The 63561-nt window shown below is 49.7% G+C and overlaps 4 protein-coding genes across 7 annotated transcripts; all 4 read left to right on the plus strand.

Annotated features, from left to right (window-relative positions):
- The first annotated feature begins 2835 nt into the window (after positions 1-2835).
- SDE2 (SDE2 telomere maintenance homolog) lies at positions 2836-16898 on the plus strand. 2 transcript variants are annotated; one of them, XM_036277476.1, is made up of 9 exons: positions 2836-2934; positions 3520-3644; positions 8207-8324; positions 9457-9568; positions 10880-11049; positions 12348-12462; positions 13363-13867; positions 16405-16636; positions 16747-16898. In XM_036277476.1, the coding sequence occupies exons 1-8, from the start codon at positions 2928-2930 to the stop codon at positions 16627-16629; spliced, it is 1377 nt and encodes a 458-aa protein (XP_036133369.1). In that variant the 5' UTR covers positions 2836-2927; the 3' UTR covers positions 16630-16636; positions 16747-16898. The 2 variants fall into 2 exon arrangements, with proteins under 2 accessions (XP_036133369.1, XP_036133368.1); XM_036277475.1 differs by having other exon boundaries at positions 16405-16898.
- A 20501-nt stretch (positions 16899-37399) lies between these two features.
- Positions 37400-40356, plus strand: LOC118640673 (left-right determination factor 2-like). Of its 2 annotated transcripts, XM_036277662.1 has the most exons (5): positions 37400-37649; positions 38643-38671; positions 38774-38889; positions 39049-39291; positions 39993-40356. In XM_036277662.1, the coding sequence occupies exons 1-5, from the start codon at positions 37400-37402 to the stop codon at positions 40354-40356; spliced, it is 1002 nt and encodes a 333-aa protein (XP_036133555.1). The 2 variants fall into 2 exon arrangements, with proteins under 2 accessions (XP_036133555.1, XP_036133554.1); XM_036277661.1 differs by having other exon boundaries at positions 38643-38889.
- Positions 40357-41421: 1065 nt separating this feature from the next.
- On the plus strand, positions 41422-45176 carry PYCR2 (pyrroline-5-carboxylate reductase 2). The gene is made up of 7 exons (XM_036277462.1): positions 41422-41623; positions 41805-41875; positions 42898-43077; positions 43175-43396; positions 43614-43706; positions 43872-44035; positions 44561-45176. The coding sequence occupies exons 1-7, from the start codon at positions 41557-41559 to the stop codon at positions 44724-44726; spliced, it is 963 nt and encodes a 320-aa protein (XP_036133355.1). The 5' UTR covers positions 41422-41556; the 3' UTR covers positions 44727-45176.
- Positions 45177-57904: 12728 nt separating this feature from the next.
- On the plus strand, positions 57905-61022 carry LOC118640664 (left-right determination factor 2-like). 2 transcript variants are annotated; one of them, XM_036277652.1, is made up of 5 exons: positions 57905-58154; positions 59648-59676; positions 59779-59894; positions 60068-60310; positions 60659-61022. In XM_036277652.1, exons 1-5 carry the CDS (start codon positions 57905-57907, stop codon positions 61020-61022), a joined length of 1002 nt encoding a protein of 333 aa, XP_036133545.1. The 2 variants fall into 2 exon arrangements, with proteins under 2 accessions (XP_036133545.1, XP_036133544.1); XM_036277651.1 differs by having other exon boundaries at positions 59648-59894.
- Positions 61023-63561: the final 2539 nt, after the last annotated feature.

A 63561-nucleotide genomic window follows, 5' to 3' on the forward strand; every position in this document is an offset into this window, starting at 1 on the left:
GGACACATCAAATGGCTGCCACCTGCACGACCAACCAGGGCCGGGGACAAACTGCAACCGAGGTACATGCCCTTAGCGGGAAGTGAACCCGGGTCTCTCTGTACCACAGGCTGACACTCTAACCACTGAGCCAAACCAGCCAGGGCTCATGAATGTTTTTATCTCTCTCCCTCTCCCTTTTTCTCTCTCTAAAAATCAATAAAGAAAAAAATAATTAAAAAAAAAGAATAAACTGTGTTTTGTGTACCCACAGCTGTAAACCTATTTTTGCCCCACCCTGTATATATCCTATTGGCTGTTTCTCTGGAAAACCCTGACTAATACAGTGGACAGATTCTAATGTCAACTAATAAAAGAGAAAAATAACCTCAAAGACCTATCACTTCTCCAGCAGGAAAATCCCCTTTTGGAAGGCTTGGCTATGCAGAATTCATAAAGGATTATGTGTTTCTATTGACCAGAGAGAAATCAAATTTCAATGTTGAAAAAGTTCCAGGGCTGAGATCCTAAATTTCTGGAAGATAGATGCCATGCCAGTTTTGCATTACAGTTCTAATATAGTGAATAGCAAGACAGATATGAAAATGTTCAATGTAACATTATCTGATGGTGATGTAAGAATGATGATAACCAATACACACACCTTTGAAAACTAGTGTTGCTATGATATGCAAATAAGGTAGTATCTTGGACAATCAGAAGTGATAGAATTTTTTGATGTAAGTCCATGCTGAATGAAGATCCTTTCTTCTTGCTGATATAACAAAGAGGTGGGCTTCTATATTCAGCATTGACTGTGAGTACAGTTGTTTATTTCTGCTCTGGACCTCTACCCCAGTCTTCCCACCTCCCCTTTCAGGCTTCTTCCCAGCATCAGTGCTAAACACAAACCTCTTCTCTATCTCAGCTTCACATTATCCTGGGGGTGCCTTATTTTCTTTTGTCCAATAAAGGATGGAGGGTGGAGTTATGCCTTCTCTGGCAGCCAAACATCTCCAGTCCTTGCTTTCATCTTCATCTCCCACACCATCCACCACCCAGTGTGGACTACACAGCTCTTACCCAGAAGCTGTTTTTCAATTCTAGGTGCTGATCTCATTGTTCCTGGGTGCTGGAACCATCTATAAGGTGCCACTTGCCAACTTGGGAGTTTATAGCAGTTTTGTGTCAATGGCATGGGAGGAGTCAACCTGTATTATTTTTTGTCATAAAGGCGACGTTAACAACCTCCTTTCATCTCTGAGCACGAACATGGCTGAAAACAGAGAAATGCAACTTGATTGCCACACATGGATATGGTCTGAATTCACGAGTTTAGAAGCTTTGCTGTCATTTATGGAAATTGCCAGCGTGCAGAGCTTGCTTCCTGTTCTTACAGACCAGCGTGACATTTGGACTCAATGGAGCCCTGTCATGGGTTGCCACACAAACATTGGTGCTGTCATTTCCTGGCAGTGAACAATTACTCCACATTGCCTCAGGATGCTCTCTCATAGAATCCTTCTTGTGGCAGCCAAACCAGTCCTCAAAAAACAAACGTCCAGCTAGAGTCAATCTTTTGGAGAAGATGGGCAAGAACAAGGCCAGTGTGGTTTATTGAAAATAAACCTAGGAGCATAGCTACACTATTTTAATAGTACAGGAACTGATCTCCACCCACTCCCCACTTAGTTGTCACAACCCTACACGTATGTGTCTTCCTGTCCCTTCCCTACCTAACACTCTGAAGTGGGGAAGGTGACAGCAGTTGTTTCGATTTTTCCATAACCACTGACCAGCCTGGCCACATAACACCGTCTACTGGACACCACCACAAACTCTCAGCCACCCAGCTAATCAGCTGTCTTTCTAGATTTTTTTCCACTGATGTGAATGGTGTTCTTGGCCATAGCTCTTATTTTCAGTACCTCAATTTCCTCTTTATTTAAATGAATGTAATGACCAACCTAGGTTGAATTCTGCAACCTTAGGAGAAAAAGTGTTATATTAGTGCAGAATAAATTTCTTCAAATGTATATTGAAAATAATTAGACCTTAGTAATCCATCAAATATCTAATATTTATTTAACATCTACTTTGTGTACATCATGGTGCTACATGTTCATTGTGAAGGTTTAGCAACAAATTATATATATTGCTCAGGAAATTTGTGTCTTTAAAAAGTTAATAATAGGTATTTCATATTTTAAAAGATAAATGCCTCTTTGATATCTGGGATTTTTAAAAATGTTATTTTATTTTGTAAATAATAGGAATTTAAATGCACCAAAAATAAAAAGTGAACCAGATTTCAGGTTTTGGAAGGACTGGATACAATGTTAGTAATAAACAATGAGGCCCTTTCTCTCCCATTGTCCCTCCTGTGTAAATGAAATAAAAATAACAGAATCTCTAACTTCACAGGCCTCTGAATTCTATTTCTGTGCATACCGTCACAATTAAATTATTTCTGAATTTTTTTGTTGTTTTCCCTTTGGCGATGAGTTTCATTTTGCCAAGTATCTTAACAGCAGAGAATTCGTTTCTGTGGGCCAATACATTTGTGTTTAGTAGGAACAGATATCTCCTAATAGCCCTCCTATCTTCACACACCAGTGGTTTTTAAATTGCTCAGGATTTTAGAAATACCATAACCTCAGCATATTAAATATTAAGGGACTCCAGATTCCCAGAGCCTTAAAGTTATGCTCTGCAAATCTGTACGAGTGTGTTTCCATGGTGCCGAATAAAAGTTATGGCAGGGTTTTGCGAGCAGCATTACTGTAAGCGTCACTGCCACTGTCTTTCACAGGGGCCCACTTGCTGTGAAATATTTTGAAAACAGAGCTGAAGTGGAGATAACGCAGAGCGCGAACAGGCGGAAATAAGAATAAACTGAGCGTGTCTGGCAGAAAGAGAGAGGTTGGCAGTTTCTGCAAAGGAAGAGGATGCGTGGTAAACCCGGAGGAAAAACCACGTGGGGGCCGTTGTTTAGAGACCTCCTGAGGTCGTTTCCCTGGACCCCTGGGTTGCGGGAGCTCCCCAGGGCCGAGGAAGCAGCCCCCCCAAACCGTTTCCGGGACTGCAGCCTCTCCCCTCACGCCCCCAGGGAACTGTGCCTTCTCAGGCCACGATTCCCCGCGACCCAAAAATAACTGCACAGATGTAAGGAAAAGGGCCAAAGCCTGCAGCACGGGGCGGTGCTTAGTTACTGCCTTATCGCTTACAACCAGAAAGCTGGAAACATAACCCAGCGCCAGCCTTTTATAGAGGGTCCCTGGAGCCCCGCCCTAGCAACTTCCCCTAGCAACGCCTTGCCCGGGTGCTCCGCGGTCTTATCGGCCTTCGCCAGGCTCTTCCTGTTCCCCTCCCGCTGCCAGCTCGGCTCCGCGGCCCGGGTCACGTGACCTGCCCCAGGGGAGGGGAGGGGCGAGCGGAAGACCTGAGGGGCGGGGCGCTGGACGGCTGGGTGAACGTCATCAGGAGGCGCCGGGCTGGCTGTGGCGCTCGGGCTCTGGGAATCTCACTTTCCCGGACTAGGTGAAATGGCGGAGGCGGCGGCGCTGGTGTGGATTCGCGGCCCCGGCTTCGGGTGCAGGGCGGTGCGGTCTGTCTCGGCCCGGTGCTCCGTTCACGACCTTGTCCACCGTCACTGCCAAGATCAGGTGAGGTTCGCGGTTCCCGGAAGGAAGGGGAAAGAGGGAACCGGGACAGGATTAGGTGGGGAGAGGGTCTGTCTGTTCTTTGGGGTTTTCGGTTTTTAAGGCTTAGGGTTCTTCAGTTTTAAGGTGCTTCAAACTGCTGCTGAGGCCTGCCTTTGCTTTTGTTTTGTGGTGGTGGTGGTTTTGTCACCCCACAGAAGGGAAAAACTCCGCTCACCCACGCCTAGTCTAGCTCTCAGTCTGGACTAACAGAAAACACGCTGGTATTTTCTTTCTTCATCAGTAAATGAGGCAGTTGGACCGGATGACTTTTACAGCTCGTTTCCTTGCATTTCGTTACATTCATTCTGTAATTACATGACGTGCATTTTGTCCACTGATCAAACATTCCAGTTAGCGCCTACGTAGAGGAGAAGAATGTCATATCCAAACCCAGGTCAAAGGATGGTTCGGGAGGGAAATAGATTTATCTGGTCACTCACTGGTTGGGACCGCCAAACACTCACACACGTGTCCTGCTGAGGACATGGGGTCTTAGGACCTGTCATTGTGATGTTTTCACGAATCATTTGGTGGCCTTATTTGTCCATGCATATATTTGAAAACCTATCATGGACTTCTAAAATTACATGTGTGGTTTTCTTAATTATCAGGCAAGCATGCTTTTACCAGCTAAAATATTAAACCTGTTCATGTATTTAAAATATTGAGTGGTCTCTCTGAATCTAATTTTAATGTTGGCACTTGATCTAGTATTGTTTTTCTTTATAACCACACCTCATCCTTGCTTCCTTAGGCTGTTTCCTCTGCTCGTTATTTATAAGCTTAACACATGTTAACCACACAGTCCAAACCAAATTTTTGCTTGGACGAGTTCCATGAAAAAGCAGTGTGTGTTTGCAAATAACGTGGTTTTTCAGCTTTCCTATTTTTCTTCATATACTGCAATCCAGTCTAAGCGCTATCAGAACTGTTTTTGACCCTCTGAATGGGGAAATAGTTTCCAAAATAATTGGATTTTAATATCTCTGAAAATAACTCTTATTTCGTGAGTACAGTTTTCAAACTTATTGACAGCTGATACAAGGTGGACCAGAAAAAAATAAGATCTCAGTTATGATGAGTATGGGAAAAAATAAATTATATATATATTTAATATCTATCTAAAGAAGTAAGAAATATAAATAAATGGATTCAGCCAGGTACTTAAGAAACATGACCATAACAAAAATGAACACAAAACTTATAAAAGTGCATTTTATTAGATACTAGAACAAATGAAAATAGCTCAGATTCACACCTCTGCTTTTTAAAACAAAACTTCTGGCACATGATAAAGTTAGTGTTAGCTCCCATGCAGAAAGTAAAAATTTGTTCTGTTGTTCACCTTTCTGGGGTTATAGACTAAGAAAGCCAGCTGCAAAAGTTAGTGGGAAACAGTATCTCTCCCAAGGACATGGGGGCAGTGATGAAATGTCATAATAACTCTCTTGAAAGTCTTCTGTCTTCCGCTTTCTTATTCACTGAGAGACCTTGATCTTGAAAATCATGGACTATAAGAAACTTTGTTGTTTGAAATTGTGTCGGTAGGAATGAAGCAAGTCACTTTGATACATGGCAGCACTCTTGATTTACAACCAGGTGCAGCACTTCAGACTAGGGGTTTCTGAACACAACATTCCACACTTATCTTAACTTTGTAGTTTGCAAGGAAACAGGAGCTTGAATGCTTTACAACTTAGGCCTGATGTTGCCCCTTTTACAATAGCCCCTCCCCTCTCACCTACTAAAGGATTTATTTTAGCATTTGTTCTCTCAGCATTTTCCGGTGTTGTCCCTTTTGACTGGATTATTTCAACCAGCATGCAGATGTGAGCCCGTATTCCTTCCAGATGTCACCTGATTTTCTCTAGTTTTCTTTATAGAAAATATCCTTGAACACAAAACTCTTTTCATTTGGGCGTTTGTTCCCATCCAACAGAACAATTGTACAAATGTTATGTTCATCAGTGTCTTTCTTCTATTTGCCATATCCCGTGATTGGTTTTTAGTTTTCATCTGGCTTTGCTGGTCAGCTTGTTTGCACAATCGACCATTCCCTCCTTGATACACTTTCCAGACATCATCCTCTCCCCTTCCACCTCCTTGGTCTCTCCTGTCTAGTCTCTTTTGCTGCTTCCTCCTCATCTCCCTGAGCTCCAAATCTTGGAGTGGCCCAGGCTTAGTCTTCTGACCCCCCCTTCCCCAATATATTCCCTGACACCCCCCCCACACACACACACCAAATCCTCATCCAGGTGATTTCATCCGTTCTTATGGCTTTAAGTACTATTAGTATGCTGACAACGTTCAAAAGTAAATCTCCCGCCCAGACCTCGTCCTTAAACTCCAGACTTGTATATCCACCAATTTAATTGATATCTCTACTTGGCTGTCTATCTCAAACAAACATATCCAAAATGAGACTAATTTCTCTCCCAAAACTTCCTTCTCTTAATAAATGGCAACTCTGTTTTTCCATTAGTCAAACCAAGATTTTGGCATCATCTGTGATTCTTCTATTGATCTCACTTCCCCCTTCCTGAGCATTAACAAATCCTAATGCCTCTACCTTCAGAGCATCCTCAGGAGCTCATATTTCTCATCACCTGTCACTGTGGCCCTGGTACGAATAGCCTTCATTTCTCACCTGGATTATTACAATAGCTTCCCATTGATTTCTCTGTTTCTATAGTCTTATTTTTTTTATCCTCACCCGAGGACACTTTTTTTTTTTGAATTTTCTTCAGATAGAGTGGGAGGGAGAGAGGGAAGGAAGAGAGAGAGAGAAAATCATCGAAGCAAGAGAGACATCGACTGGTTACCACCCACACAACCCCATCCGGGGCCGGGGACAAACTGCAACCCAGGTACGTGCCCCCCAGTGGGAACCGAACCAGGGACTCTCCGGTGTGCAGGCTGATGCTCTAACCGCTGAGCCAAACCGGCCAGGGCACTGTAGTCTTATTTTTAATTGCATAGCTAGAGTGCTCCTTTAAGAGCTAACTCAGCTCTGCTGGTTTGTTCAGTGGTTAGAGTGTCAGCCCTCAGACCCAAGAGTGTCGGGTTTGATTCCCAGTCATCGGCCATATTGCCCTTCCTTGACTACTCCAAGCTTATTCCTGCTGCAGGTCTTTTTTTTTTTTTTTTTTTTAATCCTCACCCGAGGATATTTTTCCTTTTTTTTTTTTTTTTTTGTACAGATAGAGTGGGAGGGAGAGAGAGAGAGAAACATCGACGTGAAGGGACACATCGAGTGGCTGCCACCCGCACGACCAACCAGGGCCGGGGACAAACTGCAACCGAAGTACGTGCCCTTAGCGGGAACCGAACCCGGGTCTCTCCAGACCGCAGGCCGACGCTCTAACCGCTGAGCCAAACTGGCCAGGGCCCTGCTGCAGGTCTTTGCTTCTGTTCTTGCCCCTGTCTAGAATGAGGGTTCTCACTTTCTTCAGTTTTCTGCTCCAGTGTCATTTGGTCTGAGAGGCTTTCCTTGACCAACTGTACGTATAAAATAGATTGCCACCACACCTATCCACATACTTTAATGCCCTTTACCCTGCTTATCACCACTGGACCTATAATTTGTTCGTTATCAGTTTTGCCCCGTTAGAATGTAAGCTCCATGAGGCAGAATCTGTGTTCACTCTATTATTCATGTAGTCTCCCAACACCTGAAAAATATCTGGCAAATAGTAGGTACTTAATTGTTGAGTGAATGAATGGTTCCCATTGAAATAGCTGTGTAATGTGGTTCAGAATGAATGTTCATAGTTTCCACTTCAAGAAGAGACCAGTAATGCACTTGTCCTTTCTAATGCACTTGTCCTTTCTGTTGGTGTTGAGATCTCTTCATTCTTTTTAAAAATTTTTTTAGAGAGCGAGGAAGGGAGAGGGAGAGAGAAATAGAAACATCGATTAGAGAAAACATCAATTGGTCACCCCCTGCATGCTCTCCACTGAGGATTTGGCCCACAACCTGGGCATGTGCCCTGACCGGGAATCAAACCGGCTCCCTCTCAGTGCATGGGTCAGTTATCAACCACTGAGCCACACCGGCTGGGCTCCCTTCCTCTCTTTCTAAAAAATCAATTAAAAAATTTTAGAAATAAATAAATAAACATGGGGACCACTCTTGATTTTGTCTGTTTGAAGAAGTGAGAGGAAATAGGACCTCCAGAATTACTGGATCTGTGCCCTGTATAGTCTTCTGCCTTGACTCCGACTTCCTATTAGAAAAGGAGAAAGAAAGTTTTCAGTTTCACCCAAAAGACACAGAGTTCTATATGTTGTGATTAGGTATCAGGAAAAAGTTATACCCAGAATACAACATATGAAATGACTTTTTTTCTTTTACTAGTTTTATTTATTTATTTTATTGATTTCTCATTTTTAGTTAAATAATAATTGAACACACATTACCTGCTTGTCATTGGAGTAATAAAAAGATAATAAGCTAGGACCCTTTGTGCAAGGACCTTGCATTCTCTCATAAACAGCATTTAAAAAACCCCATTTGTCTCTAGGACGTTCCAGTGGAATGCTTCTTTGTGAAATGCGATGGGTCACTCGTTAATTCCAACGACACAGTGCAACATGGAGCTGTTTATAGTTTGGAACCCAGACTTCGTGGTGGAAAAGGAGGTAGGACATAAATGTTGACTGCTTGCTTAGTTGTGACATGTCTGCAATCTTTAGCCAGATGTATGAAATTAAAAAACCCCTTGGACCTGGCTGGTGTGGCACAGTGGTTGAGCATCGACCTATGCACCAAAAAACCCCTTGGTCTCTGTACTATGCCAGCCTTATGTTTTGCCTTATGAAATCCTTTATTAACCTGTTTTTAAATATCTTCTCCTTTGTTCTTTTTGAGGAAGATACTGTATGATATAGTTCCCACCTTCTCCCTCTGGATACCTCATAGGCAACTGAGGCTATAAAGCTTTGGGGAAGATTAGATGAGAGACAGTCATTACTCTGTTCAATTTGCCAAAGAAAGTGTGTAAAACAATCAAGTCTCCTCTTTTATTAAAATTTGGTCTCATTGTATTTCCAAGGGAGATCTAAAGTCACTTTATGAACAACTATTTATATGTTCGAGTAGATTAAGGTCCTAGTTATATTGACACATCCAAGAAAAGAGAAGAAGCTAGACGAACAAAAACTAAATATGCACAGTTCTCAGTCTTTCTCTTGATACACTACTATGCAATCCTCAAGTTTTCTCAAAATCTACAGTGATTTTGGTTTAGTTTTCAGAGACCGGACATCTCAGTTTATAGTCATCCTGCTATTTAAAATTGTGTCAATAAGAATGAAGTTTGTCATATCAGCCTAAAATTACCTTTCCTTTAAAACTTACTGTAAAATCTCACCATATACTTTTTAAAGTTCTTTTTTTTTTAAGGTCACCAAAAATTTGGTTGCCTCACACACGAAAAAAATGGGGGAGAGAGAGAGAGAACATACTTTTTAAAGTTCTTAATCCAGGAATCTTGTGAACTTGGCACAGGCCTCTAAAATATCTCAGTGGTGCAGGTACAGTATTTCAGAAATACAAGACGAAGCATGAAAGGCATAAGGTTGAATCTAGTTTATCAGAACTTTTACCTTTGATCCCTGGGTTCGAATCTTGATGTCCATTTCCTTCATTGAAAAGAAAGCAAGCTAGCAGAGATCAACTTAAATCTTGTGATGCATTACTGTTGACATGAGTTCAGCATTTGTCCATCCTTGAACAGTTTTTAACCTGCTTTCTCCAAATGTATTTGCTCAGGTTTTGGGTCTATGCTCCGAGCACTTGGTGCTCAGATTGAGAAGACAACCAATCGAGAAGCTTGCCGAGATCTCAGTGGAAGGAGACTACGAGATGTCAACCATGAAAAAGCGTAAGATGCCATTTTTAAATATTTATTTATTTATTTTTTAATATCTATTTTTATTTTTAGAGAGAGAGCAAGAAGAGAGATAGAGACGTCTATGTGAGAGACGATTGGCTGCCTCCTGCACGCCCCCTCCTGGGGACCAAGCCTGCAACCCGTGCATGTGCCCTGACTGGGGAATCAAACCGGGACCTCTCAGTCCATGGGATGACACTCAGTCCACTGAGCCACACCAGTCTGGCATTTTTTAATTTTTTTAAATTTTATTCTCACCCGAGGACATTTTTGCATTTAATAGAGCAGTAGGGAGAGGGGCTGGGGAGAGACAGAGAGAAGCATCAACATGACAGAGATGCATCGAGTGGTTGCCACCCACACGACCCCAACCAGGGTGGGGACAAATTGCAACTGAGGTATATGCCCTTAGCGGGAACTGAACCCAGGACACTATGGTCCACAGGCTGACGCTCTAACTGCTGAGCCAAAGTGGCCAGGGCTTTTTTTATTTTTTAAAGAGAGAAACATACTTTCCTATTAGTGGTGATTGTACACATGCCACGAATATCAGAAATGTAAACTTGAAATATTTGTGCTCTAATTGTCATCAGATTTAATTTTTTTATTATTATTATTATATATATATTTTTATCCTCCTCTGATGATATTTTTTTCCATTTATCTTCAGATAAAGTGGGAGGGAAGGAGAGAGGGAAAGAGACATTAATGTGAGAGAGACACATTAACCGGTTACCTCCCATATGACCCCTACCAGGTCCAGGGACAAATTGCAACCGAGGTACGTGCCTTTGACTGGAATCGAACCCGCTACTCATTGGTCCATGGGCCAGTGCTCTAACCGCTGAGCAATACCAGCCAGGGCCATCAGATTTTACCTTTTCCATAATTTTTTTTTTATCCTCACTCAAGATTTTTGCATTTATCTTCAGATAGAGCGGGAGAGAGAGAGAGAAACATCGATGTGAGAGAGACTCATTGACTGGTTGCCACCCACATGACCAACCAGGGCCGGGGACAAACTGCAACCGAGGTACGTGCCCATAGCGGGAACTGAACCCGGGACTTTTTGGTCCGTGGGCCGATACTCTAACCACTGAGCCAAACTGGCCAGGGCGTACCTTTCCATAATTTAATCTTTATCTTTGGGTCTTATTTAAGTCTATTACAGTATGCCAGTAGTGGCACGTCTTTCTGAGGGAATATCACAGTATGAGCAAGAGGGCGTTAATTTGTTGGGGAGAGGATATATGTATGTATAATATAGCCATTCAGTTATATTTCTTTCTCTCCCACCCCCAGAATGGCTGAATGGGTAAAACAACAAGCTGAGCGAGAAGCTGAAAAGGAGCAGAAGCGCCTAGAACGACTGCAGCGGAAACTGGCAGAGCCCAGGCACTGCTTCACCAACCCCGACTACCAGCAGCAGTGCCACGAGATGGCTGAGCGCCTGGAGGACTCGGTCCTCAAAGGTGAGCTGAGGATTCCTTGGTGGGTCCGCGGCACCCTGGAGCCAGCTGCTCCCGACGGTTCCACGCTGCACACAAAGAGCGGCTCTTCAGCTCTTCGGCTCACAGACCTCTGAGAATCTGATGGAACCTGCGGAACCTCTCCCCTCAGTATTGAGCACAGCATACCTTACAACCCAGAAAAAAGGCCACATACCCACACAAAATTTTATATACTTGACATCTGAATTTCGTGGGCCCGTGGGCTCCAGTGAGCACTTTTTGTGCTTTATGGGGATAAGGTAACACATTTTTGACCGCTCAAGAATTAACTCGTGTTTTCCTGCCCAAACGTTGTGGACCGCGCGCGAGTTAACTCGGGTTTGCACTTGCATTAGCTATTTTAGTTTTTGAAACTCAGGGTAACCTAGGATTATTGTATTTGTGACTCTTTGCCCTGAGGGTCTAAGTTAAAAAACCAGCACACCGTTCTATATTCTTGAAGTAGCTGGGGAATGGACATCTGCTGGTTCAAATGAGTGCAGCTCAGAACCTAACGTGCAGCTTGCCCAAAAACGTGCAGTCCCTGGCAAATGTCTCAGAGATTTCTTCGCGGTACGCAGCGTGTTGTCTTTAGGACAGCGGTTCTCAACCTGTGGGTCGCGACCCCTTTGGGGGTCCAATGACCCTTTTACAGGGGTCACCCAAGACATAACAGTAGCAAAATTACAGTTAGGAAGTAGCAATGAAAATAATTTTATGGTCGGGGGTCACCACAACATGAACTGTATTAAAGGGTCACGGCATTAAGAAGGTTGAGAACCACTGCTTTAGGAGGTGCCTAGACCTCAACATTATTTGCTTCCAATTTTAGGTCAGTTTTTTTTAATGTGTTTTAATGATTGTCATTGACTTTTATTAGAATCTAGAGCATTATGCTAGGGCTATTGTGGGTACAACTGAACAAGAAAGACTCTTTTTCATAAGAAAGATTATGATACAATAAGAAAAAGAAATACGTCCAAATAACTAACACAACAGGATGGATCATTAGGTTTGGGAAGGGCTAGGTTTGAACCTGTCAGTTTCAAAGTTTACAAATTGATGCTTTAAAATTCTGGTTCCAGTTCCAGAATGCTTATTATTTTAAATATGTGTAATTTGAGATTAATTTTATTTTAACTATATTAAATTTTGATATCTTTAGAAATTTAAATCTAGAGCTTCAGATTGTAGTTCTTTTTGCAATCTGGATTACTTATGACTTCTTTAATTAGACTTAGTCCTGATAGTAGGCACTGAGTTGTTAAATTTCTGGTTAGGTATGCAGGCTTCCTCCAGCAAGATGGTATCAGCAGAAATCGGTGAGACTCGGAAGCGGCCTATCAAATCAGAAACAGACAGAGGATCCAGTGCTGGGAAAAGGAAATGCTTTTGGTAAGTATGTTTCCTTTTCATTTCAAATTGATTTTAGGACTGCTGTGGTAGCATAGACACCTCTTTAAGTAACGTTTGGTGGGAGCTCAGAAATTTTCCTGAGTGCTTCAGTCGTGAGAGTTCAATGATTGTCACATTGCACACACCAGTGATGGTTTCTGCTATGAGTGCCATTCATAGAACCTAAAGAACAATATTTTTCCTTATAGTGAAAGATCAGAAAAATTGCTATATACTTGAATTACTATTTGGTGTGGAAAGAGTTAAATTTTTAAAAATCCCAGGTGGAGCTGCCAGGGCTGTACTTCCCAGGTGGTTTTGTTTCTCCTGGGGGTTTTCACCATCATAATTGAGGTCTTTGGTCACTTTGCTAGACCTCTCTTCACCACTTTTGCACTTGTGGATCAAAAGCACAACCACACTTTTCTTATCCATCATTCGGATAGCTCTCCCGCCCTTCCCAGCTGGTCCTCTGGTTACCAGCTCAGTTCCCTTGCCTAGATAAGTCCAAATGGATCTTGCTTCCTTGTAGCCTCCCCTTGAGGATAGAAAGATATTTTTTTGTTTGTTTTTTTAATTCTCACCCAGGACATGTTTGCATTTATCTTCAGATAGAGCAGGAGGGAGAGAGGGAGAAAGAGAGAGGAACATCGAAGTGAGAGAGACACATCAACTGGTTGCCACCCACACATCCCCAACTGGGGCTAAACTGCAACCGAGGTACATGCCCTTAGCAGGAACCGAACCCGGGACTCTGACAGGCTGATGCTCCAACCGCTGAGCCAAACCGGCCAGGGCGGGATATTTTTATACAGACAGAGTCTGATTCCTGAACGAACTGTAGCCCTTTTTGAAGTAGAAGCTATAGATGGTGTTAAACCTTTCTGTTCTTTCTGACAGGTTGGGCATGGAAGGACTAGAGACCGTGGAGGGGTCTGGCTCTGAAAGCTCAGATGACGACAGTGAAGAAGCACCTAGCACTTCAGGAATGAGCTTTCCGGTTCCAAAAAATGGCAGTGATGGTGTTGAGGTGGCAGTCGAATTTCCCAGTAGTTCTCAGAGGGCACGAGTACTGAGTACAGACTGTAGCTCACCAGGAAAACTACAGAGCCCTGTGGCTGACTCGGGGAATGGTATTTCTGAAGACCTGTGTGCCCAGCTGGCAGAGACAGCTGCTGAGGAGTGTGTGGAAAGGAAGGTGGCAGCAGAAACAGAGAAAACCCAGCATAAAGAGGAGGCAGAGAGCAGAGGACCCATAGAAAAGGAAGCAGCTGGGGCTGGACTGAATAAGGAGGAAGAGACAAAAGAAATGACTGATGGGGAACGAGTTGCCAAGGCAGCACCTGGAGAAGATAGGGAAAACGTTCCCGGCGCCAAACTGGAGGAAAGCCAGTCAGGAAGCACAGTAAGTAATTTGGGGGGTCGTTGTCTAAAGCCAAATCAATTTACTCTCCACAATGAGTCGTTAAGATGAAAATGTGCTCTCCCCATCAGCTGCTGAGTGGAAAGGATTGTTGGATAAATCAGAAGTGAAGTACATTTTGATGGTTAAGCTTGCCTTGTCCCCCTAAAAATCCTTATATCTCTTTTTAAGCTCTGGAATTTATGTATTTTTTGCCACTAGGTGGTGGCCTTTCATCAATTCTGAGACAGATGTTTATCACATTTAATCTCTAAATTTGGATGTATATCACATATTACAGCATGATTGTATTGTTCTTTCTTTCTTAGTAATACATACAATAGTAAGGCATATTAAGGTGGATGGTATTTTAGATCTGATGAAATGTACTTATTTTCTAATCACTAAGTCTAGTTACTCAGTTTTTTTTTTTCTCATGTGATACTATTTGAACCATACTTGTAAGCTAGATGTGAGCAGCTCATTTTTAATTTATCACTAAATCTTAAGTCCTACATTTAGCCTTTTAAAATTTATTTTCAGCCCTGGCCAGTGTGACTCAGTTGGATGGGTGTCACCTAAAGGTTGCTGGGTTGATTTCTGATTAGGGCACATGCCTGGGTTTCCCCTGTAGGAGGTGTGCAGGAGTGAGCTGATCCATGTTCTGCTCTCACATCAATGTTTTTCTCTCTCCCTCTCCCTTCTCTCTCTAAAAATCAATTAAAAGTTTTATTGTACATACTTTCCCTCTAATAGTTAATTATTTGCTATCTTCAGTGAACTAACTTCTAGCAGAAATCTTTAATGTTTACTCTTTGATTTAGTGATTTGTTTTTTAGAATAGATAAAACTTGAACTACCTTGTTTCCTTTGATAAGCACAAAGCCTATTATTATTTGTTTAACCAGCACCTTCCTTACCCCCAATAAATAAGCAAAAATGCATAGATTGTCCTTTCTGGGAAGGATAATGGGATTTTTTATGTTGAGGTCTTTCAGTTGACCCTCACATTCTCTCTGGAGTTATAAGCATGTAACTTTTATGTGACTCGTATATATTAGGAGCTTTATCCTGATCAAAGTCTTGGAAAAATGGGTAAAGGAAAATAGAATAAAACCTGATTTAGCTTTCAACCTTGAGCCTTTAACTATGGACATTTTGCTCTTGATGTTGTAGTAGTAGCTGTCGTGTTCATAACAACCAGGTACAGTTCTCCAAAGACACTTACGTGGTGTTTTAAGATTTGCCCACAAATAGTGAAGCCAAGCAAGGTTCTCTCCAGAATACTAACAAAGTGGCTTTAAAAAAAAAATTAACTGGGAAGATGAAGAATCTGTCCCTAGCTTTCTTTAATGTTTAAAAAAATAACATTGTGAGAGAGAATTATTTCTCTTTGAAAACCTCTAGATGTGAACATTTTCATTAGTATTAGTTTTGTTTCACAGTCTGTAAAGGCACTCGGTAGGTAGAACAGCTGCATGTTTATTAAATAGCATTTGAATTTGTTGAGTTATATAGATGGGGACTTTGACAATCAGTGTTAATTATTCAGTTAGAGTAGAAGGCATTAAGAGTATGGCACTGATAGATTCACAGGCCTGGGAACCTCATTAAAATTAAGCTTTATTGGGAGCTGCTCTTTTCTGTGATCATAGTGTGGGGTAGTTAGGGCATATTTTGCTGTTTTAATTTTTAATTTTTATTTTTTTTTTATCCTCACCTGAGGACATTTTTCTGTTTTTTTGTTCAGGTAGAGTGGGAGGGGGAGAGAGGAAGAGAGAGAGAAACATCGATGTGAAAGGGACACATCGAGTGGCTGCCACCCGCACGACCAACCAGGGCCGGGAACAAACTGCAACCGAGGTACATGCCCTTAGCGGGAACCGAACCCGGGTCTCTCGGGACCGCAGGCCGACGCTCTAACCGCTGAGCCAAACAGGCCAGGGCTGTTTTAATTTTTTAAAATTGATTTTAGAGAGAGGCAAAGAGAGAGAGAGAAACAGCCCTGGCCAGTTTGGCTCAGCGGTAGAGCATCGGCCTGCGGACCAGAGAGTCCCGGGTTCGGTACCACAAAAAAAAAAGAGAGAGAGAGAAACATTGGCTGCCTCCCATTTGCACCCCCAGCTAGGATTGAACTCGCAGCAGGGGTATGTGCCCTGACCAGGAATCAAACGCGCCACCTTTTGGTGCATGGGACAATGCTCCAACCAGCTGAGCTGCTGTTTTAATTTTTAATGGAAAAATCAGAAAAGAATGTCATGTAACCATTCTTGTAATATTAAGAATCTGTTCAGGAATCCTGTAACTTTTGTTATTATTCTGAATGCTTATTTCTAAATATATAGATGAAAGGCTAATGGTTATTATGTGTATTGAGAATGCATGTGGAAAGACATTTAGATGATTATTAACGTGCAATCGCAAAATAAGGCAAAATAGCTGAAAATTCCTTGAGAAATAGAATGTAGTTGACAGTTAAAGTCTTATTCAGAGAAAGGAGCCTGTTTTAAATATTTTCTTTGTTTCCCCCCCCCCTTCAGGCTATTGGTCAGGAATCTATTATAGATTTACTGGCATTCAGCTCTGTTGCCGAAATGGAGTTACTGGGTCTGGAGAAGCTCAAGTGTGAACTGCTGGCCCGGGGGCTGAAGTGTGGGGGCACTCTCCAGGAGCGGGCAGCAAGGCTCTTCTCCGTCCGGGGGCTGGCAAAGGACCAGATAGACCCGGCTCTGTTTGCCAGGCCTGTGAAAGGGAAGAAGAAATGAATTCCATGTGAGCTGACTTCCAATTTCTTTCTAGTCTAGCACTTAACAACCTGTGTAATGTTGACTCTTGGCCATTATTCCTGTTGATACTAAAGCTGACTTTTTTTTTCTTTTCAGAATTTTTATGAGTTTATTTGAGTCAAACTGAAGACATATGTCAGGGAGCAAGATCTCAAATGCTCCAAAAGCTGACTTTTTAATAACCCAATTCTAACTATCCTCTTTTTCCATGATTACATTTATAGAATTAATGTGTGAAACCATCTGGGCCTGGCATTTTTTAATAATAAATTTAACTAATAATAAATTTTTAATAATAAATTTAATTTAATAAACATAAAGCTGTTCAGATTTTTTATTTTATCTTGTGTCGTTTAGGCAAGGAATTTCTCCACTGACCCAAATCGTCAGGTTTGTAGACATCTATAGAGGCTGCAGTGGTGACTTCACTTCCATCTGAGATTTCAGTGGTGTCCCTGAAAGAGGGAGAAAGGCACACCATGACTCCCTTCACATGTCAGCAGGGCCTCTCTGTCTGTGGATGAGTGGTTATCGCACAGAACACAGCTAGTCAGTGAGAGGTCTCGGGCGAAGCTGGATAGTAAATAGTTATTTAGGAAATTGCATGGCTATTCAAAGAGATCACAGGGCTTAAAGTCTTAGAGAAAGAAAAACGTTTTCTGTGATCCCCAATTATGCTGCAATTTGCCAGCTGTAGGTTCCATCTGGGGCAGGTGGGCATTGCAGGAGTGACATACAGGTGCTCAGCATTTGGCTTCATCTTTTCGAGAGTGGTATAAACTTTGATCTTAGATGTGTGGAAAAGACTAAAGTTTCAAAAGGAGAAATTTTTTCTTTATTATCTTCTTTCAGTAATATTTTGGATGCTTGCCTTGTTTCATGATGGTAGAAACAACCCTATGGAGACATTGTCCTTTGTTTTTTTTTTGGTTTCCATTCATTTTTACTATTTCTGAACTCCCCTCCCCTCGCTGTTTTGTAATGTCTCAAGTTTTTATTTGAGCCCAAGAATTATTCTGTGACGTGGTCTAGCCAATCCTTTATTTTTAATTTTTGTCTTTTGCTGGTATTCTTAATTTCCTTCTTCCTTCCTTCCTTCCTTTCTTTTTTATTTTTTTATAAGAAGCCCTCTCATTCTTTTTTTTTTTTTTTTTTAATCCTCACCTGAGGGCACTTCTCCATTTTTTGTTCAGATAGAGTGGGAGGGAGAGAGAGAGAGAGAAACATCGATGCGAAAGGGACACATCGAGTGGCTGCCACCCGCACGACCAACCAGGGCCGGGGACAAACTGCAACCGAAGTACATGCCCTTAGCGGGAACCGAACCCGGGTCTCTCTAGACCGCAGGCCGACGCTCTAACCGCTGAGCCAAACCAGCCAGGGCCTTCCTTTCTTTTTTTATTGGTTTGTTTTTGTTTGTTTTTTAGAGAGAGAGGAAGGGAGAGAGAAACATCGATGTGAGAAACATCGATCAGCTGTCTCCTGCACCTCCCTACCTGGGATCAAACCTGCAACCCAGTCATGAGCCCTGACTGGGAATTGAACCAGCAACCTTTCGGTGCGTGGGATGACACCCAGTCAATTGAGCCACACCAGCCAGGGCTCGCTCTTTCTTTTTATCCTTACCCGAGGACACTCTTGCATTTATCTTCAGATAGAGTGGGAAGGGGAGGGGGAGGAAGAAACAGAGAAATACCGATGTGAGAGAGACACATCGAGTGGTTGCCACCCACACGACCCCAACCAGGGCTGGGGGACAAACTGCAACCGAGGTACATGCCCTTAGTGGGAACCGAACCCCGGGCCTCTCTGGTTCTCAGGCTGATGCTCTAACCACTGTGCAAAACCAGCCAGGGCTCTTTCTTTTTTAAAAAAAAAAAGAGCACATGGGTGGTACACATTCTGACCCCTCCCCTATCTGGCAGTGTTTTCCTGTTGCCTTTGCACATGCAATACCTTGTCTTTTCCTCAAACAATAGATATTTGCTATTGTCCTCTGGCATACAGTATTGTCCTCTGGCATATAGTATTGTGGAAGAAAAGTTTTATGCCTGTTTTGAGGGTTTTTTTTATTGTATATAATGGGAGTTTTTCTCCTTAGACACTTTGATCTTTTTTCTTTATCCTTCAAATGAAAAAATGTCACCAGGTTATTTCTAGGTGTGGTCTCTTAATATGTCTTAGTATTGGGTGACCCTTTTGAGGTCTGAAGACTAGCCTTTTATTTTAGACCATTATTTCCCTATTACTTAATTGATTATCGCCTTTGTTCTCTGCCCTGTCCCCATGGAACCTCATTTTCTGTTGTATCCTGTCTGCTGTTTGCCACTCTTCTTGTGTTCGTCAATTTAGCAATTAGGTTCCTCCCTTGACAAACCTCAGTCACTCTCAGGTGAGTTCCTCTTCCTGCTTGCTTCTGTTTTATAGATGTGCTCTCTTGAAACTCTGTATATGCTTTAAGGACTTCGTGTGTCTTCTGACCCCTCAAATTGATTTCTTTATTATTATTCCTTTTGTAAGTATGTTCCCACGTGTGTGCATTTAGGTCTAGGATGGGATTAGCTGGACAAGGGATTTATTGGGGCCAGTGCAGGGGCAGGGAGAGTCTACAGAAGCAGGTTTGACCCCGTAGAAGGAGTGAAGAAAGGATTAAGTAGGAAGGGTCGGGTTACAGCGAAGTTCCAAGGAAGGTTCAACCAGGTCGATGGAGAGGCCTCAAACAGTCATCTGTTGGAATCCAGCATCTCATGGGAATGAGCCTGCCTCAATACCCCTACTATGCTCATTGGCTAGCAGTTATGGTCTGGGCATGAACCTAGTGGATCCAGAGGGGCAGCTGGTGGTACCATAGTCAGTTAAGGTCCCCACAGTAGGGATCTGAAGGGTATATATGGCTGCCGCAGCATGTTTTTCTGTTGCTTAGGATTATTTTTCTAGTTTGAGTATTTGAGAACAGTTTTCTTCAAAGCATGTGGCTATCTATACAAATCTTAAAAAGCACACTCAAAGGGGAAGGAACGTTTAGGTAGAGCGGAGGTTTACTTTGTCAGATTAGAGGTTCTTTTCATTTGTGGGAGATTTGGGGCAGCCGTGCCCAAGCCTTTCTCTGTTGCAACGTGCTGTTGGCTGGGTCAGTGCCCCTTTCCTAATTGGCACAGTTAGCCCCTGCAGGGTGCCAGCCCCAGCGGTGCCCTGCTTCATTTAGCAGGGAAGTGCGGGCAGCCCTTGCTCCACTCCCCGTGGGCAAATGGATCTTGACGCAAAGTAAAAAGGCTGTGATTCTGAAATTGCTCCTTTCTTATGACATTAAAAGCTGGAAGTTAGGAGGTTCACGCTGAACAGAGACTGGCCATGTTGCCATCCTCACATGTGGCTGTAGTTGGTCCAGCTCTCGCTGATGCACGCATCGGGGTGTTAATGGGCTTCTGCTGTGGATCCATTGTACTTGCTGACACTTTTTAAAAAACATTTTCTTTATTGGTTTAAAATTTTTTTCTTTTCTTTATTGATATTAGAGAGAGAGAGAGAGAAACATCGATAGAGAGAACATCGATTGGCTACCTTCTGCATGCCCCCCACTGGGTATCGGGCCCACAGCCTGGGCATGTGCCCTGACCGGGAATCAAACCAGTGACCTCTTGGTGCATGGGTCGATGCTCAACCACTGAGCCACACTGGCTGGGCGCCGACACTTTGATTTGCTGGTGGTAGCCATTCTCCTTCCCGAGTTTCTGGTGCTGACACAGAGCTTCTTCATTACATTTCTTTGCTTATACTTCAACGGGTGTTTGCAAGATGACTGTCTTGAACCAGCACCTGCTAGTGGATTTTCAGGATTAAAAGTGCCCCCAGAAAGTCCAGTGACTTAACACCAGGTGTTAACAGTTCTGGGCCGCTCTGAATCAGGAAGGTGCTGTCTGTTGAACTTCATGGTACCACTTGTGTGTCTGAACTAGAATACGGGAAAGGGTGTTGTGGATTCCGGGGGCACTGTTACACAGGCTTTCGCTATACGCCCACTTACCTGTGGACCTGTTGCTGTGCCGATCTAATCCCTGACAATGGGTTGAGAACTTGTTTGTTTTTTAAATCCTCACCCGAGGATATTTTTCCATTTATCTTCAGATAGAGTGGGGGGGGGACGAGAGAGAGAGAGAGAGACATCGATGTGATAGAGACATATTGATGGGCTGCCTCCTGCATGACCCCGACCAGGACTGGGGACTGAACCGCAACTGAGGTATGTACCCTTGACTGGAATCATGACTCTGGCCTGCGGGCTGATGCTCTAACTGCTGAGCCAAACCGGCGAGGGCAGTGAATTTAAAAAATGCTACTTAGTGTTGATTATCCTTTCTTTTCATCTGATCTCCGTAAAGTTCCCAGCTGAGAATGACTAAATTAATGATGCTCGAAGAAATGAGCCTACATCCAAGCCATTTCTAGTTCACTGATTCAAGATCACCCCAAGAATTTGGCCCTGAGTCACATGATACTGGTGGTTTCAATCAAAACATTCGCAATGGCATAAGATGACTAGTTTTCCCTGGAACACAGGCCCTGTGGGCAAGGGCTGTGCAGTCACAGAGCTGGGTCCAAATCCTGGTTTCCCCACTTTCTAATAGCATTTCCTCAGAAAAGTTCATAACCTTTCTGAGCATCAGTTCCCTAATCCTACCATCAGGTGGGATCACATCTACTTTTAGGATTGTTAGGAGTAAATGAGATGATTTGCGTGGCACCTACAGTGCTTTGCAGCTAGCGTGTAGTTGCTCAATAAATGGAAGCTGTTGGAACATTAGAGAGGACCATTGTCCAAGAGGAATGCAGTTTGAACCACAAATGTCATCAGAAGTTTTCTCATCGCCACATTGAAAGTTCAGAGGAGCAGGTGAAATTAATGTGAACAATACATTTTTTTTTTTTTTTTTTATCCTCACCAGAGGACATTTTTGCATTTATCTTCAGATAGAGTGGGACGGGAGGGAGAAGGGAGGTAGAGAGAGAAACATCGATGTGAGAGAGACACATCCACTGGGTGCCAACCACACGACCCCAACTGGGGCGGGGGATGAACCGCCACCGAGGTACATGCCCTTAGTAGGAACTGAACCCAGGACTCTCTGGTCTACAGGCTGATGCTCTAACCTCTGAGCCAAACCGGCCAGGGCTGAACAATACATTTTACTGAACCCAATATATCCAAAATATTTCAACATGTAATCAATATAAGAAAATTATTAGAGCCCTGGCCAGTTTGTCTCAGCGGTTAGAGCGTCGGCCTGTGGTCTACAGAGACCCGGGTTCGATTCCCACTAAAGGCATGTACCTCAGTTGCAGTTTGTCCCCCACCCTGGCTGGATCGTGCGGGTGGCGGCCACTCGATGTGTCTGTTTCACGTTGATGTTTCTCTCTCTCTCTCCTGCTCTATCTGAATAAAAAATAGAAAAATGTCCTTAGGTGAGGATAAAAAAAAGAAAAGTATTAGCTAGTTTACAGTTTGGGGATATGTTGTGTCCTAAGTCTTTGAAATCTGGTGTGCATTTTGCACTTACAGCACTTCTCAGTTTGGACCAGCCACATTCGAGTGCTCAAGAGCCCCATGTGACTTTTGGCTACTGTTTTGGACGGTGTAGTTCTAGAACACATCTAAGGCCAGGCGGTGAGCACAGCAGAACAGCTCTTAATCCAAACCAGCTTGAACAGAACTGAGTTGAGGTGGAATCGGGCTGGGGGCCCAGGCAATCAAAATGAAACCCTTGTGAGCAGTCAAGCGTCACACGTGCTAGGTGGGGACACACACATGCTGAGTTGGCTGAGAGGCTGAACCAAATGGGAGAGATGTAGTTGGTGACCTTGGTCATGGCCTTGCTGGTGCAGGGCTGGGTGACCTTCCAGCAAAGTGCTCCAAGTATCTGTTTACATCTGTGAACTGAGCTGTAAGGCATAATCTATATTTGCATGGGATAGTAATTAGGCTCTTGAAGACTATAGCATTTTTAAAAAATCCTCACCTGAGGATATTTTTCTGTTTATCATCAGATAGAGTAGGAGGGAGGGAGAGACAGAGAGGGAAGGAGAGAGAGAAACATCGATGTGTCACATTGACTGGTTACCTGCCTCAGGACCCCAACCAGGGCCAGGGACAAACCAAAACCACATGCTCATTTGTCCGCAGGCTGAAATTCTTTTTTTTTTATTTTTATCCTCACCCGAGGACATTTTTACACTTTTTGTTCAGACAGAGCGGGAGGAGAGAGAGGAAGAGAGAGAGAGAAACATTGATGCGAAAGGGACACATCGAGTGGCTGCCACCTGCACGACCAACCAGGGCCGGGGACAAGCTGCAACCGAGGTACATGCCCTTAGCGGGAACCGAACTCGGGTCTCTCTGGACCGCAGGCTGACGCTCTAACCACTGAGCAAAATCGGCCAGGGCCGCAGGCTGATATTCTAACTGCTGAGCCAAACCAACCAAGGCCTTCTCACTCATTTAAAATGGCAACTACCCCTCCCCCATACACATCCTTATCTCTCTTCCCTGCCTATTCTTTTTCTTACTACCAATTTTCATATATTTATTTTACTTGCTTATTAAATGTCCCTCTCCCCTCATGGAGAATAATCTTCATCAGGGCAGAGATTTTTGTCTCTTACATTAGTGCCTAGTACACAGAAGGTGCTCAACAAATATTTATTGAATGAAGAAATGGACTACTGTACTAATATGATGTATTTTATAAAACGACAAACAGAATTCCGAGTATATTCACCATCCATCAATGGATCACACAGCGCACCCCCCAGGATGCGTAGACCTACTAAAAACCTTTGCTTGAAGACATGGGATGCCTTTGAAGGCTGTTGAGGAAAATGGCTGAGACTGAATATTTTACCAAAATGAAATCTGAGAGCAATTGAAATTCGGGCACGAATGGCAATTCTATAGAATGGGATTCTGTTGCTCACCATCTGCCAACCATCAAAAATGCTACTCATTTCTGGGAAGAAGGAGACTCTCACCCTGGCCAGTTTGGCTCAGCGGTTGAGCGTCGGCCTGCGGGCCAGAGAGTCCCGGGTTCGGTTCCTGCTAGAGGCACATACCACCAAAAAGAAAAAAGAAAAAAGAAAGACTCTCTCTGCTGCCAGTAGAGGGCGCTGGGTGCTAACAAATGTGAGCAGAAGCCAGGCAGGATGGGCAACTGCTCAGAAGGTGAGAGAAGGTCACTGGGTCCCTAAGAGCTGAGTGACTTCCTTTCCTGCCCCCCGGCCCCCCTCCCCCACAGGGTAAGTGGCAGAAGATGGTTAGGTGCAGCTGGCCTGAATTTGACCAGGTTCTGTCCTTTCTGATTCTTGCATTCTCATATTTCACTCCAGCGTTTGCTCTACCAGACATGAATAAATCATTCACAGACTTGCTGAATAGCCCATAAAAATGGAACACTTCTCAACAAACGACTCTTTTCTCATCGTGTGCTGTTGTTTTCTGCTGGAGGAATTTGGTCTCTTTGAGATGAGGGTCTGATGCTGAGCGCCCTGCAGCCCGACCCAGGCTGGGCTTGGAGACTTGCAGTGAGTGGCCTTACGTGAGGGTTTTTAAATCTTGCTGTTGAACAAATGATAGACATCCCGTTTAATACAACAGTATTAAGACAATTCTGAACATTCCAACATATTAAATACCCCGCTAGCACAACTTTTTCCGGAATGCTTTCTAGTTACTGCATTTTGTTTCCTGTTGTCATTTGTTATTAGGTCACAAACACTGACCTCCCAATCCATGCCACTGCCGAGTCCTAGTGACCTGGATGGCAAGTCTGCCCTCCTCTCCCCACCCCCACGCCGCTGCCTGGCCAGGCCTCAGCCCTTCCGCGGTCTCTCTGCCTCCCTCTTGGCCCAGCCCACTGCTGTCCATCCTCCACAGCAGGCACAACGATCTTGGGAACTTTTTTATTGTGGTAAAATATACGTGATATAAAATTTACAATTTTAACCAGTTTTAGCTGTACAATTTGGCGGCCTTACGCACATTCACATTGTGCAACCATGACCGCCATCCATCTCCAGGACTTTCTCATCTTCCCAAACTGAAACTCTGTCCCCATTAAACCGACTGCTGTCCATCCATGTCCATGAGTTCTTTCTCTCATGTCTACGTTTTAAATACGTTTTTATTGATTTTTTTAGAGAGAGAGAGAAACATCGATGTGAGAGAGAAACATGGATCGGCCGCCTCCTGCACGCCCCCCACTGGGGATCAAGCCCACAACCCAGGCATGTGCCCTGACCGGGAATCGAACCCGCACCTCTCAGTCCATGGGAGGACACTCAACACTCAATTCTCTGAGCCTCACCGGCTAGGATCTTACGTCTTTTTTTATTTTTATTTTATTTATTTATTTTTTTTAAATGATGATTTTTTTTTAATTTTTTTATTTTTTTCCTCACCCGAGGACATTTTTCCATTTTTTGTTCAGATAGAGCGGGAGGAAGAGAGAGGAAGAGAGAGAGAGAGAAACATCGACGTGAAGGGACACATCGAGTGGCTGCCACCCGCACGACCAACCAGGGCCGGGAACAAACTGCAACCGAGGTACATGCCCTTAGCGGGAACCGAACCCGGGTCTCTCTGTACCGCAGGCCGACGCTCTAACCGCTGAACCAAATCGGCCAGGGCTTACGTCTTTTTTTGCTTAACAGTCCCGGGTGGCTTCCCGCGGCTCTCCAAGTCAGAGCCTGACCATGGCCTGGGGCCCCTCCGCCAGCCCCCGCCCCACACTCCTGCTCCCTCTGCCTGGAACTGTCTCCCCGCAGCCTTTCACGCTGGTTCTTCTCCCAGACCCGCCTCCTCCCCGAGCCTCCGCAGTCACTCTTTCATTGCCCGCTTACTTCCTCCCCGTTATCTGGCTTCGGGGTGGCTTGTTTACTGTCTGTCTCCTCCCTGGAACGGGAGCTTCACAAGACAGGCCTGGCGTCTGGTCCCTGCCACGAGGGGCTCAGGAGATGTGTCGATGAGGCCGGGCTGAGTGAGCTCTGTCAGGCCGTCTGGGGTGGGGGCGGCCTGGCATTCACTTGCTCACTTCTCCTAAATGCTTATTTTAAAAAGACTCATATTAGAAGGTGGCACATGGCCTCGGAAGGGCCGGAGCTAGATGGCCAGGAAACTGGGTCTCCCTCTTCCTGGTGTCCATACACTATGGACCATTTAGCTGGACTGCAGTTTCTCCTCACATCCAATCGCAGAAGGTGATGCTGACAGCATCCGTCTTCCCTCACTTCCTAGCAACTTTGTAAGGTGTAGGGAGACAGAGACTCTAAGAACAGTAGGCAAAATTAAAGCTTTAGAAATATATCTTTTTTTTTTTTTTTGGTACCTGCCCCTAGTGGGAACCGAACCAGAGACTCTCTGGTCTGCAGGTGGATGCTCCAACCGCTGAGCCAAACCAGCCAGGATGAAATATATCACATTTTTTAACCACAAGAAAAAAGAATCCAAGAACAACATAAATAAATTTCTTGAACAAAGTTTCCAGAGAGCCCAGCCGCTGTGGGATCGGGAGGAGGGTGTCAATGGGGGGAAAAGGAGAAACATTTGTAACAGAAATTAATTTTCTAGAGAAATAACAAGTCTACTTGTCTGCATTTAAAAGTTTGTAATAGGGGCAATGTATTCAGTAAATATGAAAAGTAATCTATTTCCAATTTACACATATCTATAGAAACATACGAAAATACATAGATCCCTGGCTGGTTTGGCTCAGAGGTTTGAGTGTGGCCCAAGGACCAAAGAGTCGCGGGTTCAGTTCTAGTCAGGAGCATGTACCTTGATTGTGGTTCGGTCCCTGGCCCTGGTCAGGGTTGTGTGGGAGGCAACCATTGATGTGTCTCTCTCACATCTATGTTTTTCTCTCTCTCAAATCAATATTAATAATTAATAATATCAATAATAATAGAGAAGGACGAAGAGACCCTCACAAGAAAATCCCTTATGGAATTTCAAATACAGTCAATGGTCTAAGTGACATACCAGCATGTTTTTTATGGATTGCAAATATCTCCTCCTATCCTTGTCTGGCCTTTTTACCAATTGTGTCTTAGAATATACATATTATTGACGATAGCATACACATAGGACAGTGAATGTATCAAATGCTGATGTGAATTTTTTACAAGTGAGCTATATAACCAGCATCGATGGGGAACGAAGACATTGCCAGCATCCCGGGAGCAGGCCCTGTGCCCCTCAGAGAGGGCTCTGCTGTGGGCAGAGGCCAGCACCCCTGACGGGGTCTCAGCACACACGTCCTGACTCACCACCTTATTTCATTTAGACCCCGTCATCTTTCTTTAGGTGCCCTGAGCAGTGTTTCATTGACACTATTGCCAAGCCTGGTCACATTAACTGGGGTCTTTGGGCAGTCTGGCCAGTGTCCTTTGAGGTGGCGAAGTAGACACTTGCTTTGCAGTCACAGTCAGGACTGGAGGAATTACACTGTGAGTCACTGCTGGGACCTTCTCCGACCCTATGATGCCAGGGCTGCACCTGTCCAGTCAACATGGCAGGGTCCCAAACCCCCGAGGAAGGAACATCTGAAATCAGCTACTCATGGGGAAGCTAATGAGCATCTGCATTAGCATTGTGTTAACTGGGTTGGGTGAGCTCCCTAAGGGTGGGACCCTGTCTTTGTTTCCACAGCTCTGAGGTGTCTGGTGATTGACAGGTGCTCAGTGAATGTTGATTGAATGAATGAACTCCAGATGGGGCCAGCTGGCTGCCCAGAAGTGCCATCTACTGGATTAGAAGACTGTTTACCCATGAGATTAAGGTGTTTAGGGTACAGCCTAGACTGCGCAAGGGCCTGGGTTCAAATCCCAGTGGGGTCTCTGATAGTCAGGCTGCCTGACCTTGGACGAAAGTAGTTTGTATTTTTTGGTCTCTGTTTTCCTTTTCAAAGGCCCCCCTGGTTTTGAGGGTGGAAACAGCAAGGAGCCCGGGTAGATATAAGCTATGGGTGCTGAGCCTGTGGTCATGGACCCACAGGGTCCCCGGTCTGTTCCCAGCCTCTCTCCTTCTGAAGGTGACCATCTGGGGTTTCAGCGTCAATTTTCCCCACCTCCTCACAGATGCTTTTCCTGACAGGGACTCTGCTGTCTGACACGGCTTCAGCCTACGGCAGGCGAGACACTGTTGGGCAAAGACCGCTGGGGGTCTACCTGGACCCGCCGCGCCTGTGACAAAGGTAGAGGAAGGAGGAGGGTGTCAGAGAAGCAAGGTCTCAGTTCCTCACTTGCTTTCCTGGTCCCATCTAGGGCCCTCTGCTCTCTCTAGGGCTGGACCAGGCTGGGCTCAGTGAGGGCACCTTGGATGCCAACTTTAAGGAGGTTCCCCAATGCTCAGTAATCAGATACTATCGTAAGTCAGTATTTTTAAAAATGAAAGTTAATGCCAAAAAGTTGATGATGAGCAAAATGTCAAATTTTAAGATAAAGGCAGCCCTGGCCGGTTTGGCTCAGCGGTTGGATCGTCGGCCTGCGGTCCGGAGAGACCCGGGTTCGGTTCCCACTAGGGGCACGTACCTCGGTTGCAGTTTGTCCCCGGCCCTGGTTGGGTCGGGTGGGTGGTGGCCACTTGATGTGTCCCTTTCACGTCGATGTTTCTCTCTCTCTCTTCCTCCCACTCTATCTCAACAAAATATTGAAAAATGTCCTCAGGTGAGGATTAAAAAAAAAAAGATAAAGGCAGAGTTAGTCTCTCTTTCTCAAACACTTGCTTTGGTTGACGTCACATGTTGCTTCTATTTAGACAATCCCCAGATTTCTATTTCTAGCCCTGATTTCCTCCCTTGAGCAAAAATTGGGGCTCTCCAGCTGCCTCTTGAACCCTTTGGAGAGGTTCAGTTGGCATTTGGCCAAACGAACTGCAGCCTCACAGTGGACCCTGAGCCAGAACCTTCCAGCTAAGCTGCTCCTGGATTCCTGACCCACAGAAACCGTGAGGTAAAAAATACTTGTTCTCACCGCTGAGTCTTGAGATAATTTCTTCCGCAGCAACCTCTCTCTCTCTGGAGAGATTTGGGGCCCTTTCCATTGGGCTGCACGAGTGTCCTCCTTCTCTGTTACCTTCCCTGGGAAGTGTTTAAAATCAACTTATAAACAAAGGCCTAGCCTGGCTGGTGTGGCTCAGAGGATTGAGCATCATCCCATGAACTGAGAGGTCCTGGTTCAATTCCCGGTCAGGGCACGTGCCTGGGTTGCAGGCTTGATCTCCAGTAGGGGGCGTGCAGGGGGCATCCAGACGATGTTCTCTCTCACGTCGATGTTTCTCTCTCTCTCCCTTTCTCTTCCTCTCTCTCTAAAGTCAATAAAGAAAAATAAATAAATTAACAAGGCCTAGGGAGAATGTTAAGGTTACAACCCTGACAAAGCAAAAGGTAGGGTGTGGCTAATAGGAGACAGGGTGAGAGAGACGGTGGAAGGCATTGGCAGTTTCATAGTCTTGTATGTGCTGGTTACTAGTTTCCTGAATGAATACTGTGTAGAGCTCGAGGAGCAAGAAATAGAGGTTTTCAGCATATTGTCTAAATTTGCAAAAGTGACGAGAACTAAAATTAGCAATGTGTTTATTAAAAATTTGAGCCCTGGCTGGTTTGGCTCAGCAGTTAGAGCATCGGCCTGCGGACCAGAGAGACCCCAGTTCGGTTCCCGCTAAGGGCACGTACCTCGGTTGCAGTTTGTCCCCGGCCCTGGTTGGGGTCGTGTGGGTGGCAGCCACTCGATGTGTCTCTCTCATGTCGATGTTTCTCTCTCTCTCTCCCTCTCTCTCCCTCCCGCTCTATCTGAAGATACATGCAAAAATGTCCTCGGGTGAGGATTAAAAAAAAAAATTTGAGAGGAGGATGAAAGGAAAGGGACCTAAGCACGCTGTGATTTGGGTGGTCAACCCTTACAAGTGATGGTTGGAGACTGGGAAAGGTTAGCGTGGAAGACTCTTGCTCTTCTTTCTAAACCCTTTGCTATTTGACTTTGTACAATAGATATGTCTGAACACACACACACACACACACACACACACGCACGCTGTTTGGATAATTCATCAGCTCCCACCAGGAACCTCGGAGCCTAGACACCAAGAGGCAGGCCAAATGCTCAAAGGACAGCTTAGAGCTGCATCGCAGAGGAAGCAGAACGTGTTTGCAGGAGGTGTAGGGGCTGCGTGGTGGCCGGGCTGTCACGCTCCCTAATGAGCACGTGGGGAGGGGAAAGCTTCTCACCACAGTGGACGGCAAACGCTCGCTTCCTTTCTGAGATGGCGCAGCACCGCTTGAGTTTCTGCGGAAAGGGCCCAGCCCAGCAGGAGAGAGCTAATCCTACTGATTTTTCAAGTGACTCCGTGCTCATTATTATGTATTTTGTTTACTCAGCCCGCCTTTCCAATTACCTCTCAGAACGTGCAAACCCTCCTTCCCGGCTTATCAGGCATGCTCCGGAGATTAGAGCACAGGGTAGGGACCCTCACGGTCAATCCCTCCGCCCTCCTCCTCTCTCCTGGACTCGGGCTCCACGCTGATGAACTCAGTACCCATAGCCCAGAAAATGACTCGATCCAGACCTTTAAGAATTTCCCATCTCGCCCTGGCAGGTTTGGCTCAGCGGTTAGAGCGTCGGCCTGCGGTCCAGAGAGACCCGGGTTCGGTTCCCGCTAAGGGCACATACCTCGGTTGCAGTTTGTCCCCGGCCCTGGTTGGTCGTGTGGGTGGCAACCACTTGATGTGTCCCTTTCACGTCGATGTTTCTCTCTCTCTCTCTTCCTCTCTCCCTCCCACTCTATCTGAACAAAAAATGGAAAAAAAATGTCCTCAGTGAGGATAAAAAAAGAAAAGAAAAGAAAATTGCTCTATATACCGATGTTATCATGTGCCTGGGCTTGTGTAGGTTCAGACCATCCTGAAGTGTATGCAAGAGACAGCATTGCTCTGGGGAAGCTGACCACGGCTTAGGTAGCAGTGTAGAAGACGCTTGTCACATCTGCCCACCTGCCAACTGTGTATGGTTTTCAACATGAAAGTTGTAGGTGTTCATTACTAGTTTCCTGAATGCACACTGGCCTCAATCTGGGCCCTGGTCTCATGTCTCTTAATCCAAATTTCAAAATTTTTAGCAAAAAGAGGCTCATCCACCCATTTCTCTCTATCCTTTTCTCATTTAGCAAATATTGCATGAGCACCAGTTACTTTCAGGGCACCGTGCTAGGCATGATTACAGGATCAAACAAGAGGGTGTCCATCCCTCGCTGAGCTGGTGCTCTGTTGAGAGGCTTGCGCACCAGCCTGTCTACCCAGAATGGCACAGAGAGTGTCTGTCATCCAGTTGTTTTCACACGGGGCCGGGGACATCCAGAGCACATAGTGGAGCACAGGGCAGGGACAGATGGGGGTGATCAGAATGTTACAGAGGAATTTTCGTGAAGGAAGTGTGATTTATCTGAGACTTACCAAAAGAGAACATTTCATTTTTTTTTTTTTAATCCTCACCTGAGGATATTTTTCCATTTTTTGTACAGATAGAGTGGGAGGGAGAGAGAGGAAAGGAGAGAGAGAGAGAAACATCGACATGAAGGGACACATCGAGTGGCTGCCACCCGTACGACCAACCAGGGCCGGGGACAAACTGCAACCGAAGTATGTGCCCTTAGCGGGAACCGAACCCGGGTCTCTCCGGACCGCAGGCCGACGCTCTAACTGCTGAGCCAAACTGGCCAGGGCGAGAACATTTCATTTTTTAATAATTTTTTTCTTTATTGATTTTATTTTCTTTATTTTTTTTTATCTTCACCCGAGGACATTTTTCCTTATTTTGTTCAGATAGAGTGGGAGGAAGAGAGAAAGAGAGAGACATCGACGTGAAAAGGACACATCGATTGGTTGCCACCTGCACAACCCAACCAGGGCCAGGGACAAACTGCAACCGAGGTACATGCCCTTAGCAGGAACTGAACCCGGTCTCTCTGGACTTCAGGCTGACGCTCTAACCGCTGAGCCAAACAGGCCAGGGCTCTTTATTGATTTTAGAGACAGAGGAAGAAAGAGGGAGAGAGAGAGATAGAAACATTGATGAGAGAGAACATCAATTGGCCACCTCCTGCATGTCCCCCACTGGGGATTTGGCCCACAACCTGGGCATGTGCCCTGACCAGGAGTCGAACTGGTGACCTCTTGGTGCATGGGTCGACGCTCAACCACTGAGCCACACCGGCTGGACCCACATGAGAACATTTCAAAGGTAAAGAAGAGTTGAAGGGCTTTTAGGCCCAAGGAGAAGAATGAGCCAGACATGACCATCCGGGGTTGTTCTGTGAGAGGCCAGACTGCTAAATGGAGCAGCTCAGGGGCAGCTGTCATTGTGGCTCCGTGATGGCCAAGCTGTGTGGGATGGCACCAGGTCAAGGAACACTGCTGCAGAAACCATGCCGTCCTGTCCAGAGGGGACAGAGCCTGCTGGAAGGCTGGTCAGCCTTAGGGGTGGGGGACGGAGGAGACCGTATTTTTAGTGAATCCTCACCTGAGGATATTTTTCCATTGATTTTTAGATATTAATATTTAGATAGAGTGGATGGGAGGGAGGGAGGGAGAGAGGGAGGGAGGAGACAGGGAGAGAAACAAATATTGATGTGAGAGAGACACATATAGGTTGTTTCGCACACGCAGGGCCCTGACTGGAGCCAGGGATGGAGCCTGCAACTTAGGTACGTGCCCTTGACGGGGAATCGAACCCGTGACCCTTTGGTCCAAGGGCCAAGGCTCTAACCTCTGAACCAAACTGGCCGGCCAGGGCGAGGAGACTGTCTAAGCGTCCTCAGCCCTAATGGATATGCATGGGAGCGAAAGTGTTTGCGTCCCCCTACAGCACAATTACACTTCGAGCATCCACAACATAATCTCTGGGAAAAGGGTTCTTCACAATGTTTAAAAATCCCTAACAATATAGCTTTGTAAATAGTATGGGCTTTGTTCACCTTAAAAAGCTTTGGAAGAGAGAGGTCTGAATTAGAGAGCTGTATAAGTAGTCTCCCCACCCCAGGTCAGACAAAGCTGTTTTATGGTTTTTCTGCTTTTCAAGCCCATCCTGACCCCACCACTGACCCATCAGACTCTCCACCCAGACCCACACTCAGAGAGGAGGCTGGGTTCCCTCCTCTACATGACAAAGGGCAGCAGCCCTCCTGACGACTGAGTCCCTCGTAAAAGTCTCCCAATCCACACTCCTGGCCTTCTTCTGGCCACTGGCTAATTGCCCAATTATTTTATTTCCCCCCGAGCAAAACTTCAGGCTGCCTGGAATCCACATTCGGGACCAGGAGCCTGTGTCCAGAAAGCAGCAGGAGTCTGGAGGTTTATCCTGTCTGTCTGCTTCCCAGGCCTCCCCTGCCGGCCCTGCCCCGACCCTGGAGTGACTAGGTCCCCAGCTCACCTGGGGCTGATGGCTGCTTCCTGCCAGCTTCCGGGGGTCAGTGAGTCTGTGCACTGGAAATAGCTTGAGGGTGTGGAAGGAACTTTGGGCTGGGAATCAGGCATCCATCAACTGTGTGAGCTTGGGGACATCGTCACCTCGGTTTTCTTAGCTCTTAGAACTGGGGGCAAGGCAAGGGCGTGGATCATTCATTTCAGCTCTGACTGTACAGTCAGAATCATTTGTACTGTGAGTCCTCAACCAAAGTCATGGATAGGTTCTCAGAAACGGTGACTTTAAGGGAAACGACGTATGAGGAAACCAGTGTCACCACCGGCTCACTGATAGAAACTAATTCAGCTCCTACAGCAGATTTCTGGGCACAGAAACATCATCAAACTTCTAAATAAAGACCCCAAACACTTCTAACATTGAACACTGAAATAAATGTGAGCTATATGTACATTTAAGAAAGATGAATAGCCTGGCTGGTGTGGCTCAGTGGTTGAGGGTCGACCCATGCACCAAGAGGTCACCAGTTCGATTCCCGGTCAGGGCCCAGGCCCAGGTTGGGGGCATGCAGGACGCGGCCAGTTGATGTTCTCTCTCATCGATGTTTCTCTCTCTCTCTCTCTCTCCCTCTTTCTTCCTCTCTTTCTCAAATCAATAAAGGAAAAAAATTAAAAAAAAAAAAAAAGATGAATATAAACAGATGAGATCATTATTTTCCAACCCCACTGGTTCCATTCAGGGTCTCAGGAAGCCTGAGCTTCTCCCGGCAGTTCAGGGCGCCAGGTGGGACCCACCCGCCGCAGGGCCAATCACGCCCACAGTCGCTGAGCCTGGGATAATGCAGACACGCTGGCTAACCTCCTGCGCACATCTCTGGGCTGTGGGAGGAACCCGGAGTCCCTGGAGAAAACCCAGGCAGATGTGGGGAGGTCGCAGATGTGGGGAGATCGTGCAAACTCTACACAGGCCCTGTCCAAGAAGTGATTTTTTTCCCTCATCAGTGTTATAATGAAATGACAGTGAACGAAACGTTATTCCAGTATCTGCTATAGAATCATTTTCCTCTAGTTCTCCAAAGTAGCAGGAAGAAGGAGGAGGATATAGCACCTTGCTGGGTAAACCCCCTGGGGGTGCCGAATGCTCCCAGGCTGTCCCCCTTCAGGGGGCTCTCCAAGATGGAGAAGGGTCTCAGTTTCCCAGCGGTGGACCACTTGCCCAGGTCCTCAGTAGCCCCTCGGAGCTCCTGAGCACTGGGGCCAGAAGCCCACCGGCAGGCAGGTCTGGTCCTCAGTCGGCAACGCTGGGTGTTGGCCGGGCTGTTCCAGTCCCCATTGAAGACTCACCTCTGGGGGGGCTCATGCTGGGAGGCCAGCTCAGGAGCACCCTGAGACATCTGTGGGGTGGGGTGACACAGAATCCCACAGAGGAGGGACCTTCCACTCGACTGTGTTCTGGAAAATGAAGTTTCAATTTAACTGGTCAGTTACCCCAGGTGCAGAAGGGGCTCCCGACCACTGGGCACGCCCATGGGTTCTCAGCCCTGAAGCATCTCCTTGGTGGGAGGGAGCCTCACGTGGGCATATGCCGGTCAGGGGTCAGCACCAGGGGCCTGGCCTCCCTCAGCCTTTGATGGCAGGTTCCTGCTGGAACCAGTTCAGGGCCTCAAGGTTCAGGCCCCGGAGCTCCCAGGGGCCTAGATGTTGGGGGACTGTCGAGGGGCCCAGGGCATGCAAGGGCAGCCTGGGTGTTATATCCTTGGCACCACCCTGGCCAGTGATAAGCCACAGGGCTTCCTCTCACCCAGCGCCAAGGGTGGTGGACTTTGCATATTTATGGAACAGCCCAGGGCAGCTTCAAGGGACTAAGGCCCACAGGGCCGGAGTCGCCTGTAAATGTGATACTTCTGCACCTTTTGGCCTGACTTGAGGCCCAAATGTTTGCATCAATAAGTCCTTTCCCTGCTAATCATCACTTGCAAAGAAAAGCAACACTATTCTTTTGAAGAAGGCTACACTTGTCACAGAGAGAGCGGGAGGGCCTGTTTGGTTCCAACACAGAGGTGGCGCCTTATATTTCAGGAATGGTCAAACCCTTTGAGATATGAGCCCCGTGAAGGGATTTGAATTCCTCCTTGCGAATTACACTGATTCCGTGGAGACAGAGGAGGGAGAGGAAAGGAAAGGGGAGCAGGGAAGCAGTGGAGGTCATGATTCTGTCACCCCGAGAGTCCCCTCTTGGGTTCAGCTGTCACAATTTCTGTATTTCCTCTTACGTTGTCCTGTGTTCATATTTAACAGAATCCCCGTTTCCTTCCCTTTGACCCACCCTATCTCTGGCACTTCCTAGCTATATGACCTTGGGCAAGTCAGGTAAGGTTTTATGCCTCAGTTGCTTCATCTGTGAAATGGGAACAATAGTGACAAGTTGTGAGGATAAAGAGTTCAAGTATATAAAACACTCAGCCCCAGCCCGTAAGCACTGTGAGCCATTATGACTATTATTAGTGTTATCTTCCTCCCTTTCCACAAATTCTAAGCCCCCCCCCCCGCCACTACTAAAGTCCCTCACTGTCCTGCACGTGTGCAGATGGTGGCAGTCGGTGCACACTGTCCTTGGGCTCTCATCCAGGGGAAACTCGCTCTCGAGCACCAGAAGTTTCTCTCTTCCTTGCCTGGGATGGGTGAGGAGCACAGTGGCAGGGAGATGGCACAAGAGACCTGCCAGTCACAGCACACCTACAGAGGAGGCCCCACTGGGAAGGGGAAGAGTGGGTGCTCCCTGCCCACTGGGCCCCTGGGCCCTCACCCACAGTCCTTGTCCTCCTTCACTATCGTCGCTCACCTCCCACATAGCAGAACACCGGTTTGGGGAAGGACTTCCTCCTGCACCTCCTCAAATGCCCTGGGCCAGGAGGGCCCTCTGGGGACAGATGACCTCCCAGCCCTCCTCTGCTGAGTGAGAGCAGGCAGGTTCCTTGGCCAGGTGGTGCCCTGACTCTGCATCCCACGGAAGACCGGGGGCGGGGCTGATACCTGCCTCCTAGGACTGTTATGAATACACGTCCAGGGCTTAGGACAGTCCCTGGCAGGCCGTGGGCTCTTCTGGTTGTTGCCATGTTTAGACAAGCCACACCCGGAGAATGCAATGACTGTGCAGATAATGACAGCAAGCCCTTATATGGGCTTACTGTGCCAGGCCCTGGGCTAAGCAGCTTACTCGGGTTAATTCATTCATCTTCATAGGAGCCCTGTGTGCTAGACCGATTACCATCACTGCTCCTTGAGATGAGCAAGCTGAAGCACTGAGTGGTCAAGGAACTTGCTAGCAGGTCAAACAGCCAGCCAGCAGCATGTTTGAACCCAGCCAGTCTACAGTGTGTGTTTGAGGGGGCACAGGGGCTTCCGCCCACCCCAATGTGCCCAGTACCTGCAGCTTTGGACAGGACATGGCTCCGGGCAGCTCTGGCCTCTGCTTTCCAGGTTCCTGTCCCTTGACCCCTGTCTGGGCGTGCCATGGGCTCCAGCTGAGCGTGGCGGTGGGAACCAGCGGCCAGGCTCACCGCATAGCGCACCCCAGAAGGACCGTACCTGGGGTAGCTGTCCCTCTGTGCAGTGTGACAGCAGACACTGCAGAAACCTCACTCCCTGGCCCTTCCAAAGAGCCGAGCCCGATTCCTGTCCAGACAGCATCTAGCTTCCTTCTTCCACAGGGAGGGGGAAAGGTCCCCTGGGGACTGTGGAGAGGAGAGGAGGGGGCCTGCGGGACTGCAGGAGGGAGACGACTTAGGGGCATCTGTGAAATGCCCGGAATGGGGTCTGGCCCAGAACAGGCAGGAATGAGACCACTTTCCCTCCCTCCTCAGTGAACACACCTAGACCCAGACTGGCCTTACAGACCTAAACGGCAGTCTTGGAGGACTCTGTTTTTCACAGAATGGGCTTGGTTTTTCATGGGCGAGGACTGGGGTAGGGCCAGCGAAGTTCAACAGGCACTAAAATTATTACTGAGCTGCCAGACAGCGGCGGCCAGAGCCCAAGCCCGTGTAGCGTCCAGACAGCCTTTGTGCCCTCTCTAGACAGCCCCCTCCTCAGGGCTCGTGGCCCCGTCTAGCTGCTGAGCTCCCAGGAGGGCAAGGGGTGTGACCTCTCTCCCCCCCTCCCTCTCACCACCCAGGCCCAGCCCAGGGCTGGCTATAAAGCTGGCCCAGCCTGGCTCTCAGCACACCCAGCTGGGACCCTCCTGGACCCTCCTCAGGGGACACAACTACTCTCCTCCTCCTCCTAAGTACACCATGAGGTCCCTGTGGCTCTGCTGGGCACTCTGGGCACTGCCCCTGACCAGCCCTGGGGTGGCCATGACCGAGGAGCAGATCCTGGGCAGCCTGCTGCAGCAGCTGCATCTCGGCGAGGCGCCCGTCCTGGACAAGAGCGACGTGGAGGAGCTGGTCACCCCTGCCCACGTGAGGGCCCAGTACGTGGCCCTGCTGAAGCGCAGTCACGGGGCCCCCTCCCGTGGAAAGAGGTTCAGCCAGAACTTCCGAGGTGAGTCCCTCCCTTCCTGCTGCACCTGGTCCTTTGGGGTATGGGGTGCTGAGACTGGATGTGCCCATCTGGGAAGGCTGTCTGAGGCCCTTCTCTGGGGCTGGGGCTCACCCCTCCCCCTCGGTGCCTACAGCTAGACCCAAGTACCCCAAAGCGAGAATTCTGATCCTCGACATCTCAGCTGTTAGCTCAGGGTCTCAGAGCTGCCCCTGACTGCTGGGTGGAGGTTGTGATAAATGCGCCCAGGGTTACAAGGCAGTGAGGGGGGACCCTGGACTGTAAGGAGGGCTGGTCTCCGCCCTGAGGTCCCATCTAGCTTGCTAGGCTGGACCCACTGCCAAGGTCAAGGCCTCAGAGAAGAGGAAGCAGGTGCGGGTGGGGGTGGGGCTGTGGATGGGGATGGGGATGGAAGAACCCAGGCTCAGCCTCAGAGGCCTCGGTAGAACTGGGGCTTCGTGGGGTCTATTTTCACACTGCCACAAGTGGCCTGATCTTGAGCAAATGGCTTTAAAATCACCTCTGAATCCGTTTGCTTTTCTGCGAACAATGGTATGACTATGTCTGCCCTACCGGCCAGATTGTGAACATTCAAGTGCAGTTTTGTGGGTGGAAACTATTGGGGTAACCTGCAAATACTAAAGTATAACACTGAGTTAGCTGTCAGGGATCAGGGGGCCTGAATCCTACTCAGCTCCTCACCTCTGTGGGCCTGGGACTCCCCTACTCAGTGCCCAGAGACAGACCCCAGTGCCCCGAGGTGAGGATTCTGATCCTCAACGTCTCAGCTGACCCTGTTAGCTCGGCCCCAGGGCTGCGGCTTTCTGCTGGTGGAGCTTGTTGTAAAAGGCCACAGACCCTAGGGAACCAGACTTGGCCCAGGGAAACAGAACAGGGGCTGTTCTCTCCCCATCAGGCCACCACCTCAGTGGCCCTGCCACCCTCAAAGGTCCCTGGTGGTTGGAGAGGCCAAGCTGACTCTGCTGTTGTCCCCAGAGGTGGCCGGCAGGTTCCTGGTGTCCGAGGCCTCCAGGCGCCTGCTGGTGTTCATCATGGAGCAGCGGCTGCCCCCCAACAGCGAGCTGGTGCAGGCCGTGCTGCGCCTCTTCCAGGAGCCGGTCCCCCAGGCGGCGCTCCGCAGGCATGAACGGCTTTCCCCGCGCAGCGACTGGGCCCGGGTCACCGTGGAGTGGCTGCAGGTCCGCAAGGACGGCTCCAACCGCACCGCGCTCATCGACTCCAGGTGGGGAAACCTAGGATGTGTGTAGGGGGAGGGTGGAGGAGAAGGGGGCGCTGCAGTGGGGTGAAGGGGGCGGGCCTATCTCCCGGAGAGGGATGGGAGGGGGTTGGAGAGATTCCTCCAGTACCCATCCTCAGCGCCTCTGTCTGCCGCCTGGTGCAGGCTGGTGTCCATCCGCGAGAGCGGCTGGAAGGCCTTCGACGTGACCGAGGCCGTGAACTTCTGGCAGCAGCTGAGCCGGCCCCAGGAGCCACTGCTGCTGCAGGTGTCGGTGCAGAGGGAGCATCTGGGCCCGCTGGCCTCCAGCGCCCACAAGCTGGTCCGCTTCGCCTCCCAGGAGCCGACGGACACCCGGCAGGGTGAACCGCAGCTGGAGCTGCACACCCTGGACCTCAAGGACTTTGGGTACGTCCTAGCGGGCAGGAGTGGATTCGCTGAGTGGATGAGTGCAGACAGCCCAGGATGTGACCCATTCACTCCCCACCACACGTCAATTTCTAATGGTAGAAAATTTTATTATTCAAATATTGAAAAATATCTTCAGCTACTTTCAGTGAGTTTTTATGTTGTCATTGATACTCAGAAATCAATGACAATTTTACCCCTAATTTCATTTTACCCGTTTCCATAATTAACTCTTTGAAAAATATTAGCGTGAGCTGTCATTAAGTTGAACAGCTGTCTTCTGACATCAGTGGATTCTTTCTTCATGGGACAAGTAACAGGCCTTTGGAGTCGTACAGACTGGTTCCATGTAGCTCTGACTTCTACTGGTCACAGGGCCTCTGGCATGTTGCTTCACACCTTTGGGTCTCAGTGTCCTCACGTGTGTAGGAATAATGCTGGACCCTCATGAAGGTTTATGTCAGGATAAATGTAGGTACCATCTGAGATACATATGTGAGGTACCTAGTTCAGTGCCTGGAATATTAGGAGACCTTTAATAAAGAGTAGCTGATTTATGTTTTGGATGTTTATTCATTCACTATTTATTACAAATACCCAGCTTTTATAACATCATGAGAGATGGATCACACATCTCCCTGGGTCCCCTGATCTCAGCCCTCCCAACTGACCTCTGACCCCTCCTCTCCTTGCCCCCACAGAGCTCAGGGCAATTGCGATGCTGAGGCACCAGTGACCCAGGGCACCCGCTGCTGCCGCCAAGAGATGTACATTGACCTGCAGGGTATGAAGTGGGCTGAGAACTGGGTCCTGGAGCCCCCCGGCTTCCTGGCCTACGAGTGTGTGGGCACCTGCCAGCAGCCCCCGGAGGCCCTGACCTTCAAGTGGCCGTTCCTGGGGCCGAGGCAGTGCATCGCCTCAGAGACGACCTCACTGCCCATGATCGTCAGCATCAAGGAGGGAGGCAGGCCCCGGCCCCAGGTGGTCAGCCTGCCCAACATGAGGGTGCAGAAGTGCAGCTGTGCCTCGGACGGGGCGCTGGTGCCAAGGAAGCTGGAGCCGTAGGCACTGGGCATAGCCACTGAGGCCTCTGACTAAACGCGTGCACCAAAGCAGGTTTTAATGTAGGTTTTAGTTTTCTACTTGGCAAGGTACCCTACCCCAATTAGGGCCCCTATTTTACCTTTCCAAGTGTCCTTCCCTTTCTTGTCCTTCTGTCCATCACCCTAAGCACTTACATGAGTTACTAATGCCACTTGGGGTTGCTGAGTAGGAAATCCTGGCCTACTTGTTAGCTGGTGTAGCTTAGTATGGACCGACGATCGCCTGGGAGCTTCTGTTCTCTGACAAATTCTCAACCGAGTATGGGACAACACACCCCATGATAAGTGCAGAAATAGAACTCATTTACTCTATTACATGATGACAAAATCCCAGATCCCTATGTGTCCCCTAGATGGGGAGGATGTCTGAAAATGAACCCCCATCTTCTGTTGACTCATTTTGGACTTTTGTAAACATACCTGGGTTCCCCTGAGAGGGTGCTAGGAGGGAGGATGGAGGGCTTCAGGCCAGGGGCAGTGGACAGGGAATCAGGACACCTGGTTTCTGGATCAAACAAGGCCACTAGCTGTGACCTCAAGCAAACGTAGAAGCCTTTGAGCTACCGTGTCCATTAAAAGGAGGAGCTGAACTCAGCTCTAAGACGTCATTGCCCTGGGGATCAGGCAGCCCCAACCTCCCCGTCTCCTCAGTTCTTCAGAGACCCAGCACCGCCTGTGCATATTTAGTTACTTCCCCCACTGTTTTAGAGAACTTATCACCAATTAATACCACATGTATTTACGTTTTTATTATTATTATTTAGAAGGAAAAAACAACAACTGAATGTAGATAACCTGGCGGAATAAAAATGCTTTCACTCTGTGTCTCTGTTTTTAATTTCTAGTATAATTTCTGTATTTAATTTATCCTGTACATAGGAGGCGGGCGCACAGCCCCGACCTGGCCTCGGATTGGCCCGCTCCGAGCTCCCGGCCTCGGATTGGCTGCCTGGGCGGGGCGGGGCCATGGGGCCTGACGCGCGGTCTGGGAGTGAGTGCGGCGGGGAAGCGGGATCCGGCCCGGAAGCTGCAGGGAACACCCAGGATCCAGCTTCTGCGCACGCGGGCCTTGGGTCTTCCCACGCTCGGTCTTCCCCCACGGTGCCTCCGGCCCACGTAGAGCGGGTTCCCGCGGCTGCCGGTACACGCCGAGCCCCGGACCATGAGCGTGGGCTTCATTGGCGCGGGCCAGCTGGCCTGTGCCCTGGCGCGGGGCTTCACGGCCGCAGGTGAGCGCGAGGAGGCGGGCGACGGACGCGCAGGCCCCGGTCTCAGGTCGGTGTAAGGGACCGAGCGGCGGAGGGAGACCGGCACTGTTAGAGCCGGGTGGGTTTTGCTGCTGCTTTCCCAGGGAAAGCGCGGGAACGGGGTGGCCCACGGTCCCTAGCTGAAAAGCCCTGTCTGCTGTAGGCGTCCTGTCGGCTCACAAGATAATAGCCAGCTCCCCGGAAATGGACCTGCCCACGGTGTCCGCGCTCAGGGTAGGTGGGGCCAGAGGGGTGTGGGGAAGAGGGCCGAGGCCCAGGAGGGTGGCCCGATTCTCTTGAGCTCCTGAGCTGGTCATCAGCCAGCTGACACCCTCCCCAAACTGCAGCATCAGGATCCCCCACCTTCCCTGGGGCAGCTCAGTGTGGTGAGAGCACCCAGGCAAACAGACTGGGGCTCAAATCCAGGCACTGGGGTGGTCAGATTAATTGAGGTCTTTATGTATGGAAAGCACCTGGCACATAGTAGGTACCCAGTAAATACTCATTTGTCTTCGTGGACTGTGTGTCCTTATGATACTCTGAGCCTCAGTTTCCTCACTTAGCAAATGGAGGGCATAGTAGCCGCAGGCTGTGTTATTCTGAGGCACGAATGAGCGTGTGGGGAAGGAGCCTGGCAATGTGGTTGTTCCTTTCTCTAAAAGAAAAATATTCCAAGTTTTCACCCCAAATCTGGGCATTGCGGGAGGAGATGTCTAATGAGGCAGATGATAGGCAGTGTCTGCGCTTAGGATGGCTGATGTTCCCAGCACTGGAGAGCCCTCCTGCTTCTCAGTTTGGAGTCCTGCAGGGATGGCTGTCCTCCAAACCGCCCCTGGACCACATAGGGACCATATAGTTTGAAGAAGCAGTGTCCACGGTTGGGATAGGTCCTGACCCAGCTCTGCTTCTGACTGTTGGGTGCTAGCATTTCACCTTTCCCTTTGTTGCTTTCCAGCCACGGAGACTCCTTACCTGGCAGAGGGGTGCCTGGGTGCCAGAGGGTTGGTGGGGATGTGGGACAGCCATCTCCTGGTTGCTGTGAGAAGCTGGTCCACACTCTGCACCTGTGCTCACTTGCCCGGTAGCAACATTGGAAAACTTTTTGCTAGTGGGGTTCGGGGCAGACCCTGAGGGGACAAGGCAGGGAATTCCAGGCTGCAGCTGGCAGAATAGGCTTGGCAGGGGTTCAGCTGCTCCTTGGGGAAGTCTATACCTGGCGAGGCTGCCCCGCACTGAGCCGCAGTTTCCTCCCGCAGAAGATGGGGGTGAACCTGACCCGGAGCAACAAGGAGACGGTGAGGCACAGCGACGTCCTGTTCCTGGCCGTGAAGCCGCACATCATTCCCTTCATCCTGGACGAGGTCGGGGCTGACGTCCAGGCCAGGCACATCGTAGTCTCCTGTGCGGCTGGTGTCACCATCAGCTCTGTGGAGAAGGTGCCTGTCTCAGCTCTGCTGCCCCTGGGTGAGGGGAGGGGTGGGTGCTAGTGGGGCCTGTGCCCTGGCAACTCACTCGCCCTCTTCCTTGCTCCAGAAGCTGATGGCGTTCCAGCCAGCCCCCAAGGTGATTCGCTGCATGACCAACACACCTGTGGTGGTGCGGGAAGGTGCCACCGTGTATGCCACAGGCACCCATGCCCTGGTGGAGGATGGGCAGCTCCTGGAGCAGCTCATGAGCAGCGTGGGCTTCTGCACCGAGGTGGAGGAGGACCTGATTGATGCTGTCACAGGGCTCAGTGGCAGTGGGCCTGCCTATGTGAGGCCCTCATATACTTACTCAGCCTTCTGGGGACCCCGGGGAGTAAGATGGGATGGCAGGCAGGCTTAGGCTGGGAGTGCCACCCACCTCTTGGGTGCAGCTGGCTGGTGAAGGAAACGGATCCTTGACACTAGCGCCAGTGGTCAGGAAAGGCAAACCCTCAAAGGTGCCCTTGAGTGCCTGCCGCCCCAAGACTCAGCGAGTGTCTCCACAGGCGTTCATGGCCCTGGACGCGTTGGCTGATGGTGGGGTGAAGATGGGCCTGCCGCGGCGCCTGGCAGTCCGGTTGGGGGCCCAGGCCTTGCTGGTCAGTGTCTTCCTGCATGTTCTGAACCAGGGTGTGGGATGAAGGGGTCTTGTGGGTCAGTGAGTTGGGGGCAGGGTGCGGGTGGAAAGCTGTGGTGAGGATCGGGGAAGCCTGTCCCAAGGTGCACCTGCAGTTTGTTCCTCTCACATTCCCCTTGTGCTCTAGGGGGCTGCCAAGATGCTGTTGGACTCAGAGCAGCATCCAGGCCAGCTCAAGGACAACGTCTGCTCCCCTGGGGGTGCCACCATCCATGCCCTGCACTTCCTAGAGAGTGGGGGCTTCCGCTCCCTGCTCATCAATGCAGTCGAGGCCTCCTGCATCCGGACACGGTGGGTCTCTCCTCCACCCAGGCTCCCCATTCCCAGCCAGCCCCTGGTCTGGTTGAGCACTGTCTTTGGTCCCATTAGCAGTGTTGGAATCTGTACTCTGTTAATAAGCACGACTTATTAGCTAAGAGTTTGCAGGCCTTACTTCATTTCATTTTCACCACAGTCTGGTAGTTGGGATTCGCTTTGATTGATAGTTGAGGAAGTTGATTCAGTTCCCCAAGGTCAGACAGCCAATAAGTGATTGAGGCAGCATTCAACTTCAAGTTCATGACTTCCAACCCTGTGACTTTCCACACTTTCTCTCTTCCCATGTAACCACAGATACCACTCAGTGCTCTATGTCTGTGTAGTAATACTCAGTTAACGAGCACGTCTCGGAGGTGGGAGGAGTGTTTGGTTTGGGCTTCTAATTCTGTGTGGTGTCCAGTCAACGGGTTGGTTGTATGCATGGGAAGGCTGGAGGAGTCCTGGCCCCAAGGGTTACTGCCTTCCGCCTCCAACTTTCCTTCCGCACTTTGTCTCCAGAGAGCTGCAGCTCATGGCTGACCAAGAAAAGATCTCCCCAGCTGCCCTCAAGAAGACCCTCTTGGACAGAGTGAAGCTGGAATCCCCCACAGTGTCCACGCTGACCCCCTGCAGCCCAGGGAAGGTCCTTACAAGGAGGCCGGCCCCAGGCAGCAAGAAGGACTAAGGCAGCCCCTGGCCCTCTCTGACCAGAGCCCTCGGCCGAGGGGCCATGCAGGGCGAGGGCAGGCTTGGGTAGTTTTCAGATCCTTGTTATAAAACCTCCTTATGTTTGTTCAGACCAGGCGGCCCTGGTTGCCCCTCCTGTCCCATGCTGGAAGACGCTCCGTAGGAGCAGTTGATGCTAGAAGCCAGATGGAACCCTGCACATCTCCCGCTGTTAGAGGCCCAGCTCAGGTAGGAAGGTCTGGGGAGGACCTTCAACTATGGTTCTCCAATGGGAGCCCAAAGCAGGGTTAGTGTGATGCCATGTCAAGGTGACAAGGGTATTTCTCTTTGAGAGTGAACAACTTAGAATTGTCACAGTCAGAAACACACGAAGTGAGACTACGCTGTATTTCACTGTTGCTTCATAGATGTACCACTGAGAACGTGTTACTCAGTTCCCCTAAGTTTAGCTGCCTTAATAAAGTTTTATTATTTATTACCCTGCTTTTCTGCTTTTCTTATACTTAATCGTTCGTCATCATTCTAGAGAACTCGAGGCCCTGGCCAGGTCTGGGAGTGCTAAGGACACCATGTAGGGATGAGAGGAAATCAGGGGCCAGGCCCTGAGAGCTGCTCCAGCCTGGCCCCACGGTCAGGGTCAGGGTCAGGGTCAGGAGATGTGTTCTAGAATGAGCCGAAGCGCCTGGCAGAGAAGAGCCAAGTGGCCTGCTGAGCATTGGCTCCTCCAACCGCCCTCTCAGGGATGATCTTTTCCTTCCTTTACAGAAGATGCCAAGGCCTAGAGGCAATAAGCAACTTACCCCAGTTGAGCTGCCAGTCGGTGAGGCTGTCCATGTTCTTGCCCCTGGCTGAGGCGTAGTGTGCCATCTGCACAGCCAGACTGGGCCTGGCTTTTCCCTAGAAGGCCTGTGTGCCTGGCACTTGTCCCTGGGGGTTCGCTGCCTGTGCCATTGGCATGATCATCAGCTCTGAGTTCAAATCCTAGTTTCCACCACTTTCAACTAGGCAACCTTGAAGTTACTGAGTATCTGACCATGGGAAGGCAGAGGAAGAGGCAGCTGGAAGAGAGGGGTAAGAGTAAGGAAGGAGCTAACAGCCCCCCTCCCCCTCCTCACTCCCCTCCCCCTAGGACCCTTGGGGCAGCTGGGCCTAGAGCAGGCCTCAGGCCCCATTTTGTAACTCGCTTCTCCCAGGCCCCATACCTTTGTCCCCACTGTGAACGTTAGTTACTTTGGAGAATTGGGAGTGTGGTTGACTTCTCACTTGATTTTTTTTTTATGGAAGTCTTTTTTTAAAATTTTTTTATCCTCACTTGAGGACATATTTTGTGGGAGGGAGAGAGGAAGAGAGAGAGACATCACTGTGAGAGAGACATCGACCAAGGTACGTGCCCTTAGCAGGAACTGAACCCAGGTCTCTCTGGTCCACGGGCCAACGCTCTAACTGCTGAGCCCAACCGGCCAGGGCTTGATTTTTTTTCTTAATTTTACTTGAGATAGCTGATGACATAAGCAAGCATGATCTCCATAGTTAAAAGATTAAAAAATGTCTCCACTACTCCCCACTGGCCGTGTAGGAGCACAAACACCATGCTTCATCTGTGTCCCTAGGTGACGGTTACTCAGCAACGCTCAGAGGGATGCTGGAGAGCCTGCCTGCACTCCCCTGTGCCCAGAGCCTGGCGGCACCTCAGCAGGTGCCAGTGTGGCCCTGACACAGTCCCTCCCCTTTCTGCAACCCCACGCACTGCTGGATGGGAAGCCCCACCCATGTTCCCTGTCAAGCAGCTTCTCAGACATAACTTAAACCATCGAAACCTCCTTAATAAACAAGCACCTGTTTCCTTTCCAAGTTCCAGGCACGTTATTTCGTGTGCAAGATACATAATCTCATTTCATCTTTAATTGAGTCATTATAATGTTCTTTTATATTTCCCCATTTTACTGATGGAAACACCAAAGGCTTGGGCAAGTTAGGAATACAGCCAGTGAGAAGAAAGTTCTGGGTGCCTAAAACCAAGACCTGTTTTCTAAAGCACTGACTGTCCTGCCTCAGGTGGGCATTGCCACCCTCACTGCCCTGAGGGGCCCTCCTAATGAAGAGCTGGGGGACGGCCCTGACTGGTTTGGCTCAGCGGTTAGAGCATCGGCCCGCAGGCCAGAGAGTCCCAGGCTCGTACCTCGGTTGCAGTTTGTCCCCGGCCCTGGTTGGTTGTGTGGGTGGCAGCCACATGATGTGTCCCTTTCACGTCAATGTTTCTCTCTTCTCTCTCTCTTCCTCCCACTCTATCTGAACAAAAAGTGGAAAAAAATGTCCTCGGGTGAGGATAAAAAAAAAGATCTGGGGGATGTAGGCAGGGGTCCCCGGCAGGTGCCTGGGAAGGAGACCCAGAACTTGGAGTGGGGGCAGGACAGGCCTCCTCACAACCTTCAGTGCACTGGGGACCTTGATTTGAGAGTGCCAAGTCGCTGGGAAACCCGCTCAGAGAAGTAGACATTTGTATTTATTTATTTATTTATTCTCACTGAGGACATTTATCTTCAGATAGAGCGGGAGGGAGAGAGGGAGGAAGAGAGAGAGAAACATCGATGTGAGAGAGACACATCAACTGGTTGCCCCCCACACAGGGGTGGGGGACAAACCGCGGTACATGCCCTTAGCGGGAACCGAACCCAGGTCTCTCTGGTCCATGGGCCAATGCTCTAAGCGCTGAGTCAAACCGGCCAGGGCTCATTTTTTCCCGTTTTATAGAAGCAAATACAACTGTCATTTCTCCCTGCCTTTTGAATTAAGAGGAAGGAACAAGACGTGAGCATGTATGGACTTTCTTTTCCAACAGCAATGCCGGCGTCAGGCTCCCTTTGCCCTAAACAGATGTGTCTGGATCTGCTGAAGCCCCTGCCTCCCATGATCTTGCTCACCCCATCCTTCTCCTCGGGATGCCTTCCCCTTCTCACCCCTCTACCTTGGCTCTTGCCCCTACTCCCGGCCCCTTATCAGCCCTTAGCCTCCTGGACCTTATTCTGTTGTGAATTTTCTCATGAACACGATACTTTGCTCTTTAGGAGCGCTTTTGAGCTGACAAGATGCTGTCACTCATCATGTCCAATAGGATCCTGGAAGGCAGGTGGGGAAGGTGTGATCCCAGCCTTTGGATTCCTAGTCGTCTGATTTCCCTCCCATTCGTCTCATAGATGAGCTCTCAAGGACAGCACGTTGCTCCTAAAAATGTCCTTTATACAGCTAGCCCATAAAGAAAGCTAGTCCTGGAAGCCCAGCTCTGTCCAGGCCCCACTGTCCAGCTGCAGAGGAAAGGCTTCCCTGCGCCACCAGAGGGCGCCAGGCGCTAGCCGGTGAGCGGCCCAGGCTGACCAAGACCCGCGACAAAATCCAGGGTGCTGTGTTCTGGTGAGAAACCCGATCAGAGACACCTTATCCAGCCCAGTCCCCTGCGTGCCAACTGTGGCAGGTGATGTCACGTATTCACAAAACAAAGTGGCTCAGTGTTTGTTAGAGATGGGAGCACTTGAATCTTCTTTCTTGGAACAGCCCTGGCCCTCTGCCCCTCACCAGCCTCATGGTCATCCCAGGTGGGAAACTGCAGCCATCCTGGCTGCGCACACACCTGGGCCCCTCCCTGGGCGTCCCGCTGAGGAAGACGAGCCTTATCGACTACGCACCGCGTTCAGGCTTCTCCTAGGTCATCTGAATGAATACACACCAGCCTTGCTCCAGAGGCCTTGAGAGTCAGGTTATTTACTAGTCATTTGACCTTGGATAGCTACTTCCTCTCCAGGAACTTATCTGCAATGTGAGGACAATAGAAGTCCTCACCTGGAAGGGTTGAGGTGAAGGATTAAATGAGATTAAGGGCTGGGCTGGTGTCTGGCAGAAAAGGTGAGCTCTGAAAACTGAGGTTGCTGCTGATTTTAAGGTAATCGTTAAGGAATTGGACGATCTGAGAAGTGAACTTGGAGGACAGGCCCCAGAGTCAGGGCCTGGTGGAGCCAGAGCTCTGGTCCGGGCGGGCACATGACCCCTGTTTCCGGGCATCACTGGCTGCAGACCCGGTGGCCAGAACTGGTTCTCAAAATGTTTTAAATGAAGGGAAATGGAGAGGAAACTAGCATTTATTGAGTTCCGTTTCCAATCTTATTACCCTCAACTCTCTACAATGCTCCCTCTGTCTGGACCCCAGAGGTACCCTGACCCTTATGCTCCCCACTGTTTTTCATCACCCCATCTCTTCTACTGGAAATGCCTCTCCTTGTCTTGTCAGCTTCTCGACATGCGGCAGATCCTCATCTTCCACCGAAATCTCAGAGTCAGAGCGTCCAACCCCCAGCTGGCAGGGCAGCCACTCCTCTGCGAGCTGGACAAATGCTTGTTACATTGAATGGAGCGGATCACGGCCGGCATCCAACATTCCCGGGTACCCAGGGAGATAGACCAGGAAGGTGAAAAGCTGAGAATACTTGCGTGATTGCTAATTGATAGTGTTTATTTAGATCTTATGATAGGCACATGAAATGCAATTTATTCGTGTACCAGGATCCTCCATGGTGTGGTCTCAATATCCTAAGACATTCAGCGCCAGCCCTGGGGAATGGGTGTCCAGGTAAAGAGAAGCCCCAGGGGATCATGGGGGGCAGGGAGGCAGGGAGGGCAGAGAGAAGCTGGCCTTCCTATAACCTTGTACTTGCTCAGCCATGTGAGGATTAAGTGGGATGAGATGTAAGAAGCAACCGGCTCAATCCAACTCATGTGCGTGCATTCATTCATTCATTCAGCCGCAAACACCAGCACCACGGTGTGCCAGACACTGGAGCCTCAAATAAAACCAGACCTGATCTCTTCCTCCCCTAATGGGGTTCCTGATCTGGTGGGGAGATTAATATGAAAGAAGTTGCTGCAAAATCCATACTACAAGCTGATAAGGGCTCTGATGGAGGCACTACCTCGGGGAGCGGAGAGGAGGTGTTCAGGAGGCTTCCACGGAGGAGGTGATGCTGAAGGTAGACCTTGAAAATTAAGGTGAGTTCCAGATAGAAAGAGGTGGTAAAAGGCCAGGGTGGCTCAGGAGTGACACCCTGGGCAATGGTGGGGGGCCTGATGCCCAACGCTGGAACTATCTTTCACATGGCAAGAAAGAGGGAGTGTATGTTGGGGGCAGGGGGTGATGACTGGGCGATAGGAAGTCAGGAAGGCCCAGGTGAGGCTGGACCACGATGATGAGCGACTGGGCCCATTGGGAGGCAGGTGCAGCCACCGAAGGGTTTTAAGCAGGGAGGGAGCAGGCCTATTTTTGCTAGAGAAAGAAAACTCTGGAAGTCTTGCAGAACAGTCATTTAAGTCTTGCAGCCATCTGGGTAAAAGATGTGACAGGCCAGTTGAGGGTAATCCGCAAGGCTTAAGGAAACCCCTTCCCTCAATACACCCCCTTATATCATAATTGATTGTGTAAAAAGCAGTTTGTTGACATAGACAAACTGAAGCAGATAAGCTGAAGCCCTTCCTCCCACAGGCTCCCCTCCTGTGTGCTCAGCGGACCAAGTGGCTCTCGGTTAGTAAGTGCGTCTGGGGATTGTTGAGCTAATGAAGCAAACAGACCCGTGATATGGGGGCCAGTGGAGGGAAACGAGGTGTGGGGCCAAGGTCCCAGTGTGGTGACTCCAGAAACTGACCTGGAATATACCAGAAGGAGATCAGGTTTATGAGAAATAATAAAAATAATAGCTGCCGCTCTGGCCGGTTTGGTTCAGCGGTTAGAGCGTCGGCCTGCGGTCCCGAGAGACCCGGGTTCGGTTCCCACTAAGGGCACGTACCTCGGTTGCAGTTTGTCCCCGGCCCTGGTTGGTTGTGCGGGTGGCAGCCACTCGATGTGTCCCTTTCACGTCGATGTTTCTGTCTCTCTCTCCCTCTCCCTTCTGTTCTTTCTAAAAATCAATAAAGAAAAAAATTTAAAAAACAAAAACAAAAAAAAAACACCAATAAAAATGGTCCTCAGGTCAAATCCCTCGATGTCCAGAGAGGGTCCTGGGCTGCCCGAAGTCACAGCTCACTGGTCTGGGCCTTGTCCATCCCCCTTGCAGGCTCCCTTAGCTTGTGCAAGAGCAGTGAAGACCAGCCCCGGGCCCACCTCTGCCAACACACCCACACACAGGCCCTGGAGGTGCTCCCTGCTCCGGGCACAGCAGCCTGCTACTTTGATCTGAGGGGGGCCTCCATCCTGCCCCCACATCCTCCACCCGTGCTCAGGGGCCCCTGGGCAGGGAAATGAGAGGCTGGTCCTACAGCGGCCGTGGGGACCAGCTCCCTCTGCACTTGACACGTTATTCCATTTTTAATTACTGACACAAGGCAGCAGAGCCTTCCAGGTTGAGCCAGAAACAGTCAGCTTTTTAATTTGATTTTGTTCTCCCGAAGGAAAGCCCCTGGGGCCCACTGCACAGCACAGGCGGGGTGCGAGGGGCCCCGTGGGCCTGGAGCCGGCAATGTGGGGGATCTGATGACTTAGGCATTTGACTCCAGCCTGGCTGTAACATCAGCAACTAGGGCAACCTCCGTAGGCCTCAGTTTCCCCGTCTGTGAAATGGGCTGGACTAAAGCTTCCACCCAGGTCCTTTCTAGGACTAAATCAGTAAATCCTGACCAGCTCTGCATGCACACATGCTCTGCATGCAGGTTGTCTGCCCTCTCTTCCATTTCTGGGGTCTCATCTTTTATTTATTTATTTAAAAAAATTTTTTTTCCTTTATTGATTTTAGAGAGAGATGAAGTGAGAGGGAGAGATAGAAACATCGATGAGAGAGAACATCGATGAGAGAGAACATCGACTGTCTGCCTCCTGCATGCCCCCCACTGGCGATCGGGCCCACAACCTGGGCATGTGCCCTGACTGGGACTTGAACTGGTGACCTCTTGGTGCGCGGGATGATGCTCAACCACTGAGCCACACCAGTGGACTGGGCTCTCATCTTTTATTGTGATGATAAATGTCTTCTCCTTCCCTCCCTGCCCAGGATCCTAGCACCAGCCTGTGACTCTCTGGGAGGGGTGGCGGGGGTGGGGGCGTGTCTCCTTCTTCTTCTCTGACAGTTCTTTTCTGTCCCATCTGGATTCCTCCTTCTCTCCCTCCCCCAAACCCCAGCTACTGGTCATTTCCCACAGTTTGTCCCCGGCCCCTGGGCTCAGCCTTTGTCCCTCCATACCTGTGCCTGGCCATCTCTCCTCTCCTGCTGTCAAGGGCCCCACGCCTGACCTCCAGCAGGTTCCCAGTGTGGCCCCTGGACTTGCCCTAGCTCCTCAGACTGACTGTCCATGCTCTTCCCACCTGCACACCCCCTACCTGTCGGTCCACATTCCTTCCCTGCCTCAGTGGCTCCACCACCTGCCTGTCTCTGCCGCGGGGTCCAGGGATGTGCAGGAGGATGGTGCCTTGACTTAGGGTGGGGAAGCTCTCTCCACAACAGCTCGATCCTTTCTCTGCATACTCTGCAGCTCTCTTGCTCCAAAAAGGAGGGGACACTTGAAGTAGCAGCCACAATGGGGATGCCCGCCTGTCCAGGACCTGCAGGCAGCCTCAAGGAGTTGAGGGCAGCCAGAAGCTAGGGCCCTTCGACCTTGTGGTCCTATAACCATGAGGACATGAACCCCTCAGTCTCGCCTCCAGATGGGGCCCCAGCCCTGGCTGACACCTTGACTGGAGCCTGTGAGGCCCAAGCCGAGGACCTGGCTAAGCGGTGCCTGGATCCTGACTCAGCATCTGTGAGGAAATAAATGTGTGTGTGTGTGTTTAAAAAGGATAGGGACAGATACTTATTTTTGGAACCGTAGGATCTCTGTCCCTCAGGCCCAGGGTACAGAGGTGTCCTCGTTATGAGCTGGTGACTGAGCCAGGCCAAACCAGGTCTCCAGACTCCTACCCCAGAGTTCTCTTTGGGCTGACTCCGCTTGCCATGCCCTGTCCCCATCCCCCGTCAGAGCGGGCCAGGGGCTCTCTGGGCTGGAGGGACAGGCTGGTTTCAGCAGGGTTCTGGTGCTCAGTGGAGTGGCCAGGCCGGAGTCATCAGTGGATGAAAGACACATGAAGCCATGAGACTGGACAGGATCTCTTAGGGGGAACAAGAAGCAGGTTCTTTCCATAACCTCTGGCTGTTTGCACAGGCTTTTGGCCTGGGGTCGGAGAGATGGTGAGACACAGGAATACAGGAGATTGATTTAAGGAAGGGCATCAGTAGAGGCAGACACAGGGCAAATCCCCCAGACCTATTATCCCTCTGCAAACACAGGCCCCTTTACTGAATGTGGATTCCTCATGGGTGCAGGAGTTTTGCTGGGGAAATAAAATAAGTGGGCAATTGGCCAGAAGAAAGCAAATGTGGATTGGGGCTTTCACAGTGGACTGACTAGCCAGTCAGAAGGGGGGGCAGCCCCCACTCTTTGTCATGCAGAGAAGGGAGCCTGGCCTCCCTGATTGTGGGTCTGGGGGAGAGTCTGGCCTTCTGCAGGGCTGGATTGGGCCTGAAGCTCAGAGGTAGAAAAGTCATCCAGAAGCTAGATCTCCCGGGCTAGCGAGGAACAGGGGAGTGGGGAGGAGGTGAAGTTCACCGCCCCTGACTGAGAGCCTAACTTGGGCCCGGAGTTGAGGACATTGTTGGCAGATGGGTTACAGGGGCTGCAATAGGTGGGTGGAGGCCCTGCCCCTGTAGGCAAGGATTTGACCCCAACCAGCATGCAGGCTGCCAGGTGAGGGCCGTGAGGAAATGTGAGGTCAGAGGTCATCTTCCGGACTCCATTGGTGGGGATGAGCTGAGACTAAGCCTGGGCTCAGAATCAAAGAGAGCTGAGGTTGGTGACTACTGGAGCCCAGGAGCAGGTTCGCTTCTGGGTTAGAACCCAACACTGAGGTCTCCAGAGTGGCACAAGTCCCCTTCACAGCCAGGGCCAGACACTACTGTGGGTGCTCCAGAGATGCCCTGAGGCCCACCCCCGGAGCCCTGGGCTGCCCCAAACCTGCACCCATCAGCCCCCGGACCCCAGGCCTGGGGCCTGTGTAGCTCCTTGGAATCTGCAGACATGGCCCCGGAAGAGCCCTCCCTGGTCTCCCAGAGCAGCCTGGCCTCTGGCCTCGCAGGGCTGGCCCTTCCCTGGAGCCCCCGGGGCTCCCTGGGCTATGGAGGGTGGGGGCAGGGAGGAATAGGGACCTGTGCTCAGTTCATCCAGTGCTTTCCTGGCAAGAGTGAGTCCTGGGCTCAGTCTTTGCTGTGCCACTCACCAGCCGCGTGGGCTCAGGAGACACTGAACCTCCCTTGGACAGCTCTGGGCTAGTCAGTGGCGAGGCCCAGATTCCGAAAGGAGGGCCCGGAAGGGACCTTCCCTCCAGACGGAAGTGGGGTGGGTTCTCTGCCCTGGAACTGGCAACTCTTAACCCTCACCCTGAGCTCATGAGCACACTATTAACCCCCCACCTCGGATGATAAGGAGACCCAGGCACAGGCAGGCGCCGAGCTTGGCCAAGGTCACTGGCCAGGATCTCATTATCAACCTATGACCTTGGGCAAGGGTCTGAACTGCTCTGAGCCTCCTTTGTCAGATGTCAACAATCTCTTCCCCTGAGGTGGAGGGGAGGGACGGTGCCAGGTGAGGCGAGGAAGGCGAAGGGAGACACCAGGTTGCCCCGAGGGGGAGGGGAGGAAGGGCCACCCAACACAGGGGCAGTTAGAGTACCCCTGGGCCCAGGACACAGCTTTGCAGAGCGCCCGCCTTTTCCTGGGGTCCCCACACTGCTCCAGAGCTTCCTTTCGTATCAGCCGCCTCTTTGTCTCCTCAGGTATGTCCCCAGGACACAGAAGACAAAAATCATCAGTAAATATTTGCTTAATTAGTTGAAGAGAAAGTGAGGCAGGAAGTGGAGCGTATGAAGAAGGTGAATGGCTTCTAGAAAGTCCTTTTTCCAGGAGAGATTGGGGAGAGAGACTGGTTTATATGGGTATTTTTCTTTTCTTTCTCTTTCTTTCTCTCTCTCTCTCTCTCTCTCGTTCTTCCTTTTTATTCTTTCCTTCCTTAAAATTTCTTTTTTAAAATTGATTTTAGAGAGAGAAAAACTTCAATCAGTTGCTTCAACAGGGCTTGAACCAGAAACCTAGATATGTGCCCTGACCAGGAATTAAACCCACAACCTTTTGGTGTGCGGGATGATGCTCCAACCAACTGAGCCACCCAGCCAGGGTAAGGAGAGACTTTTCACTGTGTTGTTTAGAAATAAAATCATAGCCCTGGCCTGTTTGGCACAGTGGTTAGAGTATCGGCCCGCAGAGCAAAGAGTCACCGGTTTGATTCCGGTCAAGGGCATGTACCTCAGTTGCAATTCGGTCCATGGACCTGGCCCTGGTCATGCAGGAGGCAACCAATTGATGTGTCTCTCTTGAATTGATGTGTCTCAAGTGTGAATTAAAAAAAAAGATTATAATAAAATATTAAAATTATAATTTTGAAAACAGGGTATATAGGTCATGTTGCTAGATGAGTGAGATTTGCGAGGTGGGAAAAATATTGTTTCTCTGCAAAGTGTGGACTGTTTCTGTGGAGGTGAAATGGACTACATGTTCAACACACCCTTTTGTACCTTTTGACTTTTGTACTCGTTATAAAAATAATTAAGAAACATTGTTAACTTAAATTTTTAAAAGTTAAATATTGTAAAAACTACTAACAATGTGAAAGACTCCTACTTATTGAGCACCTACTATGTGTCAGAGGGCTGTGCTGACATCTCTACTGGCAAGCTCCGCCCACCCGGCCTGTGTGGCTCAGTGGACTGCGCGTTGCCCCAAGGACTGGGAGGCCCTGGTTCGATTCCGGTGGCAGGCTCAATTCCCAGTAGGGGGCATTCAGGAGGCAGCTGACTGATGTTTCTCACATCGATGTTTCTATCTCTCTCTCCCTTCCTCTTTCTCTAAAAAATCAATAAAAAGATATTTAAAAAAATACTGACAGGTCCTTGCACACAAAAAAAATGTACATTACCCCCATGTCATAGGAGTCTCATATTCTAGATGTTAGAAAACTCACCCAAGGCCACGCGGCTAGTGGATGGCACAGCAAGGACTGAGCCCTGGACTCACTCTTGCCAGGAAGGGGCTGGATGAACTGAAACACAGGTCCCTGTCCCCCACCCTGGCTGGCTCCAGGGAGCCCCAGGCAAGAGCCAGCCTGCTGATGTGAGGCCAGGCAGCTCTGGGAGGTCGGGGAGGGCCCTCCTGGGTGCATCTGGAGACTCCAGGGAGCTCATGGGACCCCAGGCCTAGAGTCAGGGAGGCTGACGGGTGAAGGGCATCTCTGCAGCACCACGGTAGTGTCTGCCCCTGGCTGTGAAGGGGACCTGTGCCACGCTGGAGACCCTCAGAGGCTGGACTCTAACCCAGATGTGAACCTGCTCCTGGGCTCCAGCCTTCATCAACCTCACAGTTTCCTTGGTTCTGAACCCGGGCTCTGGTCCTATTTGTCCCCTATCCATGGAGGCTGCAGGATGACCTCTGACCCCCACATTTTCTCATGGCCCTCAGCTGGCAGCCTGCACTCTGGTTGGGGTCAAATCCTAGCCTGTTAGGAGCAGGTGGGCAATCATGGACACGTGGCCCACTCCTCACCTGCCCTCCTGCCTCAGCCCCCATCATCCATCTCTCCAGGACCATCTGAGTGCCAGGTTTGGTGCCCATACCCCAGGCTGGCCAGCCCACTGCCCTCCATAAACTCCTCAGCTCTGGGCTCAGGGCCAAGTCCAAATTGGCCCTCACCTCCAGCCCCCACTACTTTGAGCCCCCTCCCCCCCTTACATTGCCTCCCTTTCCTCCCTCAGGATGGAAGATCTGATTCTGGGGCCAGTTGACCACCTCCAACCCACCAGACCTGCGGGAGTTGGGCCAGACAAGGGTGGTGGTGGAAGTGGGGTATGCCTTTCTGCATGACAAAGCGGGGGACTGCCCTCGCATCTGACCACTAATGAGCCCATCGTAAAGGGTCTCCACTCAGCTTTCTCCCTTTGGCCTCCAGCTAGGGTCGCCGGATTCAGCAACACAAATACAGGACTCCCGGTAAATTTCAATTTCAGATAGACAACGAATAATTTGTTCATGTAAGGACTTTCCAAATGGTGTCCTGTATTTTATTTGGCAACTCTCCCCCTGGCTGACTATCCAATTGTTTTATTTCCCCAGGAAAACCCTTCAACTGGCCTGAAATCCACATTCAGGCTGGGGTAGCCTCAGAAACTGGAGGATGTGCCCCCTGCCCCACTCAGACCTCCTCACCTGGGTGAGTGCACTTGGCCTAGCTGCAGGCAGGACTCTGGCTGGAGAGAGCTGCAAGGTGTGGAAAGAACGTGGGCTGGGAATCTGGAGACCTTGGCTTTGTGCAGGCATCTATCATTAACTGTGTGATCTTGGGGATGTTGTCAGCTCTCTGAGCCTTGGTTTTCGTGGCTCAAAAACTGGAGAAGGGGGTGGACTGGATGATCTTTTCAACTCTCTAAATCTACAAAGGGCCAGAAAGAGGGAGAGGATGAGGCTCCTTATTGGAAAAAATCCCACGGGTGCTACATGTTCTCAGGCTCCTTTAGATGGCCCCCTACCCCACCCCACCCCCTGGACCCCGACAATGGGAAACACTGAGTTTCCTAACCATGGATAGCCCAGCATCCCAGCTGCCCCCAGAAGCCCCCTAGGCACCAGGTTCAGAGTTCATCCCTGCAGGCAGGTTGTCCTTAGAGAGCCTTGAGTGAGTGCGCAGTTTGAACTGCACCAAGGAAAGTCCACACACCGGGACTCCAGTCTGCTGTCACTGGGAGACGAGGGGTGTAGCAGAGAATGAGAGCCCTACTGCTTCTCTGGAAAAGAAGCTTTTAAACTTAACTGGTTCCGCACCCAAGCCAAGGTACAGACAGCTTTAGAGCCCCTTCTAGACAGCCCCCGCCCCCTCAGGGCTCATGGACCTGTCTGCTGAGCTCCCAGGAGGGCAAGGGGTGTGACCTCTCTCCCTCCCTCCCTCTCACCACCCAGGCCCAGCCCAGGGCTGGCTATAAAGCTGGCCCAGCCTGGCTCTCAGCACACCCAACTGAGACCCTCCTGGACCCTCCTCAGGGGACACATCTACTCTCCTCCTCCTCCTAAGTACACCATGAGGTCCCTGTGGCTCTGCTGGGCACTCTGGGCACTGCCCCTGACCAGCCCTGGGGCGGCCATGACCGAGGAGCAGATCCTGGGCAGCCTGCTGCAGCAGCTGCATCTCGGCGAGGCGCCCGTCCTGGACAAGAGCGACGTGGAGGAGCTGGTCACCCCTGCCCACGTGAGGGCCCAGTACGTGGCCCTGCTGAAGCGCAGCCATGAGGTCCGATCCCGAGGGAAGAGGTTCAGCCAGAACTTCCGAGGTGAGTCCCTCCCTTCCTGCTGCACCTGGTCCTTCGGGGTACGGGGTGAGGGTGAGACCGGATGTGCCCATCTGGGGGTCCAGGGTCCACGGTGCACTGAGCAGGGACCCGGACCTGTGAGGATGGCTAGTCTCTGGCTGCACTGAGGGCCCACCCCTCAGGCCAGGAGGGGCTGTGCCAAGCCAGACCCGTTGGGAAAGCCAAGGCAAGAACAGATATCCATGGGGTAGCGACGTGTAAGGAGGGGGAATGGGGAAGAGAAAATAGGCTGGCAGGGAACCTCCTGGTGAACGGGGAGGCTGTCCTCAGCGGAGAGAGGACCTCTGACTTCAGTTCTCAGCTTTGACCTCTGCTGTTTTACCCCAGACAAGTCACCGAACATCTCTGGTCCTATTCACTTCTCTGGGTATGAGGTTATATTAGCTCTGACAATTTCCAAAGTTGTGGGCATTACATGGGATATGAGGGGTGGTGTCATAATGTTAAATATCCTTGTTGGAGATGTGCCAGGTTTGAATCCTTCTGCAGCTTCTCACCTCCCTGGGGCTGGGGCTCACCTCCTCAGTGTCCAGAGCTAGACCCACCCCCATCCTGTTCCCAGGCCAGGCTGGGTGCTGGTGGAGAGGAGGAGGCAGGTCACCAGTACCTTAGCTCGTGCTGCCGACCTCGAGTCTCAGGTGTTGGGGACAGGTTGCCTGGTACCTCTGACCAGGGTGTTGTTTGCGTCCCCACCATTTACCTCTGGGCTCTGGAGCTCTGAGAAAATTCTTCATACGCCCTGGCTCCTCTTCCTTCTTTTGGGGACACTTCATCACAGAAGAAAATGAGAAAAAGTCAGGGCTCTCCTTCTGCCCCTAGGAAAAGCCGGGTTCAGCTGGTGACCATAGATTCCCATTGGCTGGTTCTCCGCCTCCCACTCTCGTTCCCTCACTGATCCTGCTGACCGTGGTGCTGCTGCCTCTGCCTAAAGAAGGCTGCATATGCCCTGGCCAGTTTGGCTCAGCGGTTAGAGCGTCGGCCTGTGGTCCAGAGAGACCCGGGTTCGGTTCCCGCCAAGGGCAAGTAACTCAGTTGCAGTTGGGTCGTGTAGGTGGCAACCGCTTGATGTGTCCCTTTCATGTCGATGTTTCTCTCTTTCTCTCCCCCTCCCACTCTAACTGAACAAAAAGTGGAAAAATGTCCTTGGGTGAGGATTAAAAAAAAGAAGGCTGCATATGGCATGTGCACTCCCCCAGGGGCCCAAAGCTGCCCCTACCCACTGAGGGGGGGTCCTGGCTGCTAGGAAACAAGCCCTAACTGCAACGGACTGTTTTAGGGAACCGGGCTGGCCCGGAAGTCGTTTTAAGGTGGAGGTATTCTCCTCCCCTGGCCGCCAGTTTCCCAGGCTGCAGATTCTCCCTGTGCATTGCTGAAACCCTGTTCCCAGGTTCTGGGCCCTGCCACTCAGAGTTCCCTGGTGCCTGGAGTCCCGCTGACTCTGCTGTTGTCCCCAGAGGTGGCCGGCAGGTTCCTGGTGTCCCAGGCCTCCACGCACCTGCTGGTGTTCATCATGGAGCAGCGGCTGCCCCCCAACAGCGAGCTGGTGCAGGCCGTGCTGCGCCTCTTCCAGGAGCCGGTCCCCCAGGCGGCGCTCCGCAGGCATGAACGGCTTTCCCCGCGCAGCGACTGGGCCCGGGTCACCGTGGAGTGGCTGCAGGTCCGCAAGGACGGCTCCAACCGCACCGCGCTCATCGACTCCAGGTGGGAGGTCGTGGTTGGGGTGTGTGTGTATGGGGAGGAGGGTAAAGGAGAGGGGCTGAGCCCAGAGTGGGGGGAGTCGGGGGCACATCCTGTCTGGGCCCTGCCCGAGGAAGGTGGGAGAGGCTTCCCTAGACCCCACCCCTTAGCTCTGGCTCTGTCTCCTGGTGTGGCAGGCTGGTGTCCATCCGCGAGAGCGGCTGGAAGGCCTTCGACGTGACCGAGGCCGTGAACTTCTGGCAGCAGCTGAGCCGGCCCCAGGAGCCACTGCTGCTGCAGGTGTCGGTGCAGAGGGAGCACCTGGGCCCGCTGGCCTCCAGCGCCCACAAGCTGGTCCGCTTGGCCTCCCAGGAGCCCCTGGGCAATGGGCAGGGCGAGCCCCAGCTGGAGCTGCACACCCTGAACCTCAGGGATTTCGGGTAAGGCTATGGGTCAAGGGGGGGAGGTTTGTGCTAATTAACAAGCCAGATAGAGAATTATATGTAAATTGAAATGGACATCTTTTCTTAGGGTGCTGTGGGAATGAATGAGTATATACAATTTCTCCTTTGAATCTTAGGAGTAATATCCCATTATTATTTATATTTTGGTTATTTCCAGTTATCAGTTATCACACATATTCAGCTTTTTTTTTTTTTTTTTTTTTTTACATCATGAGAGATGGATCACACATCTCCCTCTCAGGTGCCCCACTAACCCCTGCCCTGGGTCCCCTGATCTCAGCCCTCCCAACTGACCTCTGACCCCACCTCTCCTTGCCCCCACAGAGCTCAGGGCAATTGCGATGCTGAGGCACCAGTGACCCAGGGCACCCGCTGCTGCCGCCAAGAGATGTACATTGACCTGCAGGGTATGAAGTGGGCTGAGAACTGGGTCCTGGAGCCCCCCGGCTTCCTGGCCTACGAGTGTGTGGGCACCTGCCAGCAGCCCCCGGAGGCCCTGACCTTCAAGTGGCCGTTCCTGGGGCCGAGGCAGTGCATCGCCTCAGAGACGACCTCACTGCCCATGATCGTCAGCATCAAGGAGGGAGGCAGGCCCCGGCCCCAGGTGGTCAGCCTGCCCAACATGAGGGTGCAGAAGTGCAGCTGCGCCTCGGACGGGGCGCTGGTGCCAAGGAAGCTGGAGCCGTAGGCACTGGGCATACCTGCCTCCATGGGACTTGGCTCCTGCGCGTACCAAGTGTTCTAGGTACCAGGAGAGAACTGATGGGCAAATGCTCTGTGCTTTCTACTGAGCTCAGAATTTGCTCCTCTGACCAGTCAGCTCACCTCCTAGTATTTGCTTCCCAGGAACAAGACTCCCTGGTCACTGGGTGGCCCCTGCTCAGTCTTCTCGCTTCATATTATTCACTGCACTGTATCCTAAGCACTTACCTTAGTAGATTCTGTCATGTAAGAACAGAAACTCCAGTTTGTCATTGTTTCCTTGTCCTGTCACAGGATCTGGCTGAGCTCTGTGGTCCGGGCCAGAGATCCAGCTGCCACTCGGGGCTTAGGACCTAGGGTCAAGTAGGAGTTGTGCGCTCCCATCTCAGATACTAAGGGCATTTTGCAAGAAACAAATAAAATACATTTTCTTCGGTCTTTCTTTCTTTCTTTAATCCTCACCACAGGATATTTTTCCATTTATCTTCAAATACAGAGGGAGGGAGGGAGGGAAGAAGGAAGGAGGAAGAGCGAGAGAAAAAGAAACATCACTGTGAGAGAGACACTTCAATTGGCTGCCTCCTGCATGACCATCCCCACTGGGGATGGAGCCTGAAACCTGGGCATGTGCCCTGACCAGGAATTGAACCGGTGACCTCTTGGTGGATGGGTCAAAGTTCAAGCACTGAGCCACACTGGCTGGGCTGTATTTTTTTTATTTTTTATCCTCACCCAAGGACATTTTTCCAATTTTTGTTCAGATAGAGTGGGAGGGAGAGAGAGGAAGAGAGAGAGAAACATCGATGTGAAGGGATACATCGAATGGCTGCTTCCCGCATTACCCAGACCAAGGCTGGGGACAAACTGCAACTGAGGTACATGCCCTTGGCTGGAATCAAAACCATGACTCATTGGTCTGCGGGCCCACGTTCTACCCCTGAGCCAAACTGATTTTTTTAGAGAGAGAGATAGAAACATCCATATGAGAAAGAAACATCATTTGGCTGCCTCCTGCATGCCCCCTACTGGGGATTGATCCTGAAACCTGGGCATGTGCCCTGACTGGGAATTGAACTGGCGACCTCTCAGTCCATGGGACAATCCACTGAACCACACTGGTCAGGCTATTCTGTATTTCTATTTTTACCAAGAAGCCTGATAATTGTGAGGAAACAAAGTTCTATGGGGACTAGGTCAACCTGATTAGAAAACGAAGGAAAGAGCTAAAAAAAAAAAAAAAAATAGACATGGTCAAAGTCTCAGTTAAGTAAAACAGGAAGCTAGGATTGAAACACATTCAGATTCTAGTGTGCCCGTCCTCTTAGAATTGAAGCAGAAATATTTTTGTCATTGTTGTTGACATTTTTACTTTTCTGGGCACAGTGAGTGGGCTTTATTTCAATTCTACTTGCTATAAAATAAGAACATCTGATCCAAATCATCAGTACTACAATAATGTGGGTCACTCCTTTAAATTTTGGGGCAGATAAAAGGAGCAAGTGTTGAAACTGGTAGATACAACATTTTAGAATGTCAAGATTACAGGGACTTTTAAGCTGTGACTTTGATGTAGGAAGCCAGCCTGGGGCATCGAGGTCTTAGACTCCTTGCTAGTCTGCACAGCTCTTATTAGCTGTAAATTCTATACCCTTTAAACCTCCGTTTCTTTCTCTATCAAATAAGAAAAGCCCTGACTTCCATATATTTACTGGAGCTTTAAGGAAGTAATGTTTTTACAAGCACTTCACACCCTGCATGATGCATAACAGGGGCTAAAGTTATTTGAACTCAATTCTGGTCCATTTTAGACTTCTGTTGATTTTGAAATAAACTTAACCCAGTGAAAATCAGATTTAGAAATCCTTTTTCTCTCTGAAATCAAACAGCCTAACTTTCTTTTTGTCAGTGGCTTCACCGTTCTAATTACTGGGGTTAGAACCTTGTTCTTCCCCCGGGGTTTCATTGAGGCAGAGAAGAAATGAGGACCAACAGGTGTGTGTGTGGGGGGGAGGGGGTGTGTAGGGATGTGAAGAGAATGGTCAGGTCAGTCTGAGGAGCTAGGGGCCACACCAGGAACCTGGGGGGCCCTTGACAGCAGGAGGCACAGCAGGAGAGGAGAGATGGCCAGGCACAGGTATGGAGGGACAAGGGCTGAGCCCAGGGGTCAAGGGCAAACTGGATAATGACTAGTAGCTGGGGTTTGAGGGGAGGGAGAGGAGGAATCCAGATGGGACAGAAAAGAACTGTCAGAAAAACAGGAGGAGACCCCCACCCCCGCCACCCCTCCCAGAGAGCCACAGGCTGGTGCTAGGATCCTGGGCAGGGAGAGGAGAAGACATTTATCCTCACAATAAAAGATGAGAGCCCAGAAATGGAAGAGAGGGCCAGAACCTGCAAAGCTGCACACGTGTGCGTGAAAAGCTGGTCAGGATTGACCGATTTAGTCTTAGAAAGGACCTAGGAGGAAGCTTCGGTGCAGCCCCAGGTTTTGCAAATGCGAAAACGGAGGCCCGCGGAGGAGGGCA

The sequence above is a fragment of the Molossus molossus genome, unplaced genomic scaffold, assembly GCF_014108415.1.
Source record: "Molossus molossus isolate mMolMol1 unplaced genomic scaffold, mMolMol1.p scaffold_m16_p_23, whole genome shotgun sequence".
NCBI classification, from domain to species: domain Eukaryota; kingdom Metazoa; phylum Chordata; class Mammalia; order Chiroptera; family Molossidae; genus Molossus; species Molossus molossus.

Coding starts and splice junctions, on each gene's coding strand:
- SDE2 (XM_036277475.1), top strand. Junction 3,645..8,206: donor ACCGTCACTGCCAAGATCAG/GTGAGGTTCGCG, acceptor ATTTGTCTCTAG/GACGTTCCAGTGGAATGCTT. Junction 8,325..9,456: donor ACTTCGTGGTGGAAAAGGAG/GTAGGACATAAA, acceptor GTATTTGCTCAG/GTTTTGGGTCTATGCTCCGA.
- LOC118640664 (XM_036277651.1), top strand. CDS start 57,905: ATGAGGTCCCTGTGGCTCTGCTGGGCACTCTGGGCACTGCCCCTGACC. Junction 59,895..60,067: donor ACCGCGCTCATCGACTCCAG/GTGGGAGGTCGT, acceptor CTGGTGTGGCAG/GCTGGTGTCCATCCGCGAGA. Junction 60,311..60,658: donor CTGAACCTCAGGGATTTCGG/GTAAGGCTATGG, acceptor TTGCCCCCACAG/AGCTCAGGGCAATTGCGATG.
- LOC118640673 (XM_036277661.1), top strand. CDS start 37,400: ATGAGGTCCCTGTGGCTCTGCTGGGCACTCTGGGCACTGCCCCTGACC. Junction 37,650..38,642: donor GTTCAGCCAGAACTTCCGAG/GTGAGTCCCTCC, acceptor TGTTGTCCCCAG/AGGTGGCCGGCAGGTTCCTG. Junction 38,890..39,048: donor ACCGCGCTCATCGACTCCAG/GTGGGGAAACCT, acceptor CGCCTGGTGCAG/GCTGGTGTCCATCCGCGAGA.
- PYCR2 (XM_036277462.1), top strand. CDS start 41,557: ATGAGCGTGGGCTTCATTGGCGCGGGCCAGCTGGCCTGTGCCCTGGCG. Junction 43,078..43,174: donor CCATCAGCTCTGTGGAGAAG/GTGCCTGTCTCA, acceptor TCCTTGCTCCAG/AAGCTGATGGCGTTCCAGCC. Junction 44,036..44,560: donor GCCTCCTGCATCCGGACACG/GTGGGTCTCTCC, acceptor CTTTGTCTCCAG/AGAGCTGCAGCTCATGGCTG.